Source organism: Cervus canadensis, chromosome 4 (assembly GCF_019320065.1).
Source record: "Cervus canadensis isolate Bull #8, Minnesota chromosome 4, ASM1932006v1, whole genome shotgun sequence".
NCBI lineage: Eukaryota > Metazoa > Chordata > Mammalia > Artiodactyla > Cervidae > Cervus > Cervus canadensis.
This window is the reverse complement of record NC_057389.1, coordinates 75,218,037-75,290,125: the sequence shown is the minus strand read 5'-3', so window position 1 is coordinate 75,290,125 and position 72,089 is coordinate 75,218,037.

The window sequence follows — 72,089 nt, the reverse complement described above, 5'->3', positions numbered from 1 at the left end:
GTCATAGCTTTTCTTCCAAGGAGCAAGTGTCTTTTAATTTCATGGCTGCAATCACCATCTGAAGCAATTTTGGAGCCCCCCAAAATAAAGTCTCTCACTGTTTCCATCGCTTCCCCATCTGTTTGCCATGAAGTGATGGGACCAGATGCCATGATCTTAGTTTTCTGAATGTTGAGCTTTAAGCCAACTTTTTCACTCTCCTCTTTCACTTAAATTCCTAATATTTTTAAAATTCAGAAGTTATCAAATTTTTCTTAAGCATCTATCAAGAAGACAATATGAATTTTCTCCTCCTTACTGTATCATGAATTATTTAAATGGATATATAGAGATTGTTATGAAAACAAGCTAAATATCCCTCAACAGAGGAATGGATAAAGAAGATGTGGTACGTATATATAATGCACTATTACTCAGCCATTGAAAAGGATGAAACTGAGCCATTTGCAGCAATGTGGATAGACCTAGACACTATCATACTATCATCTTTCTGGCATTAAGTCATAAAGAGAAAGACATCATTTGATATCACTTATATGTGGAATCTAAAAAAATGACATAAACGGAACTATTTACAAAACTGAAAGAAACTCATAGACATAGAAAAGAAACTTAGAGTCACCAAGAACAAAAATGGGAGAGGGGGGTTAATTAGTAGTTTGAGATTAACATATACACACACTACTCTGTATAAAACAGATAGTCAACACTCTTATTTTATAACACAGAGAACTATACTCAATATTTTGTAATAATCTATAAGGGAAAATAATCTGAAAAAATAGACATATATGTATGTATAACTGAATCACTGTGCTGTACACCTCAAATTTACACAACACTGTAAATCAACTACACTTCAAAAAGTAAATAATAATGAAGATTTTTGTGCTAACCCTTATTGTATTCCTGAGATAAAATATATTAATTCATAATTTTTTATTATTATTGCAAAAATGTATATTTCTATATGCAGGTATTTATTTACAACTGGTCATCACTGCTCACAAAGTCAAATTTATGTAAACTTTTAATTTTTCTAACGAATTGTGTCTGATCCTAGAAGAGGCAAAGAAAGCAATGTGGAAGCAGATCCTCCATCCCTAGCTGCACCAGCAGGTACCATGTGAACCAGAGAAGAAGCTTCCAGACAAGGCCTCTCCAAATTGCTGACTCACAACATCACCGATACATAATATGGTGGCTTAAAGCCACCATAAATCCAGGCTTAGAGGATAGTTTTGTTACATAACAATAAAGAGCTGAACACTGACTTACCTCTGTAAAGCTTCATTCTTGACAAGTAAACCAGAAACTTACCTTAAGTATTTACGGTCCCCTTGGCACCGATCCATAGCTCATCTTGCAAAGATGTCATCATATACACTCATCTAGCTCTATTGTTGTTTGTTGAGGGGAGGGATTTTTTTCACACGCTTTAAAAATTTTCTATATTGTTGCATATTATGTTTCCAACTCTATTCTGAGTTAATACTACTGAAATATAAGCTCTTTATTTTCAAATTAATAAGTAGAAAATATTGTGCTGAAAAAGGAAAGTATGCAGTACTTACCATTACTGGCTCACTTTCATTTTCAAGTAAAGAATTTCCTTTGTTCTTACTGTTGGGCCAAAAGGTGTCTTCATCTTTACTGAGTGATGTAAGGTGAACAGTTATCATCCTCAGAAGTCAAAAATGAATAAATGAATTTACATACAGAAATGCAGATTTTTATCAATTTATCATCTTTTCCCCTTTCTATAGATTTGTAACCTTTGTTATAAATGCTCAAATATACCACATAGACAGTTAAAAGAGTTAGCACAGAAATCATAAAAATTTTGAAGTGTACATTTTGTTATACACATGCTCACATACACACACAAATAAGTAAGAAAAGGGGAAAATTATAAAAGATAAAGTGTATCATTCATTGAAGTAAATGAAAAAATTCATGAAGACAGAACAATCATAAAAACATATGCCTAACAAAATACAAAAACTGTAAAGCAAAAAATAGACCAAATAAAAGGGAGCACTGTAATAGATATTTAGAAAATCATAGCTTCAATTAAGGCCTCCAATTAAAATAAATAAATTTATATAAAAAAGAATATCTATATCTATATTAATATATCTATATTTACTTTTCTCATTTTGGGGTACATGTCCCCAGAGGACATTTGAAAATATCTGGAGATATTTGCAGATGTCACAACTTAGATTGTTATATGTTCTTGGCAAACATCAAGAATGCTGCTGAATATCCCACAATATACAGGGCAACACATAATTATGCAGCTCAAAATGTTAATATGCCTCTATCAAGAATCTCTGATATCCATCTCAGTATGTCTCTGTGTCTATCTATACCTGTACCTATATATTTGACATCCAGAGGCCCCTAGACACAATCAGTGGTAAAGGTTAATGGAAGACTATAGATATGCAATACAAGAAGGATCATCAAGAACTCAAACCCGTCTGAATGATAGCTTAGGTACACCAAGTGTGGAATCCATATTAATTTGTTGAAATGATGACTGAAAGCAGGAATATTATTAAACACATAGGTGACTCAGACAGTAAAGAATCACCTGCAGTGCTGGAGATCTGGGTTTGATCCCTGGGTTAGAAAGATCCCTTGGAGGAGGGCATGGCAACCCACTCCAGTATTCTTGCCTGGAGAATCCTCCATGGGCAGGGGAGCCTGGCAGACTACAGTCCACAGGGTCACAAAGAGTAGGACACAACTGAGTGACTAAACACACAGCACATCACGGAGGACAACAAATCACAGTCTTGTGATCAGTTGGAGGGAAAAAAAAAGGACTATAGGACCCAGCTATATGTTTTAATTTGATGTGTTTCTACACTTGAATTTTAATAGAGCTCCCCTTTTGTCTATTTCTTATTTTTTAATTTTTTTCAGTTTATTAAGATATAACTGACATACAGCACTGCATTGGTCCAAAGCATACATGATTTGATAAATGTGTAACTTGTGAAATGATTACAATAAGCTTAGTTAACATGTATCACTTTACATAGTTACATGACTTACTAATATCCAGTCTAGCACAGATGAAAGGATCCTGGTACTGTGGCACCACAGAGCATCTTCCTAACACTAGGCTACTTCCCTCTGACCATCTCATTTATAAAAGAAAATACACGATATTGATCTGAAGATGAAACTTTCATTGGCCATTTTCTGTTTCCTATGCAACTAGACACAGAGATAAGGAGACAAAAGGGGAGCTGTCTTGAGTAAGAGGTGCTTGTGTCAAAACCTTCTGATTACCCAAAGAAGAAGGAAGAGAATCAATGGGAGTAGAAGCAGGAGGGGGATGATGATGCAGAAGGAGATAAGACTAAGAAAAAGGCCTCTTTCCTCTTTGTTCCTGCTTGAACACCATTTTTACATGAGCTGGCAAGACATTGTGTCCCTTGATGGCATAGTTGAAAAATTTAACCAAAAATAAATTATAGGCTGTTTATGTCACTGCTAGGTCATCTTTGTTACTTGCAGCCAAAAATATCTCCAACTAGCAACTGTTTTCAAGTGCTGATCACATATTATTATAAACATATTAAATTAGTTCATTAATTTCAAGCTTTTAGGATGTATTCCTATTCAACTTTACTATGGCTTGTACCTTAACTTTTCAATATTTATGCACAATGTATTTACAGTTTTTGTTTTTCCTTAGAAATGATTCAATTCTATATTTGCTTCTTGGGTCAAAGTCAGCCTTGCCTATAATCAATACATTTTTGAATTGCAATAATTCTATGAATTTATTTAATAGATTATTATCTTATAGTTTTCTGTTTACCCTCCAAAAATTACTTAGGTAAGCACATATCTTTAAGTCTTCTTCACTTATGTTTTCATATTAGCCATATCAGCCATTTTGGCCAAGGTTTTTAACATGTAAAACATTATTTAAAAAATCATAGTTACCTTGGCTATAAAGTTCCACTTGTACATGCTGTGTTTGCATTTGAGCCCAATCTCTCTCTCCTACCTATTGCACAATCCCATTGCATTAGGCCCTATGCCTACTGTGATGATCTGAAATAAAGCTGACTTCATCATCTTAAGCAAGTGTAATAGGTAACTTTTTCTTTAGCAGTACCTTATGCAGGACAGCTGAATCTTTGTATAAATTAAGCATAATTCAGTCTTTTCATTTTGTTTTTAAGCTAGGAATCACCTTTTGTTGTCAAAGGTTTCAACCACACCCAAGGAATATTTTGAGAGAAGATGAGCTGTCAAAATGTTTAATCCTAAAATTTAAATATTTTTTATTCTTGCAGTGATCAAACCATGATAGCTGAAAAATAATAAAACATATCAGATGGATCATCATAAATGGATAAGTGGTTTTATTCTGCTAAAGCCAATATTTAAATGAGTAGATGAGCATTATTGTTAAAGAAAAACTTGTTCCATGGTTAGTAAAGACAGTAGCGGCTTAGTCGCTAAGTCGTGTCTGACTCTTAAAACCCCATGGACTGTAGCCTGCCAGGCTCCTCTGCCCATGGGATTCTCCAGGCAAGAATACTGGAGTGGGTTGCCATTTCCTTCTCCAGGGGATCTTCCCTAACCACAAACTGAACCCTGGTCTCCTGCATTGCAGGCAGATTCTTTACCAACTGAGCTACAAGGGAAGCCCAACTAAAGACAGTAAGGAAAACTTTATTCAAGGTTCAACTCTAATGGAGATGTGCAGTAGGGGAGAGAGAATGGGCTCAACTCCAAAGACAAAAAGGAGAAGTTGGAATTTATAGCCAAGGAGTCAGAAAAAAGGAAATTAGTAAGAAAAAAAAAAAAATCATGAGTAAGAGGGCATTCTGGCTAAATAGAACTAATGGAATTCTTGAAGGTAGGCCAGGGTGATTAGGTATCACCTGGGGGTTGGTGGAGGAGGAGAAATTTGATCAGACATCCAGGATGATCAGACATCAAGGGTAAGGATTTTTCTAAAATGACCTAGGTAGATTCTTGCTCTAACTACTCATGCAGGCCCCAAAATGGATGAATGCTGAAGCTGAGTCCTAGAATTCTTAGAAGAGCTAATATAGAGTTTAGTCAAAGAGAGTTTCTGTCAATATGTGCAGCACATAGTTTATCTATTGAAAAGAAATATACATATTTTCATAGGAGATCATTTACTTTTCAAAAATGTAACCATCATATGATGGTTTTTTGAGAAACTTTCTGCAATACAAATTAAGTTAGAACAGGATTTCTTTTGGGAGGATGGTTGTCCTCACAGCACAAATGTGGCTCATGAACAAACAGCATTGTATCACTTGGGGCTGCTTATTGAAATACTGACTTTCATATCCTGCTATAGACATACTAAAATGAAATGCATATACTTAAAAGATATTCTCTGTTCAGGGCTCTGTGGTGACCTAAGTGGGGAGGAAGTCCAAAAGGGAGGGAACATATGTTACATACAGGTGATTCACTTTGCTGGACGGTAGAAACCAACACAACAATGTAAAACAACTATTACCAATAAAAATTAAGAGAAAATTATACTAATTTAAAAAATTAATAAGAGAAAGAAAAAGATCTCTGGAAGATTCCTACACAGATCTAGGTTTGAAAAGAAACTCTTTAAGAAATCAATGAAGAAAATTTAGAAAAATATTATCTGAGCTCTGGTATAAGGCAAACAGTTTACCTGTGACCCTCATATTAGAAAGTTAGTGTTCTGCATGTAAGAGCCTTGGCCCACAACTTTGAAAATAAGTAATTAACAACTATGTATATGTGCTATTTCTTAGTACAGTATATTTGATTAAAGAGATAATGTGATATTTGTGGTAGGTCCAGGCTCTGAGCAGATTTAATGAATCCAATTTCCTGGTTCCTTACTCCACTTCATAAATAAATCATAGTATAATAAGAACAATCTCCAAGTTGACATTAGATGTATATAACTGAACATAATATTTGAGAGGGAAATTTCATGTTTTACAGAATGGTTTCATTTTCTGATAAAGTAAGTTACTGTATGACTTCTACCTATTTGTTTCTAAATTAACTCAATATTATATGTGTTGTGACTGGCAGATACATAATCATTTTTGTCCCATGTATATCCACTTTGGAAAAAAAAAGTCATATGCTGAACCCAGACCCCTTGTGGAAGTAAAAATGAACAGATTCAGGAGCATCTGGAAACCATGTCTCCCAAGTTATACAAATGTCAGGTACCATCATTGGTTCACCCATATTTTTCATTAAGAATATGAGAGATTACTACTAAGTATAATATATCCTTCCAATATACTAAAAAAAAATAAGGGTTAAGACCTAAAGGTATATACAATTTGAATGCTTATAAATAGGTATTACATATTATATATTAACTTAGCCAAAGTAAACAAACAAACACAATTCAGAAGCAAAACACACAAAGAAGCAAGGCTGGAGCTCCTCCAGGAATTGGAAGGCTATCAGGATAGCTCTCTGTCTCTCATCCCTGCTTGCATCCACATGAGGATTTTTTTCCCTGCATGTTGTTTTTATTTCTGCTTATGGACGATGGTTTTTTCCTCACTCTGGCAGACCATAGCTTCCCTGGGACCACTGCATTTGCATGTTTAGAAGCTTACCATCATTGCGGGAGAGAAAATCCACATACTTTGCCTAGTGCCAGGTGGAAACAATGGAGGAACAACACAGGGTGACTTATCCCCGCCCCCTCCAAGCCTGGGGGATAAGGCATTACAGTTGATGGAATACGTGTCAAGGTCATTGCAACTCAGGAAAGTTTGTGACCTTGGTCAAAAACACACAGCTGGTTTGTAGAATTTACCCCCCATTAAATAGGCATGGTCACTGTTATGGCCTGAGCTGTGCTTCACAACTCTCCCCCTTCCAAAATCATATGTTGAAGTCCTCAGAATATGACTGCAATTAAGTTAAAATGTGATCATTAGAGTGGGGCTTAATCTGTGACTGGTGTCCTGGTAAAGGAAATTAGAACATAGAGGAGAGAAGGAAAGTCATGTGAAAATCCCAGGAGAAGACAGCTTGGAGAGTGGCCTCAAAAGAATCGATCTCCCAACAATCTGATTTTGGATTTCTAGTCTCCAGAACTGTGAGGAAGTATATTTGTGTTGTTTAAGGCATCCAGTCTGTGGGACTTCTTTATGGCAGCTGGAGGAAACTAATATCATCATTCAAAGAAGGGAATCTGCTTCTATTGCAATGGACCCACCTTCCTTGATAGTAATAAACAGTGATTATCCCAGTAGATTCCATCATTAAGATTACTCAACTATAATATATATCTATATGAAAGTATAATCAATTATAAAACTTTTAAAATCTTATTACTTACCCTAAGAAATCACATAATTATTGGAATACCTAAACATTGCATAATAGAATGGGACAGACTAGAGATCTCTTCAAGAAAATTAGACATACCAAGGGAACACTTCATGCAAAATGGGCACGATAAAGGACAGAAATGGTGTGGACCTCACAGAAGCAAAAGATATTAAGAAGAGGTGGCAAGAATACACAGAAGAACTATATGAAAAAAGATCTTAATGACCCAGATAACCACAATGGTGTGATCACTTACCTAGAGCCAGATATCCTGGAATGCAAAGTCAAGTGGACCTTAGGAAGCATCACTACAAACAAAGCTAGTGGAGGTGATGGAATTCCAGTTGAGCTATTTCAAATCCTAAAAGATGTTGGTGGGAAAGTGCTGCACTCAATATGCCAGCAAATTTGGAAAACAGCAGTGGCCACAGGACTGCAAAGTTCAGTTTTCATTCTAATCCCAAAGAAAGGCAATGCCAAAGAATATTCAAACTACCACACAATTGCATTCATCTCACATGCTAGCAAAGTAATGCTCAAAATTCTTCAAGCCAGACTTCAACAGTACACGAACCAAGGATTTCCCGATGTTCAAGTTGGATCTAGAAAAGGTAGAGGAACCAGAGATCAAATTACCAACAAACATTGGATCATCAAAAAAGCAAGAGAGTTCCAGAGAAACATCTATTTCTGCTTTATTGACTATGCCAAAGCCTTTGACTATGTGGATCACAACAAACTGTGGAAAATTCTTCAAGAAATTGGAATACCAGACCACCTGACCTGCATCCTGAGAAATCTGTATGCAAGTCAAGAAGCAACCATTAGAACTGAACATGGAACAACAGACTGATTCTAAACTGGGAAAAGAGTACGTCAAGGCTGTATATTGTCATCCTGCTTATTTAACTTATATGCAGAGTACATCATGAGAAATGCTGGGCTGGATGAAGCACAAGCTGGAATCAAGATTGCTGGGAGAAATATCAATAACCTCAGATATGCAGATGACACCACCCTTATGGCAGAAAAAGAAGAACTAAATAGCTTCTTGGTGAAAGTGAAAGAGGACAGTGAAAACTTTGGCTTAAAACTCAACATACAGAAAAATAAGATCATGGCATCTGGTCCCATTACTTAATGGCAAATAGATGGGGAAACAATGAAAACTGTGACTTTATTTTCTTGGGCTCCAAGATCACTGCAGATGGTGATCGCAGCCTTGAACTTAAAAGATGGTTGCTCCTTGGAAGAAAAGCTATGACCAACTTAGACAGCATATTAAAAAGCAGAGACATTACTTTGCCAGCAAAGGTCTATCTAGTCAAAGCTATGGTTTTTCCAGTAGTCATGTATGGGTATGATAGTTGGACTGTAAAGAAAGCTGACTGCCAAAGAATTGAATCTTTTGAACTGTGGTGTTAGAGAAGACTCTTGAGAGTCCCTTGGACTGCACGGAGATCCAACCAATCCATCCTAAAGGAACCCAGTCCTGAATATTAATTGGAAGGACTGATGTTGAGGCTGAAACTCCAATACTTTGGCCACCTGAGGCGAAGAACTGACTCATTCGAAAAGACCATGATGCTGGGATAGAGTGAAGACCAGAGGAAAAGGGGATGACAGAGGATGAGATGGTTGGATGGCATCACTGACACGATGGGCATGAGTTTGAGTAAGCTCCAGGAGTTGGTGATGGACAGGGAGGCCTGGCGTGCTGCAGTCCACGAGGTCGTAAAGGGTCAGACATGACTGAGCGACTGAACTGAACTGAAGCATTGCCTGATCCATTCATCTTTTTCCACTGTTTGCGCATTTGCATGTTATGTATTTTCTGTATTTTAAACTCATAAAATGCTTAATATATTTAATACAATAATTTTACACTTCATTTAGCACATTAAAAATTACTTGCTCCAGTCATCATTCCTCAGAATAAATGTAGTGACTCAGTCTGGACCCAAGGAATTTTTCATATAGCTTTTCCTCATACCATCTAATCTTTTCTTAGTTCATGAAAATAGCCATCAAATGCAGTGTCAATTTCTCTTGATTCTAATGAAAAACAAAAAGAAATATATGTACATATATGAATTATATGAATAGAGAGCAAATACTGAGTATATTTTAAAGACAAGATATCTTTATATAGCTAAGACTAAAGTGTCATATGATTAACAGAAAACCTCCAAATCACATTAGAGTAAAATAAAAGACACAATATATTTTGCTTGGTGTTTCAAGAAAGATATATTATTCAATAAAATTTACTTCACAGGTTTATAAACATGAATATTTTTCTTTTGATGTTATAATTAATTTGGAACATTATTAGAAATTCTCCAAGAAAAAAGTTTGTGCCATTTTTTCTCTGATGAAGACATAAATGAGCTGTAAACAGTTATCTTTGTGGAGGAAAATGTCAAATTCTATATATAAATAAGGAAAAGTTTTTTCCCTGTTGGTTTTATAATATCCAAAGTCTGATATTGAATTCGGGAAGAAGAAACTACAAATTTCAAATGACATCTAGAGTAATAAATGTCTCTCTCAAAACATATTTAAGAACATTAATAGGAATAATTTTTATTCAACACATTGCTACTCATAAACAAGTTATTTATACTGACTCTATTTAATGTCTCTGTTATAATGAAACATTATAATTTGGGGAAAACTGAGTATACTAAAGATCTCTCATAGAATGATAAAGATTACTTTTTCTCTTAAAAGTCTTCATATGTGTCAATAGATTTGTATATACTCGGTATAATCTTTATACTCTAATGGAATCCCAGAAGCAATTACTGGTATTTGAAATCACATTTCTCTGTTTTAAGGCACATGTAAGCATGTAGGCAACGTATTTGTCATGTGTACTTAACAGGAAAACAGATTCTTATTAATAAAAAATCAATCAAACCCCTTATATTTTTGATCATTATTTTCCCTTAAAAATCTCAATATACATTTAGTTAGATAACATAAAAGATAATCTGTAAAATTTATATATTATATTCATACTGGTGTAACTTTAAATAATGAAGATACTTTTGTTGTTCCCAGATGGGTATTTAGGGGAAACATATTTACTGTTATTCCTGCTATACTGAGTATCAGGGGAAATAAGTGGTGGTAGCATTTTATCTAAAGTTTTATCCTTTAAAAAGAAATAGCCATAAGCATAGCACAAAGTCAGGCTGAGTGATTTTATTTGAAAGGCAGAGCACACCTAAAGGAAAACTATTGATTAGAATCTGGAGACAAAGTAGAAAAGAGAAGTTTGGTGTCATCTTTTATTTTAGCCCACTGAATATTAGAACCACATCAGTCCGCCTCTAGACAGGAAAGACACGCCAAATTAAATCAGAATTTTAAACTCCAATTTTATCTAATCTGGTTGTGAAAATAAGACTCAAAGTTCCATCATGCCAAATACACCACTTTAAGCAATTTGTTTCCTTATCATCTTTCTTCTGACATTTTATTATCTGACAGACCAAGAAACAACACCGGTTTCCTGTGGAGAGTTTAATTCACATCTGGTATCTTTTAGAAGGCTTCCCTGACAGGAACAGCAATCATAATATGAAATCATTCACTTTTAATGACATCTTTAAATATCACATGATTTACTTGCACACAAATTAAAGTTCTGGGAGCAACATGTCACAATGACTTCAATACTTGTAGAGTTGAATTGCTTCCCAAGGCTTGAAGAGAAACTGAGTGATGTGAGACACATGTCCAACTTTATCTACAGTGCATCTGGACAGTCATCTGACTGCCCCTGGGAAAACATATGTAGTACAATAGCTTTCAAACTTTTCCATAAAAGGACAATTTAAGCAATGGGGACTTACTGAAGGAAATTCCCATGGGGAAGTTCAAACAGATTGAACACAGTGGGGCATAACTAGCTCATTCCATGCAACTTTCCCTGTTTCTTCTCTAAATTATTTTCAGGATAGCAGAAAATGTAGCCCTTTTATTTTTGTGACTATGGGAAATGTTTCAAGTTCATTGGGAAGGAAGTAGAATCTAGACCCTCTGTTCACATATCCCCTGAATTCAGGAAACTCATTTTAGGTGTCCCTGAGAACTTCTTCACCAAATGCCATTCTGCAGTCACGACACTGGAGGGAAACATAGGTCTGAATCTTGGCCACCTCTGATTAAGATATAAGAATCCAGATAATCAGGGTGGTCGGAAATTGTATGGGAGCCCATTTCTCTTGGTTTGGGGTTGGGTAGACGTGTTCAGTACCATTCCCTCAGTGGAAAGGATCGCAAATCACAAGTTTCACCATGTGGCTGATGATTCATAAGCATTATTTTCTCCAGGGTGGTTCCCTGACTTGGTCTGTGGCTAATATTTTCTTGCTAAGAACACACTCTACTCCTTTCCATATTGCTAAAAGATTATAAAAAGACAGATATCCTCTGCCTTCACATATGTTTCTATATTGACAAGGAAATGGTAGGCTTAATTTTTAGTCCTAAAAAATTTCTGAATCTTTCTGCATCTCCAATTACTTGTAAAGGATCAGTAAAAATTCTACCTACCCCACAGATTTTTCAATGTTAAAGTACTTGGAAAGGCAAGATCAAAACTAAAGGTAGGGAATTTGGGATAGGACCTGGGCATTAATAGGAGGAGAATCCTTTGGATCCTAGCAAAAGTCTAAATCAGTAAGAATTCAATCAGTGCTACTCACATTTGTTACACAAGAAACTAGTCATAAGGATCCAGACTAATTCAAAGTGATCTAAGAACTCGAGCTTTCCTTGAGTTTGGGGAGAGGAAACAGACTGACAAGGATATAGCCTAATTCTGCCCTGCCTTTCATCATTCAATTAAATATATGAATATATATGACTGAACCAGCTCTTACTTTGTTCATTATCAACTTAGAGAAATAATTTATGTATAGTATCTTTATATTGAACATTTTAATAAGTTTTAACAGTTATATATATCATTCATGAAACCACCACCATAAATAAATATAGAATATTTCCATCACTGCCAAAGATTCCCAAGCCCCTTTGAATCCCATTCCTCTCTTCACCTCTGATTACCAGTATTGATATGCTTTTTTGGTCATTGTAGATTATGTTGCTTTTTGTATAAATGGAATTATACATAATGGCTCTGGTTTCTTTTTCTGAACATAATGATTTTAAGATTTATCTACGTTGCTGTATATTAGTAGGTCATTACTGTCACTGCTAAGTAGCAGCTTTCCACGGGACAGATATATTAAACATTGTCTATTTATATACAGATAGACATAGTTTCATTTTTTTTTCCAGTTTTGAGCTACTATAGGTAAAACTTCAATGAACATTTATGTACAAGTCTTTGAGTAGACATATGATTAAAGTTCTCTTGGGTAAATATTTGCCCACAAAATGCTTATGTGTTGTATATGCAACTTGTCACAAAACAGTCAAATGGTTTTCCAAAATAGTTATACATTTACAGACCCACGTCAATGACAGTTTCTACTGATTCACATTCAGTCAAATATTTTGTTTTATCAATGATTTTAATTTTAGTCATTCTAAAAGTGTGTACTAGTATTACACTGTAGTTTTGTGTTCCTCAGATTAGCAGATTGAATATGCACTTCATTTTATCTGCATATCATCCATTTATATGCCTTCTAATATGAAGTTTCTAATCATTTCACCCTTTTATTCATTTTGATATAATTTTTTCCATTAAATAAATTTTATTTTTCTAATTTTGAAAGTAATTTCTAATTTTACATGTAGAAAAAATGAAAAGGAATTAACAGAATAGAACATTAAAAAACAGAAAAAGAATATTAACATAATCCAAATATCCTGCATTCTTATCTCGGTAGCTGCTACACCTATTTTTTAATTAATTAATTTTTTAATTGAAGGATAATTGCTTTACACAATTTTGTTGTTTTCTGTCAAACCTCAACATGAATCAGCCATAGGTATACATGTATTCCCTCCCATTTGAACTACACTCCCATTTCCATCCCCATCCCATATCTAGGCTGATACATAGCCGTGTTTGAGTTTCCTGAGCCATAGAGCAAATTCCCATTGGCTATCTATTTTACATACAGGAATGCAAGTTTCCATGTTACTTTTTCCATACATCTCACCCTCTCCTCCCCTCTCCCCATGTCCATAAGTCTATTCACTCTGTTTCTCCACTGCTGCTCTGTAAATAAATTCTTCAGTACCATTTTTCTAGATTCCATATATATGCTTTAGAATACAATATTTATATTTCTCTTTCTGACTTACTTCACTCTGTGTAGTAGGTTCTAGTTCATCCATGTCATTAGAACTGATTCAAATGCATTCCTTTTCATGGTTGAGTAGTATTCCATTGGATATATGTACCACACTTCTTTATCCATTTATCTGTTGATGGATATCTAGGTTGCTTGCATGCTCTAGCTATTGAAAATAGTGCTGCAATGAACATTGGAGTATATGTGTCTTTTTCAGTTTTAGTTTCCTCAGGGTATGTGCCTAGGAGTGGGGATGCTGGGTCATATGGTGGCTTTATTCCTAGGTTTTAAGGAATCTCCATACCGTCTTCCATACTGGTTGTGTCAATTTACATTCCCACCAACAGTGCAAGAGCATTCCCTTTTTTCCACACCCTCTCCAGCATTTATTGTTTGTAGATATTTTGATGGCAGCCATTCTGACCGGTATGAGGTGATATTGCAGTTTTAATTTGCATTTCTCTAATAATGGGCAATGTTGAGCATCTTTTCATGTGTTTATTAGCCATCTGTATGTCTTCTTTGGAGAAATGTCTGTTTAGGTTTTTTCCCACTTTTCGATTTGATTGTTTGTTTTTCTGATATTGAGTTGTATGAGCTGCTTGTATATTTTGGAAATCAATCCTTTGTCATTTGTTTCATTGCTATTATTTTCTCCCATTCTGAGGATTGTCTTTTAAGCTTGCTTGTAGTTTCCTTTGCTGTGCAAAAGCTTTTAAGTTTAATCAGGTCCCATTTGTTTACTTCTGTTTTTATTTCCATTACACTAGGAGGTGGATCATAGAGGATCTTGCTTTGATTTCTGCCATCAAGTGTTCTGCCTATGTTTTTCTCTAAGAGTTTTATAGTTTCTGGTCTTACATTTAGGTATTTAATCCATTTTGAGTTTATCTTTGTGTATGATGTAAGTGTTCAAATTTCATTATTTTACATGCAGCTGTCCAGTTTTCCCAGCATCATTTATTGAAGAGGCTGTCCTTGCCCCATTGTATATTCTTGCCTCCTTTGTCAAAAATAAGGTACATGGGTTTATTTCTGTGCTTTCTATCTTGTTCCATTGGTCTATATTTCTGTTTTTGTGCCAGTACCATACTGTCTTGATGACTGTAGCTTTGTAGTATAATCTGAAGTAGGAAGGTTGATTCCTCCAACTCCATTCTTCTTTCTCAAGACTGCTTTGGCTATTTGGGGTCTTTTGTGTTTCCACATGAATAGTGAATTTTTTTGTTCTAATTCTATGAAAATGCCATTGGTAATTTGATAGGGATCGCATTGAATCTGTAGATTGTGTTTGAGAGTATAGTCATTTTCACAATATTTAGTCTTCCTACCCAGGAACATGGAATATCTCTCCATCTGTTTACCTCATCTTTGAGTTCTTTCATTAATGTCTTATGATTTTCTGTGTACAGTTCTTTTGTCTCCTTAGGTAAGTTTATTCCTAGATATTTCATTCTTTTTGTGGCAATGGTGAATGGGATTGATGCCTTGATTTCTCTTTCTGATTTTTCATTGTTAGTATATAGAAATGCAAGTGATTTCTGTGTAATGATTTTGTATCCTGCAACTTGCTAAATTACCTGATTAGCTCTAACAATTCTCTGAAACTATCTTTAGGGTTTTCTATATCATCTGCAAACAGTGAGAGCTTTGCTTCTACTTTTCTGATCTGGATTCCTTTTATTTTCTTTTTCTTCTCTGATTGCTATAGCTAGGACTTCCAGAAATATGTTGAATAATAGTGGCAAAAGTGGATACATTTGTCTTGTTCCTGATCTTAGGGGGAATGCTTTTTCACCATTGAGAAAAATGTTTGCTGTAGGCTTATCATATATGGCCTTTACTATGTTGAGGTAGGTTCCTTCTTGGAACCTACCTGCCCATTTTTGGAAGGGTTTTAATCATAAATGGGTATTGAATTTTGTCAAAGGCTTTTTCTGCAACTATTGAGATGATCATATGGTTTTTATCTTTCAATTTGATAATATGGTGTATCACATTGATTGATTTCTCTATATTGAATAATACCTGTATCCCTGGAATAACCACAACTTGATCATGGTGTATGAGCTTTTTGACGTGTTGCTGAATTCTGTTTGCTACAATTTTGTTGAGGATTTTTGCATCTATGTTCATCAGTGATATTGGCCTGTAGTTTTCTTTTTTTGTGTTGTCTCTCTGGTTTTGGTATCAGGGTAATGGTGGCCTCATAGGATGAATTTGGAAGTGTTCCTTTCTCTGCAGTTTTTTTAAAAGAGTTTTAGAAGGATAGGCATTAGCTCTTCTCTAAATGTTTGATAGAATTCTCCTGTGAAGCCATCTGGTCCTGGGCTTTTGTTTTTTGGGAAATTTTTCATCACAGCTTCAGTTTCAGTGCTTGTAATTGGGTTGTTAATAATTTGTATTTCCTCCTGATTCAGTCTTGGAAGATTGAACTTTTCTAAGAACCTGTGCAATTCTTCCAGGTTATCCATTTTATTGTCATTTAGTTGTTCATAATAGCCTCTTATAATCCTTTGTATTTCTGCATTGCCTGTTGTAACCCCTCCTTTTTCATTTCTAATTTTGTTGATTTGATTCTTAGCTCTTTTTTTCTTGATGAATCTGGCTAAAGGTTTGTCAATTTTGTTTATCTTCTCAAAAAACCAGCTTTTAGTTTTATTAATCTTTACTGCTGTTTCTATCATATCTTTTCCATTTATTTCTACCCTGATCTTTGTGATTTCTTTCCTTCTACTAATTTGCTAGTTTTTTGTCCTTCTTTTACCAGTTGTTTTAGGTATAAAGTTAGGTTGTCTAGTTGATGTTTTTCTTGTTTCTTGAGGTAGGATATTATTGCTATAAACTTCCCTCTTTGAATTGCTTTTGCTGCATCCCATAGGTTTTGAGTTGTCATGTTTTCATTGTCATTTGTTTCTAGAAATTTTTTGATTTTCCTTTTGATTTCTTCAAATGGAATATATATTTCCATCCTCTCACTTTCAGTCTATGTGTCTGTAGGTCTTAAGTGGATTTCTTGTAGAGGGCATAGATATGGGTCTTGATTTTGTATCCATTCAGCCGGTCTGTGTCTTTTGGCTGGAGCACTTAATCCATTTACATTTAAAATAATTATTGATATATATATGTTCCTATTGCTATTTTTTTAATTGTTTGGTGTTGATTTTGTAGATATTTTTCTTCTTTTGTATTTCTTGACTATAAAGTCCTTTTAACATTTGTTGTAAAGCTGGTTTGGTAGTGCTGAGTTCTCTTCACTTCTGCTTGTCTGAAAAGCTTTTTATTTCTCCATCAATTCTGAATGAGATCCTTGCCAGGTACAGTAATCTTGGTTGTATATATTTTCTCTTTCAGTACTTTAAATATATCCTGCCATTCCCTTCTGGCCTACAGAGTTTCCGCTGAAAGATCAGCTGTTAAGCGTATGGGGTTTCCCTTGTATGTTACTTGCTGTTTCTCCCTTGCTGCTTTTAATGTTCTTTCTTTGTGTTTAGTCTTTGGTAGTTTGATTAGTATGTGTCTTGGTGTCTTTCTCCTTGGGTTTATCCTGTATGGGACTCTTTGTGCCTCTTGGACTTGATTTACTATTTTCTTTTCCATATTGGGGAAGTTTTCAGCTATAATCTCTTCAAAAATTTTCTCTTCTTCTGGGATCCCTATAATTTGAATGTTGGTGTGTTTGATATTGTCCCAGAGGTCTCTGAGACTATCCTCCATTCTTTTCATTCTTTTTACTTCATTTGGCTCTTCAGTATTAATTTCCACCATTCTATTTTTCACTCACTGATTTGTTCTTCTGCTTCAGATATTCTGCTATTGATTCCTTCTAGAGTGTTTTTAATTTCAGTAATTCTGTTGTCTTGGTATGTTTGTTCTTTAATTCTTCTAGGTCTTTGTTAATTGATTCTTGTATTTCCTCTATTCTGTTTTCAAGGTTTTGATGATCTTAACTATCATTATTCTGAATTCTTTTTCAGGTTGTTTGCCTATTTCCACTTCATTTATTTGGACTTCTGTGTTTCTAGTTTGTTCCTTCTGGCTTCCAAGTTGAATTCTTTCTTCCTTTTGGTTTTTACCCTCTGAGGGTTAGTTCAGGGTTTGTGTAAGCCTCTTATAGGGTGAGATTTTTTGCTGAGTTTTTGTTGTTGTTGTTGTTTTGTTTTTCCTCTGATGGGCAAGGCTGACTGAGGTGGTAATCCTGTCTGCTGATGACTGGGTTTGTTTGTTGTTTAGATGAGGTGTCCTGCACAAGGTGCTACTACTGGTGGTTGGGTGATGCTGAGTCTTATATTCCAGTGGTTTCCTTTGTGTGTGTTCTCACTATTTGATACTCCCTAGAGTGAGTTCTCTGGTGGTCTAGGGTCTTGGAGCCAGTGTTTCCACTCCAAAGGCTCAAGGCCTCTGGATTCCACAAGTGGTTTGTTATGGCATTAAGTGAGATTAAAACAAATACCCCAAAATGGAAAACCAAAGATGAACTCCAGACAAATGGAAGTTACAAAATCAGGCAAATAATAATTAAAATAATGGAATATACACATATATATATACACCCATAAGCAAAATTAAAATAGTCCAACAAAAATAAAGTACAGTAGATTGACCCAGCAAAAAAGGAAATCAAAAAGTATATCTACCAGTTAAGAACAAAACTAAATAAAGCACAAACTGGAAAACCAAACTAAAGCAATGTGCCAAGTGGGGAATAAAGCAACGAAAACAAAACTAACAAACGTGTTGAGAGGAAAGGAAGAAAGAAAAGAAAGAAAGAATAGATATGCCAAGTTACACAGAGGTAGATGAAGAAGATTTATATACATTAAAGATTAGCTGCAAGGGGAAAACAACAGTAGGAAAAGCGAACAAATGAATAAATGTAAAAAAAATAATAATAGGTTTAAAAAATTAAAATTAAAAATAGAGAAAAGAATAAAAAAGGAAGAAGATAGAAAAAGAAAGAAAGAAAATTCCACAGAACTGCAGAACTCAACATAGAGGTAAAGGTTTACAACAAGGTAAAAAATGTGACTGACCAAAAAAAAAAAGTTCAAAAGCTTAATTAGATTTCATTAGATTTCATAGTGCCAATGAAATCAACAACTACGAGAGAGAGGGGGGAAAAAAAGAAAAAAAACTCCAAAAGAAAGAATCTACAGAACAAATCAAGACATAAGAATAATAAATGCTTTTCTTGAGTCACTGCTGGGAGTCACAGTCCACCTCACCGGCCTAGGATGCCCTCCAACACTGTACTGGTCTCTGGACCTGCTGTGGGGGCAGCTCAGATTCTAATCTGGTCCTACTCCTGTGTGTTCTTGCCTCAATGTCCACAGAACTAGTGTGTTTTCTTTTGTGGGAGCGCTCAACATCCTTTTATATATTCCATAGACATAGAGTCTGCCTAGTTGATTGTGTGGGTTTAACCTGCAGCTTGTACAGCTGAGGGGAAGGTTATGGTTCTTCCATAGCCACACTGCCCCTGGGTTTCAACTGTGGTTTTATTTCCACCTCTGCATGTGGGTTGTCCACTGGGGTTTGCTGCTAAGGCTGCCCTAGAGGATTTGGGTCTGCCCCAGTGAAGGCCAAGTATGGAAGTGGTATAGCTGCTTGGGTCGCAGGGGTTCTGACAGCACCAGGTACTCAGGGGAGTTGGTGGCTAGGAAAGCAGGAAATATAGTGCTCCAGAAGGGTATGGCAACCAGTATTGGCCAATACGCTCCAGTATTCTTGCCTGGAGAACCCCCATGACAGAAAAGCCTGGTAGGCCACAGTCCACAGGGTCACAAAACCTGGAAATGACCTAAATGACCCTGCACACATAGGCATAAGATGTTTTTTTGCCTGTGGCAGCTCTGCCCCAGTGAGGGTTAAGCATGAAGGTGTCACAGCTGCTTGGCTTGCGGGGACCCTGGTGGTGCTAAGTGTGCAGGGACACAGACCGCCTCCACCACAGGAGGTATGGCCCTATCAGAGTCTTTTTCCAAGCTTCTAGTAGCTGGTAATCCGAAGGCCTCTTTGGCCACTCTTCCCTCCAGATGCACCCGTTCAGTTACTTAGAGGGCTCCCTTGCCTGGGGTCCTTCTCTGTTGTTTAGCACGTCAGGCACATAGAGGGGCCCCCTTGGTTGGGGTCCTACTCTGTAGATTGATGCATTAGTCACTTAAAGGAGCACCCTGGGCGGGGTCCTACTCTGTAGTTCAATGTGTCAGGCATTTGATGGACCAGCCTCTCTATTGTTGCTGCTGATGCTCCTGTGAGGGGAGACAGAGAGTATGGTGATGGCGCCACCCCCTGGGCATGACTCAGCAGTATCATCTTGCTTCCACGGCTGCCTGGCTTTCTTGCACAGGCATTTCCCACCACAACCTCCTCCCTCACATCCCCTCGATCCATCTCTCCCTAGTCAATAGCAGCCCTTGCCCTGGGATTGCTCCACTATCCCTAAACTCTGGCTCCCAGCTGCTGGGCCTTCTCTGGGACCTGCATCCCTGTCTGGGGTATGTATGGCTACAGCAAGGACTGTTTGATTCTCATTCCATTTAGGCTGTCGCAGATCAGCTGTTTCACCCACAGCCTTAAATGTTTCTCTTCTGATGCAAATAATTGCCCTGACGTGGGGATCAAACCGCTGCTTCAGCTCCCCCACTCACTGAGGGCAGGTCCAGTCCTACTAACACTCCTGTTTTTCCCCCTAGTTCCTTCATCTTACTGAGTTTTTCGTGGTTCTATATATTCTTTTCTGGCTGGTCAGTACTCCTGTCCGTTCTCAGCTGGTGTTCTGCATGCACTTCTGTGTCTGAAGGTGTATTCCTAATGTATCTGTGGAGACATATGTACTCCACGTCCACTTACTCCTCCACCACCTGGTTTGGGCTCTCTCTCTCTCTTTTTTAAATTTTTTTTTTTTATGACCAAGAAAATATTGCTAACACCAAGGTGAAACATTTTTTTCTCTCATACATTTTTTTTAAAGAGTTTTATAATCTTTGTTTTACATTTATGTCTATGATCTATTTCAAGGCAATTTTGTGTGTGGTGTGAATATAGTTGTAAAAACAAAATTTATTAAAAATACATTTTCCTCACTGCATTGGTTAATCATTAAAAATTAGTTTACCATTTAAGGATGAGTATGTTTACTTTGGACTCTATCCTTCTTCATTCATCCTACATTTTATCAAAATCACATTTCCTTTATCAATGTAGGTTTTAAGTCTTAACATTAGTTAGTGTAGGCCTTTCCATTTTGTTCTTTTTAAAAAATTTTTAGATGAATTATATTAGTTTGCTTTCATTTTCATATAAATTTTATAACCAACTTGTGATTTTTTTTTTTAAGAAAACACCAGAGTATATTTATTATAAATGCATTGAATCTATCAGCCAATCTGAGGGAAGTTAGTATCTTGTCTTCTAATCCATGAGCAGGTAACTCTAGATTTAGGCCTTTTTTCATAACTTCCAGAAATTGCTACAATTTTCATTTTATGGGATTATGTATTCCTTTTTAAATTAATTTCTAAATGTTATGATTTGGGGCCCTATACTAAAAGATTAACTAAATACTCAACTTTAGGTACTGGCAGAGAAAAATAAAATTGACATTATTTTCTTAGTCAAATTTGGTAAAATACATGATACTTCCTTTATAAGAACATCTGTTTCTTCTTCAAGTTTGGGAATTTTTCAGCCATAGTTTCATCAAATATATTTTTGATACACTACTCTTTTTTTCCTCTAGGACCCCTAAAATAAAGTAAATGTTGATATGCTGAATGCTGTCTCATAGACCCTTAAACTATTCTCAATTTTTAAAATTTGTTTTCCTTTTTTGCCATTCTCCGGTGGTGATTTCCATTATTCTGTCTTCCAGACCACTTATATGTTCTTCTGCATCACCTACTGTACTATTAATTCCTTCAAGTATGTTTTTCATTTCCATAATTATGCCATTCAGTTGTGACTTGTTCCTTTTTATATTTTCTAGTTCCTTGTTAATATTCTCACTGTGTTCATCTATTCTTTTCTCTAATGCAGTTAGTATTCTTATTACTAATGATTTGAATTGTTTAACCTGTAAATTGTTTATTTCCATTCATCAGCTGTTTAGGGGTTTTTCTCTTATTCTCTCAATTGAGATGCATTCCTCTATCATCTCATTTTGCTTTATTTCCTCTGTCTCTATGAAGCTAGGTGAAACAGTTGCCTATTGTGTCTTGAAGGTGTGTCCTTACATAGAAGCTTTGCTATACAATCTGCAGGCCCCCAGTGGCTTTGGTGTGAGAGCTGGATTTGATGTGAATACACATCACACCTTTCTCAGAGTATGCTGGAAGCTATCACCTGGGTCGGGGCGAGGGCAGAGATGGAGGGGCCAGGATGAGAGCCAGGTGTGAGCCAAGGCTTATCTTCTGCTTAATGGCGGTCACCATCCTGCTGAGGATGGGACTGGGTTCCAAGTTGCTGGAACAGAAGGTCTGGGAGTTGGGTTCAAGCTGGCTCCATGTGCTCTTCTTTCAAAGCACTGACACCCTCACTTTAGAGGAGAGAAGTACTGGAACAAGAAGGCCTAGTGCTCATGCTCAGCGTGAGTCAGGGGATCAGTTTGATATGGCCACAGGCAGAGACCCATGTGCTGCCTGTCTAAGAGCTAACAGTGGCTGCCCGCCACCCTCCCACCCCCCCACACACCCCCCTGCCATTCATATGCTTCATCAGGTCTGAATAGAATGGAGCCCAGAAATAAACCCAGACACTTGGGATCAACTAATCTACAACAAAGGAGGCAAAAATATAAATGGAGGAAATAAAGTCTTTTAAAAAGTGGTGCTGGGAAAATTATACAGCTACAGGAGAGTGGAACATTACCTGATACTACACACAAAATCAACTCAAAATGGATTAAACATCTATGTATAAGACTAGAAACTATAAAATTCCTACAAGAGAACATAGAATATTCTTTGACATAAAATGTATTAAATATTTTTGGATACATCTCCTAAGGCAAAGGAAATAAAAGCAAAAGCAAACAAATAGCACCTAATTAAACTTCAAAGCTTTTCAACAACAAAGGAAAAAACTGATGAAATGGAAGGACAACCTACTAACCTACTAAATGGGAAAAAATACTTGCAAATGGTAATACCAATTAATATCCAAAGTATATATATGGCTCATACAACTCAATATAAAAAAAATCCAATTGATAAGCAGTCATAAGACCCGAATAGACATTTTTTGAAAGGAGAAACACAGATGGCAAACAGGCACATGAAAAGATGCTCAACATTGTTAATCAGAGAAATGCAAATCAAAACCACAATGAAATACACCTCACATCTGTCAGAATGGCTATTATCATAAAAAACACAAATAACAAATGTTTGCCAGGATGCAAGAAACCCTTGTACACTTCTGGAAGGCGTGTCAATTGGTCCAGCCACTATGGAAAACAATATGGAGGCTCCTCAAAAAACTACGATACAGTAATTCCATTCCTGAGTATATATCTTAAGAAATCAAAAACACTAATTCAGAAAGATACATGCACTCCAACATTCATAAAAGCATTAGTTACAATAGCAGGAAGATGTGGAAGCAAGTTAAGTGTCCATCAACAGATAAATAAAGAAGATATGATACACAATACTACAATACTACTCAGCCATAAAACAGAATCAAAACTGTCATTTTTAGCAACATAGATAGACCTAGAGAATGGTATGCTTAGTGAAATAAGTCAGGCAGAGAAAGACAAATACTCTTTGTATCACTTATGTGTAGTATCTTAAAAGTAAATGTATGCAAGTGGAGAATAATCTACAAAAAATATTGACACTGTATTATACACCTGAAACTAATATTATAAATCAACTATACTTCAATTAAAAATATATGGCAGCATTTCCAGAAAAAAAATATTTTAGTAGTCAAATGGTTTCTAATCATTTGTTTTCAACCAAACTTAGCAAGGTACAGTTTCAATTCTCAACTGGTGAATCACTGAAAATAATTCTGTTGAGTGACCTCTAGGTGATATTTAACATACAAGTAGGGAGAAATTCAAAGAATTATTATAAACACCAGTTAATAATGAAACTCCAAATACCATTTACTTACAGTTGCAAGCAAATTTTCTCAGCACATATATTAGTTAAAATTAAAAATGAGTCACAGACAGGGTGGGATAGAATCTCTACCATTTGATATGCTGTTTCATTGTTTGACTAGTTTTGAAAGCTAACTGGAGAGAGAGATTGTTGGTTTGACATCTGTTCTGACTTGCATTGATAAAGTTGGTTATGGTTTAAAAGTCTATCTGTGGTAGAACATATAAGATAGCAAAAAATAGGACCAGCTAGTGGTGAATTATGGACACTAGAAACACATCAATATCTCACCACAGAAGAGAAAGGTGTGCCAGAAATGACAAGTTCTGCTCGTCTGCAAGAATACTAAAACCCTTGGGGGAAGATCATTCCATAAGTGGAAAGACCTATCTGGGCCCATGTGGTAGAGGCTGTAGAAATTTCATCAATAACACCTCTGACTAGGAATCTGCTGCGAATGTTTCATTTTTTATTATCTTAAAAAGATAATAAAAATATTTAGCTGTTACTCCTTAAAAGAAAAAGTCCCTATAACTTTCAACTAATATCCAGAGTAAAGTACTCTGTCCTCAGTTTGTATGATATCATGGACAAAGTGTCTCATTTGGTTTAATTTTGTACCTCACCACTCAACTACACATTGAATTTAATTGGGCTGAGGAGTTTCAAACCATTGGAGAATAAAGTTTTATTTATTTCTAATTAAAATGTGGCATCTATCCCATACAAGGATTCCCTTCCAATAGTAACTCATTAACTGAATTCTCATTACAATTCCTTAACTTTATAATGAGTTTTGAGTTTCTGAAATACTTTCACCACACTTCTTAAAACTTAGGCTAGCTTTTTATTTTTTTTTAGTCTCAACTTTTATATAAAGCTCTCCTTATATCTGCTTCTCTCCTTATATCTTCTATCTCCTTGGAATGGTAAGAAGGAGTTTTGTGAGGATCACGAGGGAAAATACAGAAATATCCTTATATAACTGACATTGGTTACAGTGTGCTTTCATTCCCAACATCAGTCCCCATTTGGTTTGGGTGTTTTAATTACCCTCATTCTCATGCTGTGGAATTCAAGGAGATGCCTTGGCAAACTTCAAATGTAGATCATTCCAGAGCAGTTCACTTCAGCACTGATTTTTTAAGCAAGTTTAGTCCTTCCTTAGACCTGTTCTCCAGTTGCTGGTATTACCCTATATTTTGCTGATGCATATTATTGTTTACATTTCTTATTATGGCCATCCTTGGTTCCTCAACCTTGAGGCAGTAATGTATGTGTACATATTTGGAATCTGTATTATGTTTTATCTTTGGAGAACTTATGTTTTTTACTCTTTTCCCAGTCGCATAGACACTGAACTAGTGTATGAAAGACCAATACCCTCACCTTGTATGGGGGTCTAGGCTTTAAAAATGGTTCTTTTGGAATCCAACTCCCTTGGCTTTAAAGAAGGGAAAAACTTCCTCTTATCTCTTATGTGGGAAACAATTCATCGCTTTCCATGACAGAATTATTCTACAAATGGATACATCACTTATATCAAGTAGGTCGAAAATGAGTGTTTGCAGAGCTGGCTCTCACACTGTTTATAAAGTCTTATGGAGAGGAAGCTGGCCACAACTTCTGGCAGGTATATGAACTTAAAAGGAAGGTTTTTGGTACCTTTTGTTACATGACAGCATGCCACTTACATGCTCGCATGCACACGCACACACACACACACACACACATACACACAAATATCTCAGCAGCTCGGCCATATTCCCTAATACCTCACCAATTACAATTGAGGATGAACTAACAGTCTCAGATTGCTATTTTTTCTAACCAAGAAGGTAGAAGCCTGATTATCTACTCTGTCTGACGGGCACAGGATATATCAGAATATATGAAAAAATGAGATAGGTCTCAGTTATGAGATAAGTTATTTAAGTATGTTAAGGTAAACACTAACATGTCACAATTTTTGCCTGTGATTTCATATTTTGTATATGGACCAGCAGAATCATTTCTAAGAAGTACTTCACATCTTACTGAACACTAGAGATAAGGACTGTGATTCAAATCCTTCCAGTGCAATAGGATGTGCTCTAAAACACATTGTTTTCTATACCAATTTTTGAAAAACTTTTCTGAAATCTGATTCTTTCTGAGAAAGAAGTTAAAGAAAATCAAACAGAAGCAAAACGTAATATAAAGTTTATGGCGTTTATATTTTTAGCTGTGTCTGAAACATTTTTGTTCAAGTTTATCTGGGATATTTTTTATTACTAGCTAAACCTCTCTGAACTTCAGACATATTTTTAACTTAAAATGCTAATTTTGAACTACTTTCAATTCATTTCATATGTTTCCCTATCCTTTCTGTTATCTTGAGCCACATTTGACAAAATTAAACATTACTTATTATAAAAATTCTTAAGAAACTGGGGATAAAAGAAACATATCATAATAAAGGCCTATATGTCAAGTGTACAACTAATATCAAACTTGACTATGAATGGTTAAAAGCTTTTCCTCTAGGTTAAGAAGAATATAAGGGTGCCCATTCACACTATTCTGCCCATTCTTACTCCTATAATAAGGCAGGAAAAAGAAATAAAGTTAAATCAGAAAGGAAGAAGTAAAACTGTTTTTTTTTTTGATGATACGATCTTATGCTTGGAAAAATCACAAAGACTTTTAGAATCAACAAATTCAGTAAAGTTGCAAGCTGCAAAATCAGTATACAAAAATCAATCATGTTTCTGTACCTTAACAATAAAATATCTGAAAAAGCAGTTTAAGAGAATTCTTATCTATAATAGCATTAAAACAATAAAATACTTATGAATAAATTAAACCAAAAAGGTGAAAGTTTTATACAATAAAAATTTAAAAAATTTGATGAAAGAAATTGAAGGATACAAAACAAAGAAGATATCTTGTATTCATTCATGGATTGGAATTATTAATTTATTTAAATTTCCACACAGTTCCAAGTCATCTAAAAGAGTCAGTGCTTTTCCTATAAAAATTCCAACAGTGTACTTCACAGACAGAAAACACAATACTAAAATTTGTATGAAGTATCTAGAACTCTAAATAGCCAATACAGTTCTGAGAAAGAAGAAGTAATCTGGAAGCACCACACTTCTTGATTTCAAACTGTACTACAAAGTACAGTTTCTGCACTTCCAAATAATAGCTGAATGATGAAGAACAAATGGGATTAAATTTACTGAACTCCAAACGTATTTTTTGATTATAAAATATAATACATATTTTGTAATATATTACTTGAAGAAATGTTGTAAAATGGTAGCTTTATTTTTAATAAACCTCTAAGCAATTAATAAGTGTACCGGCTAGTTATCCTAAATGCTTTCCCAAACAAGGGAAGTAATAAAAAAGTATAGCATTATAACTGTCATCAATTATCTCAAAAGAGTCTTTGTAAATTATAAGGGCTTGGAGTTAGGAAAAACAGAATTATCCTAATGTTATTTATAATTCAATATCCAAATATTTTCAATAACTTAACCATGAGATCAAAGATAATTATCCTGCTCTATTTATTTACAACATTATTTATTTAATGTTAGCATTATAAAAACTGTTGAATATAACATTTTAAAATTCTATGACTAGAAAGCAAAATTTGCAATTCTGGTAAGCTCATAAGGCAATAAATTCTAGTCATGAAAATAATCTTTGGCTGATTTTCAATGATTAAGAAATACACTTGAGTTTAAGAATTTGCCAAAATATAAGAAAGCAATTCACGTTAGTAATGAAAGCACACGCCAAAAATTTACACCCTATTTTCAATTGGATTTCAATTGAATTGAAAGATGAGAGCATCAAATTTTTTAAAAACTTGTAAATTTATGAATTCTTTATTTACCAACAGGTGTAAGCAAGTACTTTCCCAAGGCAATTATAAACAATGAAACAACATGCATATTTTATGAGTGAAGTATCAGCAACAGAAAAGTTAGTAAGGACTGGTCCTGTTTTTACCTACATTTAAGAAGAGAAGAAATAACTCAGTTTTCTTTGTATATCCTTCAAAGGTTAACTCTCATTTGATATAATTAGAAAAGTGCTATGAATAATGATATCCTCAAGCTCCAATTATGTTCTGCAAATTAAAATTAGGTCAGATGTTAAACCAGATATGAACAGTCTAACAAGTTGGCTCAGAAATCTTGAAAATGAAGACTAATTTCATTAATTGTAGAAAACATCTGTTTTTAGAAAGAGAGATGATTCTTTTAGAAATAAGTGTTCCCCAAAGAGATAGAATTCTGAGAGGTAGAAATTTGATTTTAATTGATAACCAATGCAACATATTAAAATAGATGTGAGCAATGTTTTGGAGCACACTTTAATTTGAAGTATTGGTTCTTTGAAGTTACTTTTTAGTAAACTGCTTTAGTTCTGTTCCTTTTTCCCCATGACATGGTAAATTGACCTCTTATCATCTCGAAGCACATCTGCTTGAGTCTGTTATTTTAATTGGTGACTCCATGAACTAAGAAAACAAAGTATCATAATTAAATCAATCACTCTAAAGGGAGTAAAATGGTCACTTTTAGTTAGATTTGATATTTTTTGGCAATTTGAACCTTGAGGAAGATGGAATATATTTTACTTCTTAAATAGTTTAGCAGAGGACAAAAAGATGTGCAATATTGAGATATCATGGCATATTTCTGCTGATGTAAGCAAACGGAAATCTATATATCTTAATTTATACATGGGTAACCTAATGGGAAAGAGGGGGTTGACAAGTTTGAAAATTAAAATTTTCAGAATCACACGTGTATGTTTACATATTTCACTATGGCATTGCTTTACAATTATACTTTTCCTAGCCACAAAAGCTCTACCAATTATTTGTATCCAATTGTTCAAGTCAGCAATTAGGGGTAGTCTCAGCTAAACCCACTCACTTGGCCACAGAAAGAAGCAGGTTGACTGTGACCAAGTGTGCCCCAGGCTTCTTGTCTAGCTTCACACCGGTACATTGTCTACTTCTGCCACATTCTGCATTAAAAACAAAAACAATAACAAAAACAGATCAGCATAGATTCAAGGGACAGAGAAATAAACTCTACCTCTTGATAGCACTGTAAGTTAACAGGAAAAAGACATGACTACAAGGTGAGGATAATCCTACAAGTGTATACGTAACTTATAGGTATATAGATAATTGTGTGTCAAAGAAAAATTACATTAGATGGCATTAAACAGCCAAGAATTTATTCCAGACTATTGCAACAGGAGAGAGAGATTACACTCAACTTCACTGAAACAAAAGACAGGACATATTTTAAGCACTGGAGTGAACTAGGATCCTGCTTGCTAAATGGTGTGTGCGTGCTAAGCCACTTCAGTTGTGTCTGACTCTTTGCAACCCCATGGACTGTAGCCTGCCAGGTTCCTCTGTCCATGGGATTCTCAAGGGAGGAATACTGGAGTAGGTTGTCATGTTCTGCCTCCAGGGTATTTTCTTGACACGGATGGAACCCGCATTTCCGGGGACTCCTACATTGCAGGTTGCTAAATAGTGCTCATTGGCTGATAGAAACTAGGCTTCCACCCGCCCCTTCAGACTAAGAGAGAGACACTATTTTTCTTGATGATTATATTTCAAAGCAATCGCTCCCAGTCCTTGAGAAAGACAGTCCTGAGACATAAGAACTAGCAAAAGTCTGGGAAAAGATTTACATTTCAAAGAGAGAGAAAGAATTTACAAGTCCAAGTTTTTTTTTAAGAAACTCTTTTATCCAAAGCATTGGAGGTCTTCTGAATGAAAAATAAAAATCTCATGCCCATCAAGTTGGTGATGCCATCCAGCCATCTCATCCTCTGTCGTCCCCTTCTGCTCCTGCCCCCAATCCCTCCCAGCATCAGGGTCTTTTCAGATGAGTCAGCTCTTCTCATCAGGTGGCCAAAAGTACTGGAGTTTCAGCTTCAACATCAGTCCCTCCAATGAACACCCAGGACTGATCTCCTTTAGGATGGACTGGTTGGATCTCCTTGCAGTCCAAGGGACTCTCAAGAGTCTTCTCCAACACCATACACTCAATCAATATGCTTACACGCTTAAAATGATCCTTATTTTTATTTCAAATAAAATGTAATGAGATCTTAGAGGAAAAAACATGGATTAAACACTTTAAACATTATTATTTCATCCTGTGTTTTCTGAGAAGCTTATTAAAAATAGATTTTATTAAACATAGAAAATGGCACAGTAACCACTGCCTCGAAGAAATAAAAGTTTGAAACAAGAAGAATGAATTCAGAGGTCTTCAAACAAACAAACAAACAAAAAAATACCCTGGAGGCAAAACATGACAACCTACTCCAGTATTCCTCCCTTGAGAATCCCATGGACAGTAAGGCTGTGGCCATCAATAGAAATTAAGGGATGTGTCAGGGTGGCATAGGAGAAAGGGACGACAGAGGATGAGATGGTTGGATGGCATCACCGACTCAATGGACATGGGTTTGGGTAAACTCTGGGAGTTGGTGATGGACAGGGAGGCCTGGCGTGCTACAGTTCATGGGGTCGCAAAGAGTTGGACATGACTGAGTGACTGAACTGAACTGATTAATACAGATGCAAAGGAATGGCAGAATAACTGTAGATAGTGGCTTATAATGTGATTATAATGAAAAGCACATACACGTGTCAACAAAATGCCTATTGATTAAAGGATTTACGGGCCTCAGAAAATACACACAAAATTATTTTTCTGTCAATGAAAAGGATAAAAAACAAATCCAAACCTATCTTCAAGGAAAGAAAAATTATAAGCAAATATGAGTTTCTTTGTAGAAAAGAAGTCAGAAGAACAGATACTCTACTATGATTTTATAAACCTGTGTAAGCTCATCATCAAAATTTGGGGAAATGAGATTTTTATTTTTCATTCAGAAGACCTCCAATGCTTTGGATAAAAGAGTTTCTCAAAAATGTAATGAGATCTTAGAGGAAAAAACATGGATTAAACACTTTAAACATTATTATTTCATCCTGTGTTTTCTGAGAAGCTTATTAAAAATAGATTTTATTAAACATAGAAAATGGCACAGTAACCAGTGCCTCGAAGAAATAAAAGTTTGAAACAAGAAGAATGAATTCAGAGGTCTTCAAACAGAAAAAAAAAAAAACAAAAACACAAAACTTAATAAACAAAAGTGTGTGTAGTTCTTATTTTTCCCCTACTTCTATTTTTCTCATCTGCACATTTTGCTCAAGTTTCTAGTGTAAATTTATTTCATATATCAGGTGGAAAAATTAGCATTTTAACAGCAGTCAGAAGGAAATCAGGTACTTAAACTATTGTTCTGTTTTTATAATTAAACTCTGGTCTAAACACAGTAAGACAGAAGAAGGGTAGTCCTCCACCACCCTTACCTTTGTTGAAGCCTCATTATGAGTGGGTAATGTGGAGTACTTCTCCATATTGGCTTATCAAAGTGACTTCTGTCAGCCAATGGATGGAATGTAAGTATCAGAGATTCAGTTCCAATCTTAGGCCTTAAGAGCCCTAGATAAGACCCTTTTATCTCTCTCATGCTATGGCAGTAGCATGCCCCTGGCTAATAAAATACTTCTATTATAAGCCACTAAATTTTGGGTGGTTCAAAAACTAATAGTTTTTGAAAGATTAGTGAACTGAAACACAGAGTAAGCCAGAATATGGTAAAAGATCATCAAGCTTTATTTGAAAGAGACGCAGACTGAAATTATGGATTTGCCATTTACTCATTTTATGTATTTAGGCAGATGATTATGTTTATGAGCCAAACTCCATATTTCAGTGGGAATCATAATATTTGTAACACAGGTTTACAAGTTACTTCTAGTGCCTAGAACTCTTTTTTATGAGAAGTTGGCCCTCATAGATTGCCTGATTATTTCCAAAACCTTTGGAGACCCAAGCTCAAGCTGATGTATGGCGTTAACTCTCCCATTTCCTATCATAATAAGCATATATCCCCTGCTACCTAAATCCCATTCAGAAGTGTATAGTGATTGATGTCAATCTTTCAATCCCTCTCAGGACTCAGACCCAGCTGTCTATTTTTCCTTTTTAATTTGCTTCTGCCTATTGCAGACTTATGCCCAAATCGGAGTTTCACCATGGCAGGTTTGACTAATTGGGACTGGTTGTCCCAATTAACCTTCTTGTTATGTTGCCAATGAACCCCTTTAGATACTTATTTTCAAGAAAACCTTATATTACTACTACTATGAAAGAGAAAATACAATTTTAAAATTCCATCATGCTCAGAACACAATTTAAGTGATGCAGCATTGTTTAGAAATGGTCACCTCCACTGCATTTGGAGTTGGCCAAATTCTACTAGGGATACTGCATATAGTTCTGACTGCCGGAACTTCAACCACGACATACAAAATGGAACTCATTCAGCGTACCATGAGAGTAGTAAGCAAAGCCAAAACAAGCTTTATAGTAAATTACCTGGAGTGTAAAATGATGGTTTTAAGTATTTAAAGGAAGGTTGACAGGAGTAGATTTATAGAATTGAGCCTGAAAGGTAACTCTAGGTCATTTATAGAGGTTATAAGGAGATAATTTTAGGCTGTATGTCACAATATACTTTCTAAAAGCTTTAACTGTTCAAAGATGACTTGATTTGCCCTAAGGGGATGGGAGATTTCTATCCAGTGGATCTAAGAGTGCCATAATAGACACTTCACTGGGTGGTTTTGTGTATCTGTACAGGGTTACCAGGCAGTCTAAATAACAGTTGTATACTAAGATGCAGTAGGTAGCCCAGCACTTATTTTCTTCCATCCAGTCCCTGTAAAGCATTTATGCTAACTAAACGCATCTTCTGTTGGATGTGAGGATGGGGAAAAGAACACTGGTGTGCAAAAATATGCACCAGTGACATACAACTATTGTTCAACTACTATGTTCTTTATTCTTGTAGTTAATCCATCTCAAGTCCCTAACCCACAAAAAAACAAAATAAAACAAACAAAAAACTCACCATTAAAAGTCTCATCTCTAGTTCAACCTTGTTTGGATAAATATTTATTAAATCACAAGGTAAAAATTCTACATATTAATTTTCTTGTCACAGCTATTAGTCTCTGCAATATTTTTCTACAAGTTAGAGTTGGAATATAAGAAAACACCATGGGAAATTGTGCCCAGGCTGAGAAGTTTCTTTCTTGTCCTCTGTTTTCTCTGCAGGCTTCAAGGAGATGAAATTTTTCTCATAGATTAGCTGTGCTCCTAGATTTCACTTGTCAAGTACAAAGCTGGTAGAACCCAGGCTGTAATCCCTCCACAGAGGAGTCAAGTTCACCTCTTCTCTCCACTAGCTCCACCCTACTTCAACTCTAGCTCACTGTGCAGAACCTCTGAGTCTCATTCAGATGCTCCATCTGTTCTGTGGATTAGCTCTCAATCCCTTACCTCTGCCACACAGTATTATCTCATCTATTAGCCCTTGCTACTGCTGCCCCACGGCAACCTCGGTAGCTGTCAACTCTCATCTGCCTTTCCAATTGGGAGGAGAAAGGAACTTTAGAACCTCAGTACAGTACAATGGAGCTATTCTAGGACTCTCTAGGTCTACTTTGCAGTGGCTACTACTATTTGTATGAGACTTTCTGTGGGATGGTCTCTATCAGAGTTCTGGAAAGGGAACAGGAGGGCACTATTCCCCTCTGTTCTAATTTTTTCCTTTCAACTTGAGTTGTGGTAGGAGATTAACTAAAACCTCTTACCTCATTTCTGTCTCATTCCCCTGAAGATCCCTGATTATTGAGGGATAAATAAACCTTTTATTTATATCTTATAAGGAAGGAACTCACCTTAAGTTCTTTATACCAAAGGTTCATAATTAAGCATCAAGATCCTAGTCCAAAGCATGTGTACTATAAAAGGAGCAATTATAATTTAAAATGGGTAATAAATAACTTACCTGTGCAAAAAAAATTCTATACTTTTATCTTATAATCTACATAGTAAATCAATAATGGATCCATTCTTATAGCCATTAGAGAGCTGTGATGATCTCTCTACTTTGGCAGAAAGCCTTAGAGTAGCCATAGGTTTTAAAAGTATATATTTGGGGGAAAGCAACTTATGGTAAAATATATACATACATTTAATATTTCAAGACATTCATCTCTTGTTTCTAGGAAGATGGATAGATGTACTTTTCTCTATTATTCCTCCTAAATATGACTAACATCTTACTTATCATATATAAAACAAATATAAGGAAACTCCAAAAGATAGAGGACATGGCAGATTAGCTAGAAATGCCAAATTCCAAGGTACAACATTCAGGTGAATTCACTGGATTTTCTTTTTGCCTCATATGTCCCTGGCTTAGAGCTAAAGAAACCATTAACTTGGAAATACCAAAAAATGGAGAGAAATAAAAAGTTGGAAGACTGTTCTCTTTAGTAGGAGACCAGAAAAAGGGACATGTGACAATACAGAAATCTTTTAAACATTAACTACTCTAGTCCATAGAACAGCACAGAAAAACAAGTGGCCCCACAAGCACCCCCTTGACTGACAAATGCTGACCAAAGAATCTCGATTTTCACCATTGCAGGCATGTAAACAATCCCCCCTGCCTCCAGCCAACTTTCACTGGAGTGGTATCAGAGAAGATCCAAATAGGGAGATGGAATTTCATCTTTTCCATGGAGTAATGATGCCCTCTTCTGCCTGAGGAGTCAGTGGAGACCACAAAGAAAGCCTGTACTTCTATTGCTCAGCAATAGTGAGGCATCTTACCTCTCACCCTTCAGTGGATTAAGAGGGGATCTAGTGGAGAGTCAGGGCTTTTATCTCTACCAAGTGTGAACACAGCTACCATACTTTCCCCCTGGTATCAGATGAAGCTATTCAGGGAGCAACAGTGACACATTTCTATTTCTCTCAACAAGAGATTTCTGAGTGGAGGCCAATGGAAGCTGACACTTTCATACCCACCAAAAAGTAAGCTCTTCCTCCAAATGTCAACAAAGGCTGAGTGAGGACACTGAATTCCTATACCTACTTTATAATAATGAGGCTGTTACCATACCAGATTGGCATCACAGCAAGCCAACTGAAAGAGAAGGTTTAAATCCAGACTCTTAATATAATACTCTAAATATTCACATTGCAAAAGAAAATTATTTGTTATACCAAGAAATAGAAAGATCTCAAATTGGATGAAAACAATGGACAACAAATGAAAACACCCAAATGACAGAGATGTTAGAGCTATTAGAGATTTTAAAGCAACCTCAAAAAATGCCTCACATACAATGATAAAAACAATTGATGTAGATGTGAAAAAAAAAAAGTCTCAAAAAGTTAACAAAGTATCAGCAAATAAATGGAAGATATAACTAACAATTATCAATAAATGAAAATTTCATAACTGAAAAAGACAGTGACAAGCAGCTCAATAGATGGGAAAACCAGTAGACTGAAGAGGATAGACAAAAGTATCAGTGAACTTGAAGACAGAACAATGGAAATTACTAAATCTGAAGAAAAGAGAAAAAACGGGCTAGAAAACCATGAATAAGGCCTAACGGGATTTATGAAATATGAAAGAAAAAGAATGAATATTCATGTCATTAGTGTCCTGGAAGGTAAAGGAAAGAGAGGAGAACTAGAAAAGTGCATGAAGATATTATCACTGAACTGTAGCAATGAGTTTATCATTTGAATTTTTCAAAAGACACAAACTACAGATCTGGTAAGTTAGACAAACCCCAAACATAAAAATACCCCCCAAATACTTCGTAAGATACAACATAATTAAACTTTGGGAAACTAAAGACAAAAATCTTGATGTAGTCAGAGAAGCAGCACTTTACTTATATGGAAAAATTATTAGAATGAAATATTCTCTTCATAAGAAACCATGTGGGCTAGAAAGAGGTGGCACAATACTTTTCAGCTGCTAAAAGAAACGAATGGTCAACCTAGATTCCCATACCCACTGAAAATATCTTTTGGGTATAAAGGAAGAATGGGGAATATTCTCAGATGAAGAAAAAGTAAGATAATTTTTTTTTTTCCCAGCCAATACACCCTACAACAGCAGAACACTTCTTTGTGAGAATTCATGGAACATATATGGATGAAAACCATATGCTAGGTCATAAAGAACACCTAAAATAAATTTAAAAGAAGTAAAAACATATGCAGTACATTCTTCAACCAAAATGGAACTCAATAGCAGAAAAATACTAGGAAATTCTCCACTTAGAAACAAAACCATGTACTTGGAAGTATCCACAGTCAAGAAGGATGTTTTAAGGCAAATTAGAAAAATACACTGAACTATAAATGAAAATAAAACATATGAAAATCTGTGGGATGCACACAGCCAAAGCATGGCTGAGGGAGGAATTGTAACACTGACTGCATGCTTTAGAAAGGAGAGAAAATCTCAAATCAATAATCCAAGTTCCCACCTCAAGAAACTCGAAAAAGAACAAACTAAAACCAAAGCAAGCAGTCGAAACAATAGAGAGAAGAGCAGAATTCAGTGAAATTGAAACCAGTAAAACAATAGAAAAAAATCAATGAAACAGAGAGCAGTTTCTGAAAAATATCAATACAGTTCATGAACTTCTATCAGGACCAAGAAAGAAAAAAGAGGTAGTACAAATTAACAATATCTGAAATGAAAAAGAGCTACTACAGACTTTATAGATATGAAAAGGATAATTATGGAATACTATTCCTGGTGGCTCAGAGGTTAAAGCGTCTGCCTGCAATGCGGGAGACCTGGGCTCGATCCCTGGGTCGGGAAGATCCCCTGGAGAAGGAAATGGCAACCCACTCCAGTACTCTTGGCTGGAGAATCCCATGGACGGAGGAGCCTGGTGGGTTATAGTCCACGGGGTTGCAAAGAGTTGGACACGACTGAGCGACTTCACTACTTTCACTTTCATGAAGAAGTCCATGTAGATAAATTTGACAACTTAGATAGTTCACTATTTCCTCAAAAAATACAAACTACCACAAATCATACAACATGAAATAGGTAATATGACTATTGTGTTTCTATAGGTCCAGCTGTAACCAAACAGGACTCTAGGCTGTCCCAGAATAGACACCACCATCCAATGTGCTCCACCTTGCTCTAGTCTGAAGAAACACTTTAGCTTCCTAGGCCTTCCCTGAGTTATAAAGAATGAATTTAATGAACGAAGCGAGAAAATGCAAGAAAAAAGGAAACCAGTTTAATCAAGACGAAAAATAATAGTTTAGCCATTAAATAAGGTCAAGGAGTTTCAGTTCCTCCTCAAGGGCTATAGATGATATTTTGAGTCATGCCCTCTGAGCTATTTTGCAGATATTGAAACCCCCACCAAACAGAAGTTCACTGTACATTGCCTACAAGAATGTAGATCCCACACCAGTTAGAACCATAAAGTTGAAGATGTTAATTCCTGATTACCTCACCATCAACCAATCAGAATTTCCAAAAGCTGATCACCAATTCATAACCCCTTCTCTCACCTTGTCTTTAAAAAACTTTCTCTGAAAGCCTTTGGGAAGTTCAGGTCTTTTAAACACCTAGACTCTTTTCTTGGTGCCCTGCAATAAATGCTGGGCACTTCTTCACCATAACCTGGTGTCAGTAGATGAGTTTTTTGCATGTTGGCAAGCAGACCTAAGTTTGGATTGGGAACACATCTAGTTTCACTGGAAAATTCTACCAAAAGTTTAAAGAAAAATCAACACTCAAACCACACAAACTCTTCTAGAAACACAAGAAGAGGGAATACTTCTAAATTAACTTTATGAACTTAGTTTTACTCTAATATCAAATAAATATCTTTACCTTGATAGCAAACAAATGCAGTACAAAAAAAAAAGAGAAAAATCATAAACCAGTATGTCCAGTGAATATATATACAAAAATCTTTAACAAAATGTTAACAAATTGATTTATCATTATATTAATAAAAAGAGTTCTACATCATGACCAAATGAAATTTATTCTAAGGATGCAAAACTGGTTCAATATATAAAAGCCAAGCAATGAATCCACCGTATTTACAGACTAAGGGAACAAAAGTCACATGACTATATAAGTCAATGCAAAAAGCTTTGACAAAGTTCATCACTCATTCACTATAGAAATTACTAAATTACTTAAAAAAAAATAAAAGAAAGCAAGCCCAGGGAACTTCCTCAGCCTATAGTTAACAAGAAACCTATTGTTGGACTGCATTACTTTTCCTCTAAGATGAGAAGCAATGCAAAGATGTACACTATCACCATGCTTAACATACAAGTTCTAGTTGGTGCGATAAGAAAAAAAGGTGTAAAGATCAGAAATGAAGATATAAAACTATGTTTCTTTTCAGATAACATGACTACTCAGAAAATCCCACAAGATCCATGTTTAAACAATCAGAAACAAATCCAAAAAAAGAAAGAAAGGAAACCCTAGAACTAATAAACAAGTTGAGCAAGGTCATCAGAAATAAAAAATTATGTTCATACAAAAACCTATACATAAATATTTATAAAAGCATTATTTGTAGTAGCCAAAATCTAGGGAAAAATGTAGATTTTTCCTAAGCAGATGATTTGTTAAATGAGCTATGATACACCCACACCATATAATACTATCCAGAAGTATAAAGGAATATACTGATACTTACAACAATGTGAAGGAATCACTAGGAAATAGTGAAACTGGTGGAAAATAACCGTTCTCTAAAGATTACATACATAGAACACTTGTAAAATGTAATCTTAGAAACAGAGAACAGATTAGTAGTTTCGAGAAGCTGGGAAAGGGAAGTAGATGTGTCTGTAAAAGGGCAATATAAAAGGACTCTATGGTAAGGAAATGTTCTGTATAACATGACCAGGTCCATGTTAGCCTCCTGACTGTGACATTGTGCTATTGTTCTGTAGGATGTTACTATTGGGGAAACCAGGAAAGGGTAACAGGTATGGCTGCATTATTTCCTATCACTGCAGATGAATCTACATTTATGTCAAAAACAAAATTTTTATTTAAAAGAGAAAATATATCCATATTAAAATAAAAATTGCATTATTTATGTTATATTCAGAATAAATTTAGGGTGATTTTTAAAGCAATGCAATCAGATATATTGCTACATGGGGTAAATCTTCAAGCTGTATGCAAAGTATATAACCTAATTTTGTGTATTATTGAGGATTTAATTATTTTTTTATCATTGCAGGAGCTCAGTGTTAGGATTGTCATTAGAATGGGTGTGAAATTAAGGATTTGAAAATTTTAACTGGGCATTCCTCTAAATGCCATATTACTAGATATAGAGTTAAAAGCATTTAACAATTTATCCAAGAACTACTTTGATTATTCATCATGTTAAATTATAAAGAAAACACTAAAAACAAACATGAGTTGTGTACCCTCTTAATGTGGACTATGAAATATTGTTTCCTCTTTTCATTTTTAATTTATAATTTTAATTACCCTCTTCTAACAAACAAGAGACTCCCAAAGGATAAACTATGGAAGCAATGCAACTATAGATAAGGATAATTGAATATGATCTTGTTAAATCTAATTATTATTAGACCTAATTTTCCTAATAAATTTATACCTGATCATATAAAAGATTTGTAAGGCTTTATACTCTCACAGTTCATTAATAAGTTATCTAAAAGTAATTTAAGCTACTTCAAATTTATAAATAATCTGCTACACAAAGGAATGAATAAAAAGCTCAGAAAAGAGTGTTTATTAATTTTATATTTGCTAAAAGCAATTTATCAGAAGATTATAAGGCAAACTAAAACTTAAGTCCCATTATACTAATGTAATAAAGTTTGCCTTGTCATAAAATATGCGTAAGAGCTTTAGAAGTATCAAAACATATTGAAAAACCTGATCTGATGCTTGTATGCCTTTGGTAATATTAAAATACATTTGAGTACATTTAATATATCTTTTTTATATATTAATATTATACTTTCTAAATTAAAAGTACCCTGGTTTGAGAAAAGTTTATTCATTCTTCTTCTGGGATATTCTTTTTAGAAATCCAATTTAAAGAAATGTTCCAGATACTTGATTTCTTAGGCTCAATTTTTCCATAATTGAACTAATTGACAATTGTTAACCATGTAATAAATATGATTTTGCCACCAATTTTAAAAACAAAATATTATTAAATAGACTTTCTCCTTTTCTGAGCAAGGGCAGAGCTTGCTTTTCATGTCAACATTACTTAGAGAACTATAAATTTATTTTCATGATTTTTTCTTTTTTAAAATATATTTTCTATCAAAGATGTTGACTAAAACAGGTGTAATGTCCTAAATTTTAAAGAGAAATAGACACACAATCTAAAAACATATTAAAATTACACACACAGAAGGCATCTTGAATTTAAACCTGTGTTTTTGACATCATTAAATTTACATTTAAGATGTCACATTAGTTAAATTAATACTTTACTTAGAATAACAATGTATATATACCATTTATTTTATTAAGAAATACATAAGCTCCTGTTATGTGCCAGGCTACATGACTGAGACACATCAATGAACCAAAAAATATCTCCTTTCTTCATGGAGCTTATACTCTAGGGAAAAAGAAAATCATGAATATGACTTAAAAGATTTTAGGGTGAACAAGATGGCAGAGTAGAAGGCAGAGTTAACTTTTTCCATACTCATGCCAACTATTAACAGAGCAACCATCAGTGAGAATGACCTGACAACTAGCAGAAAGATTTCTTAATTAAAGATTTGAAGAAGCAGTCACAGTGAAATGGGTAGGAGGGGCAGAGATGTATGGTCAAAAGCCATGTCCTTGGGTAGGCAACTTACAAATGGAAGGATAATCATTACTACAGAGGTTCTCTCCATACCGGGCACCCCAGCCTGGAGGTCCTGCCCTGGCAGGACGAGTTCCCAGAAAATCTGACTTTAAAGGCCAGTGGGACCTGCTTATGGAGAACCAGAGGATTGGATGAAATCGACTATACTATTAAAGGGCCCATGCGCCCAGACCCAGGACACAGAGTAATTTGAACAGAACCTGGGTCAGACCCACTGGCTATTCTTGCCAGAGAAAGAGAAAGCAACTGAGACTCCCCTTTGGAACACATATGGAGGCAGCACTCATTTGTGAGAGCTCATTCGATCATGAAGACATCAGTGTTAGCAAGTGTCATTTTGCAGTGACCCATCTAGCCTATTAGCACCAGGGCCCAGGGGCTTACCTGCCTACCAGTGTGGTTCAACACTAACCCTGGGACTCTTAGACCATGGCCAACTGTGCCATAGAAAGAAACAAATGAAATAGAGACCAAAAACATGATTTAAAAGATCAAGAAAACTGAAAGCTTGTTTCTTTGAAAGGATAAATACAACTGATAAACCTGCAGCCAGAGTCCTCAGAAGAAAAGAAAAGAGAGAGAGAACCCAACTCAATAAAATAAGAAATGAAAAAAGCAGAAGTTACAAACTGACACCACAGAAATACAGAGAGTCACAAGAAATTACTACAAATAATTATGCATCAGTAAAACAGACTTCCCTCATGGCTCAGACGGTAAAGCATCTGCCTACAATGTGGGAGACCTGGGTTTGATCCCTGGCTTGGGAAGATGCTCTGGAGAAGGCAATGGCAACCCACTCCAGTATTCTTGCCTGGAAAATCCCATGGACGGAGGAGCGTGGTAGGCTACAGTCCACGGGGTCACAGAGAGTCAGACGCGACTGAATGACTTCACTTATAATAAGACAAACAACCTAGAAGTAATGTGGAAACTTTTATCTACAGCTGGTGAGAATAATCTAATCCAAGTGGCTGGTGAGAATAAGCTATTCCCAGTTCTGCATGAACTATGACACTTTTCAGTCTAGTTTTTTCTGGTGGTTCTCCTTTCTGGCTTCATCTCTTCTACCAGGTGGTGCTAGTGGTAAAGAACTCGCTTGCCAATGCGGGAGACATAGAGATGTTGGTTTGATCCCTGGGTTGGGAAGATCCCCTGGAAAAAGGCATGGCAACCTACTCCAGTATTCTTGCCTAGAGAATCCCATGGACAGAGGGGCCTGGTGGGCTCCATGAGGTCACAAACAGTTGGACACAACTGAAGCAACTTAGCACACATGCACATCTGTGAGAGGAATAACTGGTTTCAAATCCTGTAAACACAAAAGTATGCTTATAACTCATATTCCTAGTTTGTATCCTATAAAATATTCATTCTTTATGATAGTGACAGATAAATTAAAACAAAGTTGGTGAAATATTGAGTAAACAAATGTGAAACAACTAAACAATCCTATAAGCAGTTACTTTGTTTTATTTATCAGTCTATGCAGATAAGGGAATGAGGTATATGTGGGAGAAGTTAAAAGAGGTCTAGCATGCTCTGTAATAAATAAGCAAGCTCACCACCATGAGACATAAGTAATAGAAAAAGAATAAAATCAGAATGGGTTTGCAAATAATGACTTTTCAAGGAATTTTAGAGGGGGGAATGAAGAGAAACATAATAGCTCCATGTGGAATAGAATTTGGAGATTTATATGGCTAAAGGGCCTTTTAGAACATGTTACAGCATAATGGGTCTCTAATTCTTTCCTTCATGTCTTCAATAAATTTACACTGAAAGCATATACTACTTTTCAATGTTTTGAGTACGGATTTTTTTCTTCTTGCATAGTGATGAAATTTAAATTAAAAACTTAATTTCAAAGAAGTCTATATTTGTTTGAGTTACATGACATTAAACAGTAGAATCATACCAGTCTGTAATAAATGAGTGTATTATGAATTTCCAAGAGGGGACTATATTGTGCAGCCTGTCTAAACTTACTTAATCACAAATCAAGGAAAATATTGTGAAATAACTTTTTAAGAGTTAGGTTGGGTGATACAGCTTCAAAAGGTGGACTCATTTAATAAAAATCCAGACTGTGTGTCAGCTTGGGCTGCGATACAAAAACCATACCATATATTGCGTGACTTAAACCAGAGAAAGTTGAAAGTGAAAGTAGTGAACGGGAAAGTTGCTCAGTTATGTCCAATTCTTTGCGACCCCATGGACTGTAGCCAGCCAGGCTCCTCTGTCCATGGGATTCTCCAGGCAAGAATACTGAAGCGGTAGCCATTCCCTTCTCCAGGAGATCTTCCCAACCCAGGGATCAGTCTGAGCCATCAGGGAAGCCCTAGAAAGGTGAAGTAGGTTAAGTTATTCTCTTACACTTCTGGAGGCCGGAAGTCTGAGAGCAGGGTGCCAATGCATTCAGATGCCGGTAGGGACAGTTTTCCTGGCTGAAAGACGGGTGCCTTCTCACTGTGTGTTCACATGGCCTTTCCTTGTTGTGAGAGTGGAGAGAGATATCACTCTTTTTTCCTCTTCTTATAAGTTCACTAATTCTATAGGATTAAGACCACTTCTGTAGGGTTTCAGTTTACCTTAGTTACTTTTTTTAAAACTCTATCTCCAAATATAGTCATAGTGTGGGTTGCAGTTCAACAGATGAATTTAGGAGGAATACAATTTAGTTCAGAGAAAGTACCATGAAAAGTACTATTTATGAAAATATAGACATTATTTATGATTGTTGCTCTATTTTATTTTTATATATACATCACTTAGCATATGTATGGGATTCACCAGATTGTAGTTATTAAAGTTTTTCAATGTTAGTTTAGCAACTTTTTCCTAGATAAATTTGAAATAAATCTATACTATTGATATTTTTAGCTATATATATATATACATATATATATAGCACTATATATAGTTTCCCTGGTGGCTCAGTTGGCAATCTGCCTGCAATGCAGGAGACTCAGGTTCAATATATGGGTTGGGAAGATCCCCTGGAGAAGGAAATGGCAACCCACTCCAGTACTCTTGCCTGGAGAATTCTATGGATAGAGGAGACTGGTGGGTTACAATCCATGGGATCACAAAGATCAGACACTAATGAGTGAGTGACACTTTCACTTTCACATACACACACAAAATGGAGTATTATTCAACCATAAAACAACGAAATTTTGCAATATTCAACAACATGGATCAATTGACAGGCTATTATGCTAAGTGAAATAAGTCAGACAGAGAAAGACAAATACTCTATGTTATCACTTATATATGGAATTTAAAAGATAAAATACAAATTTGTATAACAAAACAATAATAGACTCACAGATCCAGAGAACAAACCAGTGGTTACCAGTAGGAAGAAGAAATGGGGTTCGAGCAAGACAGGCATATGGAATTAAGAGATATAAATTACTATATACAAAATAAACAGCTAGGATATACTGCCCAGGACAGGAAAATAAAGCCATTACTTTGTAATATTGCAAAATGGAATATGACCTATAAAAATACTGAATCACTATCTTGTACACCTAAAACTAACATTGTAAATATCCTGTACTTCAATAAGAAAAGAAGGAAGAATGTTCAAGCCTAGGTTTGAAGAGACTTTGTGCCTTTTACCCTCTTTGGATGTGGTGATCAAAGTCATAAATCAAAGACTCCTTGATAATAAAAGACCACGTGGAAAGAAAATTCAGGCTAACAAGCAGAACAGGTAGTAGATAACAGTAGTAGAAACACTTTGGAAATACAGACAAATTTGAAAGACTTTATGACTAAATCTTCGTTAGGAAATCCAGGCCAAAGTGCTGATCCATTAGCTCAAGAAAAAATAGAATGATTATTGTCTCAAGATATTTAAGATATACTATGTTAAGGGACAGTCTGTTATCCAGTAATAGATAAATAACACAGAAACTGGTAGTTAGCAGTGTAAGAAAACCTAAAAGACAACATATAGCATTGGATTCTGGGATCAGGAAGGAAAATTCTGAGGAGGGGCATAAGAAAGATGAATAAATGGCAAATTCTTCTGGAAACAGCAAAAGGAAGAGCCTCAAAATAGGGCAACTGAGCTATGCATTGGCAGAAAAAAAAAATGGCAAAATGTATGACCTAGGATATGTTGGAAGTTAGAGAACTTATTTAATGGACTTTCTGATCTGGAAAAGGAGGTATCTAGCTAGAATGCTGACCGTCCCAATTGATTTCTTCCTGCTGAGTAAAATAAGTTACTCTGAGGGAGAAACAAGTAAAGTAGAAATTATTCAGTGTATATACAAAATTTCAAAGAAATGTGAGGACTCAAGCCTGCATATGTGAGACAAGAAGAGACTTCCATTTCCAGTCTTTCTAGCCTTCAAACATTTCTCAAATAAATGGTGTTAAGGTAAAGATCTCATCAAGGTTTTGGCTGCAAGAATATTTGTTAAGAGTTCCAAATGACTTGAGATCTTGCTTATAGACCCCACTAGCTGGACAAATGGCTTGAAAGAATCTTAAGAGTGTCATTGTCCCACAGCAGGATAGTACATCCATCAGTTCAGTCACTCAGTCGTGTCTGACTATTTGCGACCCCATGAATCGCAGCACGCCAGGCCCCCCTGTCCATCACCAACTCCCGGAGTCCACTCAAAATCATGCCCATCGAGTTGGTGATGCCATCCAGCCATCTCATCCTCTGTCGTCCCCTTCTCCTCCTGCCCCCAATCCCTCTCAGCATCAGGGTCTTTTCCAATGAGTCAACTCTTTGCATGAGGTGGCCAAAGTACTGGAGTTTCAGCTGCAGCATCAGTCCTTCCAGTGAACACCCAGGACTGATCTCCTTTAGGATGGACTGGTTGGATCTCCTTGTAGTCCAACGGACTCTCAAGAGTCTTCTCCAAAATCACAGTTCAAAAGCATCAATTTTTTGGTGCTCAGCTTTCTTCACAGTCCAACTCTCACATCCATACATGATCACTGGAAAAATCATAGCCTTGGCCAGACAGACCTTGGTTGGCAAAGTAATGTCTCTGCTTTTTAATATGCTATCTAGGTTGGTCATAACTTTCCTTCCAAGGAGTAAGCGTCTTTTAATTTCATGCCTGCAATCACCATCTGCAGTGATTTTGGAGCCCAAAAAAATGAAGTCTGACACTGTTTCCATTGCTTCCCCATCTATTTCCCATGAGGTGATGGGACCAGATGCCATGATCTTAGTTTTCTGAATGTTGAGCTTTAAGCCAACTTTTTCACTCTCCTCTTTCACTTTCATCAAGAGGCTTTTTAGTTCCTCTTCACTCTCTGCCATAAGGGTGGTGTCATCTGCATATCTGAGGTTATTGATATTTCTCCCGGCAATCTTGATTCCACCCTGTGCTTCATCCAGCCTAGCATTTCTCATGATGTACTCTGCATATAAGTTAAATAAGCAGGCTGACAATATACAGCCTTGACGTACTCCTTTTGCTATTTGGAACCAGTCTGTTGTTCCATGTCCAGTTCTAACTGTTGCTTCCTAACCTGCATATAGGTTTCTCAAGAGGCAGGTCAGGTGGTCTGATATTCCCATCTCTTCCAGAATTTTCCACAGTTAATTGTGATCTGCACAGTCGAAGGCTTTGGTGTAGTCAATAAAGCAGAAATAGATGTTTTTCTGGAACTCTTTTGCTTTTTTGATGATCCAGAGGATGTTGCCAATTTGATCTCTGGTTCCTCTGCCTTTTCTAAAACCAGTTTGAACATCTGGAAGTTCACGGTTCACGTATTGCTGAAGCCTGGCTTGGAGAATTTTGAGCATTACTTTACTAGCGTGTGAGATGAGTGCAATTGTGCAGTAGTTTGAGCATTCTTTGGGATTGCCTTTCTTAGGGACTGGAATGAAAACTGACCTTTTCCAGTCCTGTGGCCACTGCTGAGTTTTCCAAATTTGCTGGCATATTGAGTGCAGCACTTTCATAGCATCATCTTTCAGGATTTGAGATAGCTGAACTGGAATTCCATCACCTCCACTAGCTTTTTATGTAGTGATGCTTTCTAAGGCCCACTTGACTTCACATTCCAGGATGTCTGGCTCTAGGTGAGTGATCACACCATTGTGATTATCTGGGTCATGAAGATCTTTTTTGTACAGTTCTGTGTATTCTTGCCACCTCTTCTTAATATCTTCTGCTTCTGTTAGGTCCATACCATTTCGGTCCTTTATCGAACTCATCTTTGCCTGAAATGTTCCCTTGATATCTCTAATTTTCTTGAAGAGATCTCTAGTCTTTCTCATTCTGTTGTTTTCCTCTATTTCTCTGCATTGATCACTGAGGAAGGCTTTCTTATCTCTCCTGGCTATTCTTTGGAACTCTGCATTCAAATGGGAATATCTTTCCTTTTCTCCTTTGCTTTTTGCTTCTTTTCTTTTCACAGCTATTTGTAATGCCTCCTCAGACAACCATTTTGCCTTTTTGCATTTCTTTTCCATGGGAATGGTCTTGAACCCTGTCTCCTGTACAATGTCACGAACCTCCGTCCATAGATCATCAGGCTCTCTGTCTATCAGATCTAGTCCCTTAAATCTATTTCTCACTTCCACTGTATAGTCATAAGGGATTTGATTAGGTCATACCTGAATAGTCTAGTGGTTTTCCCTACTTTCTTCCATTTAAGTCTGAATTTGGCAATCAGGAGTTCATGATCTGAGCCACAGTCAGCTCCTGGTCTTGTTTTTACTGACTGTACAGAGGGACATAAGTCTCAGAAATAATTGTGGATGTCCGTTGTGGGACATAGAGATTCATCGAAAAATAACAATGTTTTTAAAAAAGTTGTTCTGGCCAAAGCACCAACACCACGGATGCTAAGGGCCTGAGACAGTTAAAAATGAAAAATAAGCTCTTAGCTACCAATTTATAAGGGAATGAAGCAGGTAACAAAGGCTGCTTATTCCAAACATGGGACATTTATTAGAGAAAAGACTCTCAGAAGGCTCAGCCAAGAGATGTGGAAAACAATGGATTAAAGGGATGACTCCAGGTAGCAGAGTTTGGCCATGGTCAAAGAACATTCCCCCCCCCAAAAAAAGAACATTCCCTGGCTAACAAACAGGGGACCTGGGCACTTGTGCTCAGACGGACTTCAGTATTGTTATGAGCCAGTGACTCCTAAGATATCTTCCATTTCTCCTCTTGTTGAATACAGTTATTCTGTTCCTATCTCACCACTGTACATGTGGTGAGGAGAAAGGGGTAATGATGAATAACATCTTTTTTAGTTTTCAATGGCTGAAGTGAAGAAGAATCACATGGGCAAAGCTGCAACCCAGAAGCTTCCTTCACACCTGGACCATAAAGATCATAAAACCATGGTCTTCAGTTTAAATTCAGGTGCATGCTCTTTTGAGGAAGTACTTCTCAGAATAAAAGCTGATAAGAAAGAGAGGGAAACAAAATAGGGTAGAGTAAGGAGAAAGGAAATGGGTGGTCTTAGGTGACCTTATCCACCATCAATCCCTAGAAGTGTAACCACACGACAGAATTGTCACATCTTGAGTGCTTCTCTACAAAAAGGGTCAGCAATGGACAGCCAACAGGCACGGTGACTGGGAAATGAGGATATCTTCAACAAAAATGGAATAAAAACAAGACACACGATGTTAATAATCCAGATTAGACTCCTCCCATTTGTAAAGCTTGTATTGGGCTGGCCATAAAGTTCTTTTGGTTTTTCCCTAATGTCTTATGAACAAACCCAAATGAGTTTTTTAGCCAAACCATAGTGTACATTAGTTATTAGAGATGTCATGTAGTAATAATTCTTACTTTATAATTATAACTATAGGGTTTAGATATAATAGTTTAGAATCAAGTTTTTCTAGATTTGTATAAAATGCATTGGCCTTCTACAACCGGTTACATACACAAATTTTTTAAAAATGTTGATTGTGTGCCTAATATGTATAAGAAATTGCTACATGTTCAAAATGAAAAGTTGAATTAGACACAGTCCCTGCCAAATGAAAGTTCATGGTTTACTGCCAGGGACTAATTTGAAAGCACATCATTGTAAAAATATTTTAAATTATCAAAAATGAACTGGTCAGGCTAGCAGAAAATTGAGCAGGCAAAAATATTATTGACCATTATATCAATATGTCAACAAAAAATATTAGTTTTTTGAAACTACTTCACCAAATGCATGTTTATCTTGAAGACAGAAAAGTATTATGAATAAGAGATTGTACTTCCATGATATACCACAAAATCATCCTACCACTAGTCATTGATTATGCTCAAAGCAAAATTACACTTGCTGAATAAATGTTGAGCCAACAGTCAAAGGAGATGGTGTCTGGGATTCAGTGAACATTTTGAAATAAATAGATTAATAAATACTTGTTGATCACTTACTGTACAAATATTCTATTGCTGTGTAACAAATTGCCACAAGCTTAGTGACTTAAACAACATATATATATATAACCCCACAGTTTCCATCATTTAGGAGTCTATGACACAAAGTTTCCCTCTGCCTGAAATGATACCATTCAGCTTTTACCCAGACTTAAGCTATCAGATTGTAGAAATTGATTGGATTGTTGAAAGAGATTGGAAAAAATATAGTATAAAAATATGGAGGTAGCAGATGATTACAAACACTATAAAACAAAGTGCATGCATGCTTGGCATCCTCACTAGAACTGAGATCCCATAACAGAGGCTCTGAACTACATGGGAAAAGGACACAAACTCATGGGAGTTTGAAGTTAGACAGCTTTAGAGTTCAGTTCAGTTCAGTTGCTCAGTCATGTCTGACTCTTTGCGACCCTATGGACTGCAGCACGCAGTCCCTGTCTACCACCAACTCCTAAAGTCTACTCAAACTCACGTCGATTGAGTTGGTGATGCCATCCAACCATCTCATCCTCTGTCGTCCCCTTTTCCTCCTACCTTCAATCTTTCCCAACATCAGGGTCTTTTCAAATGAGTCAGTTCTTCACATCAAGTGGCCAAAGTTGGAGTTTTAGCTTCAAAATCAGTCCTTCCAATGGATCTTCAAGACTGGTTTCCTTTAGGATGGACTGGGTGGATCTCCTTGCCATCCAAGGGACTCTCAAGAGTCTCCTCCAGCACCACAGTTCAAAATCATCAATTCCTCAGTGCTCAACTTTCCTTATAGTCCAACTCTCACATCCATACATGACTATTGGAAAAACCATAGCCTTGACTAGACGGACTTTTGTTGGCAAAGTAATATCTCTGTTTTTTAATACGCTGTCTAGGTTGGTCATAACTTTTCTTCCAAGGAGTAAGTGGCTTTTAATTTCATGGCTGCAGTCACCATATGCAGTGATTTTGGAGCCCAGAAAAATAAAGTCAGCTACTGTTTCCATTGCTTCCCCATCTATTTCCCATGAAATGATGGGACCAGATGCCATGATCTTAGTTTTCTGAATGTTGAGCTTTAAGCCAACTTTTTCACTCTCCTCTTTCACTTTCACCAAGAGGCTCTTTAGTTCTTCTCATTCTGCCATAAGGGTGGTGTCATCTGCATATCTGAGGTGTTTGATATTTCTCCCAGCAATCTTGATTCTAGCTTGTGCTTCATTCAGCCCAGACTTTTTCATGATGCACTCTGCATATAAGTTAAATAAGCAGGGTGACAATATACAGCCTTGACGTACTCCTTTTCCTATTTGGAACCAGTTTCTTGTTCCATGTCCAGTTCTAACTGTTGCTTCCTGACCTGCAAAAAGATATCTCAAGAGGCAGGTCAGGTGGTCTGGTATTCCCATCTCTTGAAGAATTTTCCACAGATTGTAGTGATCCACACAGTCAAAGGCTTTGTCATAGTCAATAAAGCAGAAATAGATGTTTTTCTGGAACTCTCTTGCTTTTCTGATGCCCCAACAAATGTTGGCAACTTCATCTCTGGTTCCTCAAGCTAAAACCAGCTTGAACATCTGGAAGTTCACGGTTCACAAACTGTTGAAGACAGGCTTGGAGAATTTTGAGCATTACTTTACTAGCATGTGAGATGAGTGCAGTAGTGCAGTAGTTTGAACATTCTTTGTCATTGCCTTTTTTTGGAATTGGAATGAAAACTGACTTTTTCCAGTCCTGTGGCCACTGCTGAGTTTTCCAAATTTGCTGGCATACTGTGTGCAGCACTTTCACAGCATCATCTTTTAGGATGTGAAATAGCTGAACTGGAATTCCATCACCTCCACTAGCTTTTTATTTAGTGATGCTTCCTAAGGCCCACTTGACTTCACATTCCAGGATGTCAGGCTTTAGGTGAGTGATCACACCATCATGATTATCTGGGTTGTGAAGATATTTTTTGCATAGTTCTTCTGTGTATTCTTGCCACTCTTCTTAATATCTTCTGCTTCTGTTAGGTCCATACCAATTCTGTCCTTTATTGAGCCCATCTTTGCATGAAATAGACCTGGTTATCTCCAATTTTCTTGAAGAGATCTCTAGTCTTTCCCATTCTATTGTTTTCCTCTATTTCTTTGCATTGGTCACTGAGGAGGGCTTTCTTCTCTCTCCTTGCTATTCTTTGGAGCTCTGCATTCAAATGGGTATATCTTTCCTTTCCACCTTTGCTTTTCACTTTTCCTCTTGTCACAGCTATTTATAAGACCTCTTCAGACAGCCATTTTGCTTTTTTGCATTTCTTTTTCTTGGGGATGGTCTTGAGACCTGCCTCTTGTACAATGTCACAGACCTCCATCCATGGTTCATCACACACTCTATCAGACCCAATCCCTTAAATCTCTTTGTTACTTCACTGTTTAATCATAAGGAATTTGATTTAGGTCATAGCCGAATGGTCTAGTGGTTTTCCCAACTTTCTTCAGTTTAAGTCTCAATTTGTCAATGAGGAGTTCATGATCTGAGCCACAGTCAACTCCCAGTCTTATTTTTGCTGATGGTATAGAGCTTCTCCACCTTTGGCTGCAAAAAATATAATCAATCTGATTTCGGTGTTGACCATCTGGTGAAGTCCATGTGTAGTCTTCTCTTGTGTTGTTGGAAGAAGGTGTTTGCTATGACTATTGCGTTCTCTTGACAAAACTGTTAGGCTTTGCCCTGCTTCGTTTTGTACTCCAAGGCCAAATTTGCCTGTTACTCCCGGTGTTTCTTGACTTTCTACTTTTTCATTCCAGTCTCCTATAATGAAAAGGACACCTTTTTTGGGTGTTAGTTATAGAAGGTCTTATAGGTCTTCATAGAACCATTCAACTTCAGCTTCTTCAGCATTACTGGTTGGGGCATAGACTTGGATTACCATGATATTGAATGGTTTGCCTTGGAAATGAACAAAGATCTTTCTGTCGTTTTTGAGATTGCATCCAAGTAATGCAATTCGGACTCTTTGTTTACTATGATGGCTACTCCATTTCTTCTAAGGGATTCTTGCCCACAAAATAGAATAGATAGATATTAGATAGATAGTAGATATAATGGTGTTCTGAGTTATATACACCCATTCCAGTCCATTTTTTTTGCTGATTCCTAAAATGTCGATGTTCACTCTTACTGTCTCCTGTTTGACCATTTCCAGTTTGCCTTGATTCATGGCTCTAATGGTCTAGGTTCCTATGCGATATTGCTCTTTACAGCTTCTGACCTTGCTTCCATCTCCAGTCACATCCACAACTGGGTGTTGTTTTTGCTTTGGCTCCGTCTCTTTATTCTTTCTGCAGTTATTTCCCCACAGATCTCCAGTAGCATATTGAGCACCTACTGACCTGGGGAATTCATCTTTCAGTGTCCTATCTTTTTGACTTTTCATACTGTTCATGGGGTTCTCAAGGCAAGAATACTGAAGTGGTTTGCCAATCTGTTTTCCAGTGGACCACATTTTTGCAGAACTCTCCACCATGACCCGTCCATCTTGGGTGACCCTGCATGGGATGGCTCATAGTTTCATTGAGTTAGACAAGGTCTCTTGCTTGGGAGCTTTGAGTGAGGGCCTTAGCATTTTATAGAATATTTTGATTCTATATTTATGAATCTTATATGACTTACAGGAGTAACTGTGAATGTTAACAACACAACATGGTCTGTATACTAACAAGGCCCTGATTCCCTCATAGTGATACCTTGTTCTGGGTATTCATTAAATTTCTTGAGACATTTGAAAGACTTTATGCTTCCAGAAATTTTCACAGCTGTTTAAATTGAAAATTGTCTTAAAGTGAGTGAACTCTTCTGTTGTATTACACTAACTTTATGCACTAGTCTAAAAAGTAATCTGTATATAAATTTTAATTCCTTTAGTATCTATCATATATTAACCCTCATCCCTGTCATATCTTAAGAATACTTTTGAAGTGACCTTAAAATAAAATGTTGATAATATTAATGGAATTCTCTGACAGCATTTCTACCTACCCTTTTTGACATATTATGGAGACACTGATGACAATCAGGATGTAATTATCTAAAGCAGCAAGGGTTGCTGCTGGGCAGCCTACAATGTTTGATGATCAATCAGACAAAACGGGTATCAATTATGGAAACAATCATCTTGTGTTCATGGTTGTGAGAGCTGAAGAAGAACATCTTGTTCTTGGAAACATTATGGGCAAATGTTTCACAACTATGTTAAGCTCTTAGACTACCAAATTACTTTATAGAGGCTCACAATATTGTCATTTAAAACAGTTGTTACGTGGTCCCATGCTTATATATACACAGACCTTTCCTTTGTCATTGAATGAACTATTTTTTCATGTACATAATACTATTTTTATGCCAATAATACTTTTAAATCAATTTACCTGCAACATTAAAAAATAATCAGTAGTTAAAATTTTTCAGTAATGTGGCCCAGTTTTTTAAATTAATGTTACAATGTGGCTTCCATTTTAGATTGTTACCTATCTGTTATGTAAAGTACTTAAGTAGGTGGGGTAAGAGGAGTTGAGAGGTTATAGCACTGATGTGTGTGGTATCATGACCAAAGTTATGACAATGGAGATAAAAGTTGTCAGACTGTGGAAATTTTTGGAGATAAAGCCAATTGGATTTCCTGACAGATTGAGTGTGAAATGTGAGACAAAAAGAACTGCCAAGGATATATTCCCGACTTTGGGCTTGACCAACTAAAAGGAGAGCATTCCTATTATCTGAGATAGAGAACAGAGTAGAAGGAGATTTACGAGTAATATCAGGAATCCTTTGGTTTTGAAATATTTATTAAACTTTAGGACAGAGGTGAATGTTTTAATCAAGATAGAAAAGCACAAATCATAAGTGAGAGGACTGGGAAATATAACTGTATTAAAATACAAGCCCTGAATACAAAAAGTTATTTTCAAATATATGGGAGATTTGTATTTCTAAGGAAGTGTTATTGATTCAGTTCAAAATATCTGCTAGTATCTTTTGTGGTTTACTTATGAACCCATGTGTGATTCCTAAGTGTACTGTTGAACTGTAAATTTGGAACAATTTTTCAGATATATTTTCATGTATTTATTTCCAGTTTAATTCTGTTGCAGTCAGAAACATAATAGGAATTTGGATAGGTAAATTTTTGTCACCTTTAGTTTTATTCATTCACTGTCTCTGTAAAGGGTAACACCCTTTTTAATACCTATTATTTTCAGTCTTATTTTGTCTTTGATTATTCAAATTTTCCAAAGAGTAACTGATGTAATGTAAGTGATTCTTACATTGCTAAAGTTAACTAGTGTTAGGTGACAAGCTTGTGGTGTTATTCAACTTACATCTATTTATTTCTTTTTGTTACCAACTTCTTGAAAAATTTTATAATAAAATACACCATAAACAATATGCATATACACACAGCAAGTTATACAATACATTTAAATATAAAGAATAATGAACACACAAATATCTAAAATATGTTAAGAAACAGAATATTATCATTTCCTTTGAATTTACCAATACTCCTCTCCTCAACTTTCCTAGGAATATTGTGGAAAGAAGCAAGTGGGATCTTAGTGGAAACATTTTCCCCAAAGAAACACTTGTTCAGAAAAGTTCTTATACACTGGGACTATCCCTTTCTTACTGTATTTAGAAAATTTAGATGACCATATGAACAAGCCTGATCTAACTTTCTGGGAAAAGAGAAAAGAAACAGACAAGAAAAAGTACAAAAACCACATAGATAAGATCCCTGGTGCCTTAGGCAATCAACCTCCAAACACATAGGAACGGCTGCTCTACGTTATCCAATTGGCTAAGCAACACGTTAGTTGACTTAAGATATAAGAGCTGGCCAGCAGATATCAGATAAGTTGGCCCATACCAGAAGAATGATCTAGCAATAATTGTAAGAAATCTTAATAATAAGGTCACCAAGTTTTGGGGGTGGTTTGTTATAGAGCAAAAATTTATTATGCAATGGATCACCAACAGCAGATGACAGGGCAGTAAAGTGACTGGAAAAGCTTTAAAGAAAGGCTTAAACCTTAGCTAGATCTTTAGCTCCAAGGAAATATGTATGAGGAGGAAGGCTCTTGAATAATTAACAAACAGCCTCAAGAAACATATTTCAACAGCTGCTACAAGAGAAAATCAATGTTCAGTTACTGTTAAAGAGAGATGTGACAACAGACTGTTGAGCAAATTTGGTACAGGAAGTCAAGTAAGAGAAGACTTATGTTCCCCATTTCTATATACATCCCTATTCTATCATCAAGTGATAGGTACAAAAAGGGAGACCAGAATACCAATCAATGCCTTGACATTACAGCTACATCTCTAGACTGGCATTTGGGTAAGAAAAAAGAAGAAAGTATTTTGAGGCAACTTTGAGACTTTGTAATGTTACCTCTCTCAGTGGAATTTGCATTTAATTCAGGGGAAAATAAGTCTATTGGCAGGCTTCCCTGACAGCTCAGTTGGTAAAGAATCTGCCTGTAATGTAGGTGACCCTGGTTCAATTCCTGGGTTGGGAAGATACGCTGGAGAAGGGATAGGCTACCCACTCCAGTATTCTCAGGCTTCCCTTGTGGCTTAGCTGGTAAAGTATCTGCTTGCAATGTGGGAGATCTGGTTTCAATCCCTGGGTTGGGAAGATCCCCTGGAGATGGGAAAGGCTACCCGTTCCAGTATTCTGGCCTGGAGAATTCCATGGACTGTGTAGTTCATGGGGTCACACAGAGTCAGACACAACTGAGTGACTTTCAATTCAATTCAGTTCTTAAAGGGTCATCTCAAGAGTTTTGTATTCAAAGGAATCCCTATTTGAGTGTGAAAACATCCCTAAATCTGTCTTTTCCGCAGTTATCGAAGTAAGTTCATCAAGACCAATAGATTTAATGTATCTGAAGGTTTCGTATTTTCCCTATGTCAGGGTACTTGGTAAGCATTGCTTCACAGAACAGACCGTGTGTAGGCAAGTTTTGAACTGAATACAACTTTCTTATAACCTCTGTAAATATATATATATATATATGTGTATATATACACATATATATATATACAAAAAATTCCACCAAATTGAGTTTGGAGACCACAGAGGCAACTCTCATTCCCTGCAATGATAGCAGAGCCCAACAGGAAGAAGAAAGACTCTGGCAGGGACTCAGCTAATGAAAAGCTATGGATTCTGTTTACTACAACCCTCCCAGCTTTTCCCTCTCTATAAAAATGTTCTCCTGCCCTTGCTATATGGGGACTTTACTTGGCTTGCCACAGTTGCAATACCTCTAACTGGAATTGTCTGATGATCTTAAATAAAGCCATCTTTGCTAGAGAAATACCAGGCAGTCTACTTGTTTCAAGTGAACATCTTTTAGTTAATTAGTAACAAGTATCCCCAAATGAGTAGGAAACCCAGTGTTATGGAAACTGCCTTTATGTGAATAAAGTTATTTAAATAACTTTTCATTATACAATAAAGCTATTTATTTACATACTTTATTATTTTTAATAATTATTTATTCAGATAACTCTCTTTTCACTTTTATTTTCTTTTCAACTCCTTTCCCTTCTTGAAAGATTTCCTAAAAGAAACAAAAGAAGGGGAAAATACCTCAAGGTAGACATACAAAATAAAGATTTTTTTTTATAAACTATGGGGATTATTTCATTTTGCTGATTTTTCAGAAGCAGCAGAAGAAGTAGACATACCTTAAGTATCTTTTGTGAATTCTAAAACTGAAAGAATTTAGTGACTCCATTTTTCTGCCACAAGCGACACATCAGGCAAATGATACATTTTACTGTGTCAAACCTAAGGACAGCTGAATTCCACAAGTGTGTTCTTGAATACTTTTAAAATTTAATAACCTGATCGATGGGTTTCCCTGCTGCTTCAGAAGAATCTGCCTGCAGTGTAGGAGACCTGGGTTCAATCCCTAGGTTGGGAAGATCCCCTGGAGAAGAGAATGGCCACCCACTCCAGTATTCTTGCCTGGAGAATTCCATGGGCAGAGGAGCCTGGTGGGCTACAGTCCATGGGGTCACAAAGAGTCAGACATGGCTAAGTGACTAAACGTTCACTTTTTTCCAACCTGATCAATAGTATTAACACCTAATGCACATGGGTACATATATATATATATATATATATATATATATATATTTTAATGAGAACATGAATCATTAACTAATTCATTCACTCAGACAATAAACAAATATTTTGTTCAAAAGCAATTATGTTATGGAGTGAGAATTAAAAACTGACTGTGAGAAAAGCACTAGAATTCAGAATCCAGTGGATGACATAAACATAGAAATGTATCATTTCAAAACTTCAAACTGAAATGTTATACACAGATTTGAGATGTGAAGAGGTGGTAGATAATAAGATAGTGTAGAATTGATAGACACAATAGTCTGGTGGAAGCAAGGAGATGAGTGGAGACCTATAGTTATGGGAAGATACATTCAGGGCTTAGAGACTTGTTTGACAGGACTAGAGTACACTGCCTAGTGAGGAAAAGATGGGTACTTAGGGAATTTTATGGGGTTGTTGCAAACAATTCCATCATGTGTCGATTTTTTTAAATGGTAAGCATTTATTACATGATATAAAAATGGGGATGACCTGAATGCTAGAATAATGATAGGACTGCCATGTACTAGACTGAGATGAACATCAGATTTGAAAGAGAATCAACTAGAATTTTTGCATTACATGTAGTCCTTTATTTGCTACCCTGAATCTGACGCTATTCAGCATCACAATATAGTACTGATATCTGATATATCAAACATTACAATACAAGATAATGTAGCAACATTGACATTTTGTTGCCAACATTGCCATTTTCTCAACTCTATTTATGAAAAGGCCTCTTTAGAACATGCTACAAGTTTCCCTTTACTCTAATTTTAACAGTGGGAAATATCAGAGTTGTTTAGTCTAACTGCAAGAATGAAACGATGGGATATGATACTTAAGAGGGAGCAATGATTACATAATGTCGACTAAAATATTTACGGTGTCCCGTCTTAATTGTCTTCTGGCAGAGGATTCTTCTCTAACTGCATACAAACAGATTGCAGACAGGCTGTAACCAATCTTTACTCTCCCTTGTCTAACCAACTAAGGAATCCAATTTCTTGGTTTGATTGAGCTTGCCAACAAGCATAAAAAGTCTTGGCAGTGTTTGTGAGAAAATACCTCAGTGGAATTCAGATGAGATGGCCTACAAACATTAAGTTTCATTTCATTAACAAGCAAAGTATGTATTAGGCTTTCAAAGAAACATACGATATATCCTAGCTAGAGATTTTTAGTTTGGGCTAATGGGTTCATTAAGGTTTTCACAAGGGCACTGTAGCGGATGTGGTTTAGAGGGTAATAACATGAACTCAAGAGCCAAGATGCTTAGATCTGAATCATATCTTGTCCACTCATTTCCTCAGTGAAACTGGACTAGTTATTTAAACTGGACTAGTGAATATTTAATCACTATTTGCCTCCATTTTCTTATTTATAAAATGGAGTTAATAATATCCTAGGACTTCTAGGGAGATCAAATGAGTAAAAAAATCAAGGCCCCTAGAACAGTGTCTGACACAGTAAACACCATGTAAGTTGTATTAGTTATTTCTGTGTAATAACACTACTATAAACAAAGTAGTTTAAAATATATCTACATTAATTACATTTATCATTAAATTGATCATTTAAAAATGGTACAGACCTTTTAGAAATGAAAAGATTAAGAAGAGGAGGCAAGAATACACAGAACTATACAAAAAAGATCTTCACGACCCAGATAATCATGATGGTGTGATCACTCACCTAGAGCCAGACATCCTGGAATGCAAAGTCAAGTGGGCCTTAGGAAGGATTACTACCAACAAAGCTAGTGGAGGTGATAAAATTCCAGCTGAGCTATTTCAAATCCTATAAGATGATACACTTAAAATGCTGCACTCAATATGTCAGCAAATTTGAAAAACCTAGCAGTGACCTAGGACTGGAAAAGGTCAGTTTCACCCCAATCCCAAAGAAGGGGAGTGCTAAAGAATGTTCAAACTGAGCTACGATTGCACTTATTTCCTGTGCTAATAAGGTTATGCTCAAAATCCTTCAAGCTAGGCTTCAGCAGTACTTGAATAGAGAACTTCCAGATGTATGGGGTTTGGAAAAGGCAGAGGAACCAGAGATCAAATTGCCAACATCTGTTGGGTCATAAACATCTACTTCTGCTTCATTAACTACACGGAAGTCTTTAACTATGTAGATCATAACAGGCTGTGGAAAATCCTTAAAGAGATGGAATACCAGACCATCTTATCTATCTCCTGAGAAAAGTGTATATGGGACAAGAAGCAACAGTTATAACCTTGTATGGAACAACTGATTGGCTCAAAACTGGGAAAGCAGTAGGACAAGACCACATATTGTCACTGTTTATTTACCTTATATGCAGAGTACATCAAGAGAAAGGCTGGGCTGGATAAGTCACAGCTGGAATCAAGACTGCCAGGAGAAATATCAACAACCTCAGATATGCAGACGACACCATCCTGATGGCAGAAAGCAAAGAGAAACTAAGGGGCCTCTTGATGAATGTGAAAGAGGAAAGTGAAAAAACTAGCTTAAAACTCAACGTTCAAAAAACTAAGATCATGGCATCTGGTGTCACCACTTCATGGCAAATAGAATGGGAAAAAGTGGAAGCGGTGACAGATTTTCTCTTCTTGGGCTCCTAAATCACTGCAGATAGTGACTGCAGCCATGAAATTAGAAGACACTTGATTCTTGGAAGGCAAGTTATGATAAACCTAGATAGAATATTAAAAAGCATGGACATCACTTTGCCAATAAAGGTCTGTACAGTCAAAGATATGATTTTTTTCAGTAGTCATGTACGAATGTGAGAATTGGACCACAAAGAATTGGTGGTTTTCAATTGTGGTGATGGAGAAAACTCTTCAAAGTCCCTTGGACTGCTAGGGGATCAAACCAGTCAATCCTAAAGGAAATCAAGTCTGAATACTCATTTGAAGGACTGATGCTACCTGATGCAAACAACTGACTCATTGCAAAAGACCCTGAAGCTGGGAAAGATTGATGGCAAAAGAAGAGGGTGGCACAAGATGAGATGGTTGGATAGCAACACCGACTCAGTTGACATGAACTTGGGCAAACTCCGGGACATAGTGAGGGACAGGGAGGCCTGGCATGCTGCAATCAACAGGATTGCAAAGAGTTGGACACAACTTAGAAACTCAACAACAACATTAAATTGAGGAAATTAAATCCAGGAAAAACTAGGTAGCCTAGCACCAAAATTGCCATATATTTTACCTTCATTTACATTTTATAAAATAAGATAAACACAAAGTGTGGTTCATTCATATATTAAAAAAATAAAAATACTTATGACTTCTACATTAAAATCTTTTAATTCTCAGATACCATAAGACTCCAGGCCAACTTTACTCTTAACATCCGTTAGACAATGTTTCTCTGAAACATGTTCATAAAAAATGTTTCTCAAAATGTATCACAGGAGTAAATATGCTTTAGGTCTAATCCTTTATTTCTAAAGGATTTATATCCTATCGTTGAGAAAGCAGGTGATAATAAACATTAGTCAATCCATCTCTTATATTTAATTATCATATATCAGTGTGTAACATAAGCTCAATGAAAGATACAATAATCCTCATTTACGTTAACAATTCTTCAGACAGCTTACTGTCAAATGTAGCATAATAATGCTATTATTAATTATTAATATTATTACTTTTATCATTACTGTTTTCAGTTATTCTCTAATACCTCATAATTTATATCATTATTTAATAAATAATTGCTTATGAATTCAGCTGTGGGGTGCAAATTAGAAGATAATATCCATTTTTAAAATGGGTATATTGTGATTCATCTAGAACTGAAGGAACAGATATTATCATGATCACTTAAAACTTTGTGGATCAAAGATTTTCCTTCATTCCTGTTGTTTTAGTCCCATGTTTCAGTTCAATGTGTGTCCAAAAGCTAAGTATATAAAGTTTCTCTCTGAGTGACAAATGATGGTCTTGATCAGGAATAGCCATTCCTGTGTTCTACCTCCATGTTGAAATTTAATAATCCTGTATGGACATGAATTTAAGACAAGCTCCCAAAGAGAGCAAATTGAAGTTTTCCTTCCTTACCCTGGCATAAGGATCTATCTTAAATCAACAATACAGAATACTGTCATAGACAGCAGTTGTTTAAAAAAAAGAAAAAGAATTCCACTATGCATTGGCTGCAATCCAGCACTTTCTGAAAGCTCACTTTGGACTTTAGTATTAGTAAGAGATCAAGAGGGAACCTAAGTTAGTGTTTCCAAATGTGACTGTGCGTCAGAAATAATGAGGGAGCTTATTAAAAATATGAACTCCTACATCCCAGACCAGACATACATAATCAAAATCTTCAAGAGAAGAAACAAAAACCTATTTATCTGAAACGTTTTATAGGAGATTTAGAAAACATTACAGGTTAGGGGACAACTTATTGATAGAAGGATACTTACAAACTATAAAAGCCTTATAGTTAAGTAAAAAGAAAGCAAAATGCCTGAGGAATTTATTCTTTGATTCCTGTGAAAAAAATCCTCAAAATTAGAATTTATACTTATGCCTTTGGGATTTCATGAAATATCCATTTGAGGAATATTTTTGCATATTTTTGCAATTTCATAGTCACATATGCTACTAATTGTACCATCTAATATCTCTTGATAATTTAATTCAATGGCTAACATGAGTGATTCAATATGTAGCACATATAGGTAATTTATGAACACATTCTACAGCAACAAGACAAAACTCAGTCTGATGGTAAATGGATGGTGAGGCCACAGTACTATAACTGAAGAGGAAACAGAAAAACAAAATATTCAGAAACTAGGTATTATGTATGAATTGTGTTTAAGCTCCTATACTGCAAAAGAGATGGACATGATTTAGCGACTAAACAACAACCGTATAACATTATCTGACACCAAGTATCTGGGAACAAGGTGTGGTCTCAGAATGAAAGCAAGCAAAAAAACAGCAACAATGGGTTTCAATGGGCATAAAAGAGTGATATCCAGTGTAATGATATTGTTTAGAGAAATGAGCTATTGGAAAGCACTTTCTACTTTGTGCTGGTATTTTATGTCTGGCCTAATACAGGAATTTTAAATTTTAGGTTAATAGCTATTGAAATCAAATTGTGTTTACACATAGCATGGTATGTAACATTTAGGAAATGGGCCATGAATGTGGTTTGTATTTGAATAGAATATTTAGTCTTTGAAAGGACAATACACCAGCTTCTTCAGGTAATACAAGCAATGAAATAAACTAGCAATCACTGTTGAAGTTAACCTTAACTGCTCTACAGAAGTTCTGAATTAGCATGTTACATGACCTGGCACATACAGAAACCTGTACTTTAGTGACTCACACCTAAACCTGAGAATAAGACTGATGATGAATGAACCTTGTTCAAGTAAGAGCAACTGGTAACAGCAGTCTCAAAGAGGAATATCAGTTCTCCAAGTTTCTAAAGAACATCCCATTAAGCTATAATCCATTGACCTGCTTGTTAATACTTGAAGGGAAATATGGGATCATTTTTTTCCCAAATCAATCAATCAAACACAAATAACTAGTTAATCCATTTGAAAATTTTACCACTTCCATTCATCCAAAACTTTGGCCACCTGATGTGAAGAGCAAACTCACTGGAAAAGACCCTGATACTGGAACAGATAGAAGGCAAAAGGAGAATGGCCAGAGGATGAGATGGTTAGATAGCATCACTGACTCAACGGACATGAATTTGAGCAAACTCTGGGAGATGGTGGAGGACAAACAAGCCTGGCGTGCTGCAGTCCATGGGGTCTCAGAGAGTCAGACACAACTTATCGAATGAAAAACAATGGTAATTCTTCCTTCATTTGACTTTTAATGATGGCCATGATTTTAAATACTTCAGTCTTTGGTATTGTATCTGATTCTTCTCCCATGTGGCAGAAGTTCAATCTGCCATATTAGTGCCTTTTTAACCTAACCATCCCAACTACTCCTTATGTTGCTTACACGGCATTTAACTGTACCAGATTAGTTCAGCATGTAGGAAGCAAGATCCAAGAGAGACTACATACCCTTTTGTTCTTGGTTTGCTGAGATACACCTGACATTTCAGGTATACAACATGATACTTTGATACATGTTTATACTGTAAAATGAACCTGTAAAAGATTAGTTAACACATCCATCATCTCTGATAATTTTGGTGGGGGAGACATATAAGATCTACTCTCTTATCTATTTTCAAGTATATAATACAATATTGTTAACTATAGTCATTATGTGGGGCTTTCTTTGGTAGCTCAGCTGGTAAAGAATCTGCCTGCAATGCAGGAGACCCTGGTTCAATTCCTGAGTCGGGAAGATCCCCTGGAAAAGAGATAGGCTACCCATTCCATATTTTTGGGCTTCCATGGTAGCTCAGACAGTAAAGAATCTGCCTGCAATGTGGGAGACCTGGGTTCGATCACTGGGTTGGGAAGATTCCCTGGAGGAGGGTATGGCAACCTACTGCAGTGTTCTTCCCTGGAGAATCCCCATGGACAGAGGAGCCTGGTGGGCTACAGTCCATGGGGTTGGAAAGCGTCAGACACAACTGAGCAACTAAGCACCGCACATAGTCATTATGTTGAATACAAGATCCCCATAACCTATTCATTTTATGTCAGAAGTTTATACCTTAATGAATATCTTACCATTTTCCATACCTCAGCTCCTGACAGCCACTATTCTACTCTCTGCTTCTATGAGTTTGGGTTTTTTCCCCCAAGATATCACACATAAATGAGATAAAATAGTTTTTTTCTCTTTGTCTGTCTTCACTCAAAATGATATCCTCAAATTCCATCTATGTTGTTGCAAATGTCAGGATTTCCTTTTTTAATGAGTGAATAATATTACTCCATTGTGAGTGATAGTTGCTCAGTCATGCCTGACTCTTTGCAACCCCATGGACTATAGCCTGCCAGGCCCCTCTGTTCATGGAATTTTCCAGGCAAGATTACTGGAGTGGGTTGCCATTTCCTTCTCCATTGTATGTATGAACATATATATGTACATTCCACTGTATGTATACACACATACACACACACACACCACATTTACTTATTCATGTGTCAATGAATACAGGATGTTCTCAAGTCTTCGCTGTTGTGAATAATGCTGCAATAAACCTGGGGGTACAGATATCTCTTCAAGATAGTGATTTCATTTCCATGAGATACATATGCTGGATTATATGGTAGTTGTTATTTTTTAATTTTTTGAGACACTTCCATATTGTTTTCCATAAGAGTTGTACCAATTCACATTCCCACTAACAGCGTTATAGGGTTCTCTTTAACCCACATCCTCAAAAGCATCTGTATTTCTTGTCCTTTAGGAAACAACCTTTCCAACAAGTATGAGGTGTGGTTTTGAATCTCCCATCATTAGAGAAATTGAGGATCTTTCCATGTATGTTTTGGCTATGTATATGCCTTCTTTGGGGAAAAAAAAATTATTCAGGTTTTCTCCCCATTTGAATTTTGTTTTGTTGTTTTGATTGAATTGTGTAAGTTTCTTATATATTTTAGATATTAACCTCTTATCTGATAAATGGTCTGCAGATATTTTCTCCCATTCCATATGTTGCCTCTACAGTCTGTTGATAGCTTCTTTGGCTCCACAGAAACTTTCCAGTTTTATGTGGCCCCATTTGTTTATTTTTGCTTGTTTCTTAAACTTTTGATGTCATTCCAAAAAATCATTGCCAAGACTATTATCAGGAACTTTTTCTCTGTCTGTTTTCTTCTAAGCATTTATGGTTTCAGGTCTTATATTTAAATCTTTAATCCATTCTGGGTATTTATGTAAGTAGTGTAAATGGGAGTTCAATTTTATCCTTTTGCATGTAAATATCCAGTTTTTCCAAACCCATTTACTAAAAACCATTAAACTTCATTTCAAAGTGGCCATGGTTAGTCCTACGATATGAACAGAAACATTGAGGAGACAAGCAGAAAATGAGAGGCAAAATGTATCCTGCTTCCTATTCTTAACTACATTTTTTTTGTACAAGCTTGTCTGTGCTGAGATTTGGGGATTATTTGGGGATAACCTAAGGCTATCTTCTGTTCAGGATTTCTACTAGGGCAGATCTAATTGGATAGATAGGGACTATCACTGGGGAAATCAAAGGCAAGGTTAATTTTAGTATCAATTGCAAACTGGATGGTGTACTAGGCAGAATGATTGTTCCTCTGCACCAAAGATGTCCATGTTCAAATTCCCAAAACTTGTGAATGTGTTCCCTTACATGGTAAATGAGACTTTGCAATGCCATTATGTTAGGGTTTTGCCATGGGGGGATTATCCATGTAGGCCTAAGGTAATTTAAGATTCCTTATCAGAGAAAGAGAGAGAGACAGGAGCATCAGAGTGTGAGATTCAAAGATGCTATCATGCTGGCTTTGAAGATGAGTAAGGAGCCTTAAGTTAAGGATTGTGGGAGACTTCTAGAAGATGGAAAAGTCAAGAAAAAGGTACCAGTGAATAGCCAGTATCAAAATTCATTCCAAATAGTGTATTTAACATTGACATCTTCAAGATACTTTCATTAAAGACATGAATAAGAAAAGTGTGTTTTTCCAGTTCCAGTTATCTACTGTTACATGCTAAACCACCATCAATAATTAGTGATGTAAAGTAACAAGAGTTGTATGTACATGGGATCTGTGACTTAGAAATGTGAACTATATACAAGAGGGATTGACTCTCTCTGCTCTGTGATACATAGGACTCCTTGAGAACCCACAAATTTCTGGAGACTGGAATCATCTGGTGGTGGCTTCTTTGTTCACATGTATATTAACAAATCTTAGCTCACCTGGGCCTGTCACCTGGCATGGCTACACATGGCCACTACATGTGGTTTGGGATTCCTCATAACATCATAGCCTTATGGTACTAAAATTTGTTATATAGTAGATGAGGGAAGCCAGTGTTCCAGTGAATAAGACCTTCCACTGAAGGTCTTTTCTGATGTAACCTAGAAAACCACATAGTCACTTAGGTCATACTCTATTTATTGGTCAAAGAAGTCACAAATCCTATCCCAGTTCAGAGGAAAGTGACATCAACTCCTACCTAGAAATGGAAGAAATGCAACCAAATACCAAATACTTCACAGCAACTTTTCAAAATCACAGTCACTTATTTTCAAGGATGATTTGGAGGTCCCAACCAGGCAAATAACATGAGAATAAGAAATAAGAATTTAAGAAAGGGTGGAAAAATATGGTTTCTCCATACAAAGAGAATCTTAGGAAATATGAGAGCCTTGTTAAAATATAAGACATTTCAGCAAAGTGGCTAGATAAAAAATCAAAATTTATAGATACATAAAACACAATTTCATCTCTTATTCTTAAAACCTGTAAATGGGGAGATGGCCCCATTTACAATAGCAAAAATTTATCTATATGGTGAATATAAAAATTATACCCTTATTTCCCAGGATATACACATTTTAATTCAATATGGATTAATTAGCTAAATGTAAAAGCAACTTAAATAATAGAGGACAAAATCTTAATAATGTTCTAGCAGGGAGAGATTTTTTGATGAGTTACAAAAAAGCAAAGTCCTTTCACAGAGGAAAATAAATTTGACTGTAATGTTTATAAACTATAAAGAACATCAAGAATTTTATGAGAACAAAATGACAAGCAAATAAAGGAGCAAAAATAGGAAAGGCAATTGACTGGGAAAAAAATCCACAAATGGCCAACACACATACGAAAGGAGATTTTATGTCACTAGTAATTAGAAAAATGCAAATTAAATCCATAGTGAGATATTCTCTCATCACCATTAGTATGGCATTCTTACATAATTAAATAGATAAACAGAGAGTTAAATAAATAAATGTACATATATTAAGCTATAAAAACTTGGATAAATCCTACTATTACTGAAACTTTGCAATAAAATTCTCAAGTATTTTTATAATAATTTAATGTGCCAATGAAGTAAACAGATTTTCCCAAAGATACTCCCATAAAGGAATATAAAAAAGAAGTTGTAGTATGAAGATATCAGGAACTATTTCATTCTTCATGATGTAAAAAATGAACTCACAAATAATGATGACTTAAGAGACACTTTGATTTATCTTATGTAATAGGAACTCTGGAAGTAGATTCTATCTGGGTTGAGTCTAGCCCATCAATGAAGTCAAGGGTGTAGCACTTCTTGCTTTTGTGTTCTACCATCCAGGCATGCATATTTTTCACTCTCACAGAAATAACACACGTGCCAGTGCTTGAAGGATCATATCCATACCAAAGGAAAAAGGGAATATCAAAGGAATGTAGGTAAGAGACAATGCTTCTGTACACTTAAGCTTATTCTATTTATCCAGGAAAAAAGGTTTTCTCAGAAACCCTGTGGCAAATCTCACTTATGATGCCCTGGGCAAAATCCAGTTGGAATTAGGCCAGGCAAACAAGTATTAGAGAAAGACACTGGGATAATTACTGTAATTGATGCTTTCGAACAGTGGTACTGGAGTAGACTCCTGAGAGTCCCTTGGACAGCAAGGAGATCAAACCAGTCAATCCTAAAGGAAATATACCCTGAATGTTCACTGGAAAGACTGGTGTTAAAGCTGAAGCTCCAATACCTTGGCCACCTGATGCAAAAAACTGACTCTTTGGAAAAGACCCTGACGCTAGGAAAAGATTGAGGGCAAGATAGAAGGGAGCTACAGAGGATGAGATGGTTGGATGGCATCGCTGACTCAATGGACATGAGTTTGAGCAAACTCAGGGAGACAGTGAAGGACAGAAAAGCCCAGCATGCTGCAGTTTATGGGGTCACAAAGAGTCAGACACAACTTAGTGACTGAACAACAAGCTCACCCACAGCATCTGCTTACTGTAGTATGAGGTAGAAATTAAATTACCCATGTTGATATGCCAGGACTGATGAAATTAACTGGGTCACTTAAAAATCTCCATTTCTTTTGCACTGTATTTCCTTTAACACTGAACATCTTTAAGACATTTAAATAAGAGTTTATGGGATCATATCAAAGAATGTGGATCTCGCCTAGCCTGTCCCCACCCCTAAATCACAAAGTTTGAATGAAATAATACCACCTCCCAAGACAATCATATACTTTCCTCTGATGCTCAGTCAACAAATGTATAAAACATAAGACATACAGTTTAATTTTTGTTATAGTTTTTCTTCCTACATTAAGAAAATTAAAAAGCTACATGTTTATAATGGTATAATGTTTATACCTTCTTCAGTATAATTAAACTGAATGCATTTCAATTAGATAGTTTAATTATATTTTGTGTATCAGTATTCTTTTAAAACTCAATCTGCAGGAAATAATTGAATTAAGGGTAGAAAGACAAGATTATATTAGTAATTAATGAAGATACTTTTAGTACTTATGCACATCAAGAACTACAACCATATAGATTGAGGCAGTGATTTAACTTACAGAACTATGGTCTAAAGTAATTTAGCAGTTTTCTTTATGAATTTTTTCTTTTCTAACATAACCTCAAAAATTAACCTAAATCTTACTATTCACTTCTGAGTTAGTTTTGAAATATTTCATCTTTTAATTATATACAAATATACAGAAGATCATTGAGGGCAAGATTTTATAAAAATTTGGGGGAATTTCATAGATACATAGCAAGAATAAAATTTATTAAATTATTCTCTATGTTTAGTCAAATTTGTCTTTTCCCCATTAACACTGTATATTTATTTATTATTAGTATTATTTAGTATTTATTATTTAGTATTATTTATTTAATACTAAGCCTGAATGGCTTAGGGTTCACTTGCTCTTCTCCACTACACAAGAATCAACTTGCTCATTGAACTGTATTTCCCTTATAAGTAATTCTTTAATATGACAATGGTAGGAATTAGGAAATGTATAAAATGCTTGGAAATGGCTTTCACTCAGCAAATACACACAAAATACAATAGTTTGAGTGATGTGTATAGAGTAAAATATTCTGTGTATAGTCACTGATTATATTCATCAATAATCCCACAGCATCCCATGTTTCAATAAAGAGAAACAGGATCAATCAACTTCATTATGACTTCTGTGGGATGTTGACAGTTTTGCTTTCTTTGCCCCTTTTTTCCATTCAAACAAATATTAAAATCGTCAAAATTATGGTTTATAACTATACAGATATAAAGATTAATATACTAACATTATATATAAAATACTGCTTGACCTAAAAGTTTGATATTTTCTTCTAATTTTGAACTAAATTAAAGCATTTTTGAGAGTTCCCATAAGTAATGAGCATCCTAGCTACAATGTCTAAAGGAAGAGTTGGCCCCAAGTCAATAAGTAAACCTACTTTTTCCTTGAAATACTTTCTATTTTAATAGAAATTATGATAAACAGAGGCTAGTTAGAAGTTATACCAAAACTTGATTTTGGCAAAAATGTCAAATCTTCAAAGTATTTCCCAGAATTGACCTGAAGTTGTAAAAATGAATGACTTGAAATCCATTCAATCTCCTGTATAACTATGACAGATAAGAAAATAGAAAATGTGGAAGTGTAAGTATGACACAGTAGAATGGAAATTGTTATGGATTTAGATATTCATAATGAAGATAACTGAATTCTAACTAATGAATAATTATATTTTTACCTACCAAAAAAATTCAGCCAATGAAAAATGAGAAACTGTGATTCCCTGAAAATGTGAATTTTATATTCCAATGGAAAATGATTATATATGCTATGAAGTTTTCAATTTTAGTAAAAAAGAACTTCTAACAGTAAAACTTACAGTAAAAAAACTTCTAACAGTAAAAGGCAGATAGAGTCAAATTGCCATTCTTGTGGAAAAAAATACCAAATAATATATGCCTTAAATAATGAATGAAAAGAAAAGTAATTTATGATTTTTATGATGTACCATTACTGAACATGACCAAATCAGCCAAAGTGTTCTATGAAAATAAGACTAGCATAATACATGTTGTGATACATGTTTATGCAATTCCCATTTGCTCTCATCTTAGAAATACTTGTTAGACAGACTATCATGTCTTCAAAATTGGGTTTTTAAAATATTGTTTTCTATTACATCTTCAGACTCCAGAAGAGTGCATGAAAAAGTAAAATATGTTAAATAAAATATTTGGCAAATGGATAAAAGCTTGGATTATTCCCCAACTTGACTTGTCCAGACTTGTGATTATATGGAAACTTTATTTACTAAACCAAGAGATAACAATTACTGTGCAAACCACTTGTTTTATGGGAAGCTGAGTATTATGGTAGACGCTATTAACAAAACATTATAAGTACTTTACAAAATTTAAATAAACTAAAGGAATTAGCAAATATACTGCATACTAAATACCACTACAATTCTGATAGATCTGAAAAACTGTCAGTAATGGACTCAAGCACATACTTTTTTGCTTGAAGATATATTTCTGAGTAAAAGAGGAAATCAGACTATTTTGACATGACATATCAAGACAGACACTGAACAGACAACCTCAAAGTAAGTGTTTGTGTGTAGGTTTGTTTTCCAGGGCAATAGCTACCTAGCTAGATAATGGTAATATTCACTAAATTTATAAGGAACTAATTGCATCTGTATGATGCTTCTGATGTTTCAAAACGTCTGTGTAATGATCAGGAGCTTAAAAATATAGATGACTCTCTCTCTCTCTCTCTATATATATATATATATATATACATACACACAAACACACACACACAGGTATTTCCTGAGAAAATAAATCAGATATTCTAGATACCGTGTGTATTGTGTGTATTATCCTATGTCAATCTTATATGTTTATGAAATATTTGACACTATGCCATATAATAATATTTGCAAAATTACCTTAAATGGGTTTGGAGAATGATTTTATAGATTGAAAACAGGTCCGAAATTCATAAAGAAAGGGCAATGATATGTATCATTGAATGGGGTGTGGAGAATATCAAGGAGAAAGTTTTAAGGGCTAGTGTGAATGGTAATCTTCTTTAGTGTTAAATTAATGATCTTGAAAGGCAAGCAAAGGGCACATTAGAGGGATGCATGAGTGATAATAAATTGGCAGGTGTACAAAAGAGTAGAATAAACAGAGAAATAAACTGACCTAGAGAGGTTACAAATACAGTAATAAATATAAGAAAATGAAATTCCGCTTGGAGAAATGCAAATATGTCAGAAAAAATAATCACACCAAATAGCAGTATTCATAGAACTTTAAAGAAGAGCACAAGTTAAAACTCAACAACTTTATAGGACAGCTAGTAAACTTAGAAAAGAATTGCATCTCTGTGTGAATGTTTAGATTTCATTATCTAAGAATATTCAACTCAGCCGCACCAGATTCTTCTCTAGAGCACTCTACATCCACGATTGTTCCCTAATAATAAGTTGTCGCCTAATCAGGAAGTTCTGTCCAGCTCTTTGCAGCTCCATGAACTGTAACCACCAGCCTCCTTGTTCATGGATTTCCAAGGCAAGAATACTGGAATAGGTTGCCATTTCCTTCTCCAGGGGATCTTCCTGACCCAGATATCGAACCCATGTCTCCTGCATTGGCAGGTGAATTCTTTACTGCTGAACCACATAGGAAGCCCCTAATAATCAATGCCTCTTAGCAAGTACATTGATTAGAATTAAAGGCTTGGGATCTAGGGCTTAAAACAAAATTAGGAAATATATATATATACACACATATATATGTACAGAGAGAAAGAGAAAGAGGCAATGTGTTAAATGTGCCAATTTTCCTGCTTAATAGTTATGTTTTCACTTATTTTTCCCAACAACATTTTATGTTCAAATGTAACAAAATAGAGCATCTGAAATTTCCATTTACTAGTTTACTCATAACTGATACTTCTATACTGAATGAAAGCACTATTTTTTAG